Genomic DNA, 72,089 nt, shown 5'->3' with positions numbered 1-72,089 from the left:
TGTGTTTTTACCCTTGTGTGGTAAGTCCTGTGGTCTACTCCCCCTGCCCTGATGTTTGTTGTGTGGCCGAGTAAACCAGCTCAAGTCTTCCTGGCCCTTGTGTGTGTTTCCACCTACCCCACATTCTCCAAGCACAGCCCTCCCAGTTTTTTTTCTTCCCATGGTGCTGTAGCTCAGTGAGCTTCAGGCCCCTTACCCCCACCCCATTTCCCCCAAAACCTCCTATTAGATTCACCATCCCCACTGTATATTTTGGTTTTCTTCATTTCCCTCATGTGAAGCAATGGCAGGACAGGAACATTCGGGCGGGGGGTAAGGTGCCCCTATAAAGATTCCTACAGCCTCCATTGTGGGGGCAGATCCCAGCCGAGCCCCCAAGGGGATGCATGCCCCTGAAGCTCCCACCCCAGAGGCAGAGTCCAAATGACCTCCTTCAGGGGTGGAGAAGCCTGAGACCTCTGCTGCAGGGGTAAGCGAGACTCCAGCAGGGCCAGGGTGTCTCCCCTGGCCAGGCCCCTCCCGGAAGGGTTCCTAAGCTCCCTTACCCACCATCAGGGACCAAAGGGAAGGGCAAGGGCAGTGGGAAGAGCTCCTGTTCAGCCTCCTTCACAACTGCAGGTGGGAAGGGTAAGGGCCCTGTCCCCAAGCCTAGATTACCAGTGCCTGAGGGGACCAGGTGCACCACACCAACCAGCACACCCACTCAGCCTGTTCCTATCCTTAGCCCCAGCCCCACCAACACAGCCCCTCAACAGGGGAACCACAGCTATGCACAGGCAGCTGTGGAGCAACCCACAGTGGTGGGGTCTGGACCCTCCACCACCAGCCTTTCCAGCTTGGGCAGTGGAGCCCCCTTTCTGGCACTCGCCCGCAGGCACGGGGTGAAATGCCAACTGCACAAGTGAGACAACCTGCATTTTGAGACCTGGGTTCAGGCCCTGGCTTTGGTAGTGAGGGCCACCGAGATTGTGGCAGCCTCCCGCTTTCATGGCAAGGAGGTCTTTTTCCTTGCCTCCAAGGCCACTACACAAAAGGAGATGGAGAGGCGGCTCATGGTGGAGGGCGAGTATGTCTCCCTTGATCCTTTAGAAGAGGTAATCCTCAGTTCTGTCCCACCTTATATCCCCAATTGGGCCCTGCTCCCCCATCTCCAAAACCTGGGGAAAGTTATCTCCCCAGTGTGACCCTCTCACTGGGGTGCCAAGACCCCAGCCTCCACCATGTGTGCTCTTTCTGTTGTCAGGTCATGATCCAGCTGGCAGAGGGAATGCAGCTGGAGGCCAAGGGAAGCCTCATAATTCCTTTTCAGGGGGCTGTAGTGAGGATTTTCCATATGCTGGGGGACTTGCGGTGCTTCTGGTGCTATACCTCAGGGCAATTGCATCACAAGTGTCTCATGGGCCAGACGGGGAAGGCATTTGTGGGGCCCATTGGCAAAAGGGGTGCCCCTACCACTAGCACTCTTCCCTGCTCAGTCCCCCTGGCAACCCAGCCACAACTACCAGCCCCCCCCATGAACTCAAGGCTGAGGCCTACCCAAAGGAAGGCTTGGTAGTGGAGCCTCCTCCCTCTCATCTGGGGGATACAGGGGCCTTGGAGCTCACCCTGGTAAGTCCTGAGGGAGGTCCCCTTTCCCAGGACCCCAAGGCAGACACTGAAGCCACCCTGGTGCCTGATGGGTCTCTTCCCTCCCCCTGCCAGACAAACCTTACTCCCAGCCTCCCCCCATGGTCCTGCACCAGAGGGGGTTGGGGTGGGTTTCCCTAATCAACAGGCCAATCTTGTCAGGGACCCTGCTCAGACCCCCCAGGGCTCCATCTCTACACCACAATCTTGTGAAGGTGCCCCACCCCCAGCTTTACCCCCACCCCTGTCCCAAGAGGCTGCAGAGATCTCCCAATCCCAAGTAGAGTCCAGGGTCTTAGTGGACTGGGGGATTGAGATGGTGCCCAGGACCATGAGGAGGATGCACAAGAATCAGCAGACTCTATGGAGCCTGCAGACCTCTCAGTCCTGGCAGTCCCCAGGGGTGAACTTCTTGCATTTCTTGACTGCATCTACACCTACTGGTCCACCTGCAAGTTACAGCTTGCCTTGGACTGCTGGAGAGATTTTGACAGCGTCCCTGCCACTACAAGGGTGCTGGCGGGAGAAGGCAAGGGGCCCAAAAGCTGCAATGCCCAGCTCTAAAGGCAGGCCCACAGTTTCATAGACGCCCTTTATACTTATGGGAGGGTGCTATATGAGTTGATGGGCCCCAAACTGGGCTTTGAGATGTGTGAGGCCCCTGTGAACCGTCCACTCCACCCCCCCAGCAATGAGGTCTTTTAAGATCATGACCCTCAGCATCCAGGGCTGCAGAAAGGGTCTTGAGGGTGCTTTCCTTCCTTTAGGAGGGAGGGTACCCCATGGTATTCTTGTAGGAGACCCTGACAACTCCAGCCAATTAGCTTAATTGTTGGCTGGAATGCGTGGGCAGGATCTCTCTTAGTCACCTCTCGGCCACCTCTTGCAGGGTGGCCACCCTGTTCTCCCCAGGTCTGCAGCTGGAGGTTCTTCAGGACTGGCAGCTTCTCACCCTGTGGGGTTTTTCCCTGCAGAACCTGCAAGGGCTGCTGGAGTTCTACCAGGACCTTTTCCAGGCCTGGAGGCTGATCTCTGCCTCCAGGTCCCCTGCTACACTTGCTGAGGGTGCTGACCTGCTTGTTGAGTCTCTCCTCCAGAACCCCCAGCTGGAGGTGCTGACAGCAGAGGCTCCCCAGTTGTGACAGATGTCCTGTCTGGTATCGCCCTTATTGGAGACCTCCTGGACTATGACAGCTGGGAGTGAGGTGGCCCAGGGCATGGATCTACCTACAACATGTGCAACCTGCCGACTGGTCCAGGAGGTGAAATTTGTCCTACCTCTCAATGCCTTTGCCTTTGTTGACCAAGTCCTGCAGTGGGTGCGTGGCCTGAAAAAGTTTGTGCGCAGCCAGCCTTTTACTTGTGCTCAGCTGTGCACATGTACACCTTAGAGGGAACCTTGGTCTGGGGGTTGTGGGGGTGAGGTTTATGGGGGATATGGGGCTTGTGAAGGAGTTTGGGGGTATGGGGTTTGTGGCTGGATAGGTGGGTGAGGAGTTTGTGGGGGTGGTTTAGGGGTGTGGAGTTTGTGGGTAGATTATGGGGGGGTTGTGGGTGTGGGGGGACTGTATGGGTGGGAGGGATGCCCATCCCCTGCATGGCCCATAGACCTCCCCCGTCCCCCTCCCACAGCAGCAGCAGTGGCCACCAGGTGCCAGAGTGTCTCTTTGGAGGACCTAGCCTCTGGTTGCTTTGCCACTTTTTTTCAGTGTGTTTTTTTTTTTTTTCCTTCTGATACCAGGATTTCCCGGTATCAAAATTAGAGTCTGCAGCATGGGGAACTTTTCTGCATTCCCAGCGTGCCTCTTGCGGCATCTCAAATTGCTCTGAGGTGCCACAACAGGCACATGCTTACTCATGTGGAGGCACCCATTGAGATGAAAGTTTAGACTTATATTTAAGTGTTGAAAGTTTGGGGTACTATTCCTAGCCTAGCATAGAGCCTGGGCATACAAACACATTACTGTAAAGTAAACAAGTGTGGGAAGTTGCAGAGCACCAGATACCTGGCTGTATGTATACTTTTATCCTGTGATCAAGAAAAGCTAACCTGAAGTTGCTTACCTATGTTTCATTGAAAGCTTAGTTGCCACAAGCTAGCTTTTATTTGCCATGAAATAAGAGGGCACTGACAGATGTGCAACTCCCTGGTCTAACTCATGGCACTTCATAGAAAGCACCATGAGTTAGCCTGACCTTCCTGAACCAATAGATGTTTGCTGTTGCATTTGGAGGGTGGGTGATCGAGCTCCACTTAGGAGCTAATCTATGGAGAGAGGCTGCATCTCTGTAGCATCTGTCCCCAGCCTGGTCCCCTCTCCAAGCTCTGGTGCTGTCTCAGGATGGGGGGAGGGAAAAAGCAGGGGAGAGAGGTCCATTCTGAGGTTTCCCCAGCCTGCTCTGGAATGAAGGGTTAGGGAGATTGGAACACCTCCCCACCTCAGGAGGGGGGCTCCAATCCACCCATCCCACCCTCCATCACTCGCTGGGTAAGCCCCAAACCAAACTCACTCCCCTCCCTTCTCCACTTCCCATTATGAAGAAAGCAGCCAGTACATGCTGACAGATGTTAGTGAAGGTGCTCCATTCTGGAGCATCTTCATCTGAGCCCTCATTTAATGAGAGTTCACCTTGTTGCTCAATTGGGCATTTTTTAGAGTGCTCTGTAGCCATGCACTTCTGTTAGTGCATGGCTGTAGAGCACTTTCAGTGGCTGATTGCATGACAAACTGTCATGTCTGTCAGCACCCAGAACATGCAAATAGCCAGTCTCTGTGAAGCATTTGATTTGATGTAAATACATGACCTTTTTACTTTACAGTACTGTAATTTGGGTACCCATGCACACAGACTGTCTTTGACCTAGGGCAAATAATTTATTCTCTTATTTATGCATCAAGTTTCTGCCTTGAAAATGAGATTAATTAAACCTTTGTCCATCTCACATATTTAAAATGTAAGATCTTTGCTGTAGGGCCTTTGTAAAATTACATAGATCCTATGTACAATTACAGGATCTCTAGAAGAAGGCTACTGATTTTAGTTGGGACTTCTAGCCAATATCATAACTGAGGTGAGGGTTGGTGGACAGATGGAGGCAGTGCCCCATGGAGCACCAGAAAAAGTTGCAACTTCGCTGAATCTGATCATGGCTCTGCAGTTGGCATTGTGGCTGTTGGCGCTGCACCAGGCATTATACAGAACTGCTGGTCTATGCCTCTGTCTCTAGCTGCCACTCTTGTATAAATAATGAACTTTAACCAGAAGTTTATCTTAGCAAGGAATCAGAAGAAATATTTTAGCTATTAACTTAATTTGATCCTTTTTTCAAAAAAGTGTTTTATAAAATACTGCAGACTCATGGCTTCCCAGTGAGTCTGCAAAAAAACCAAACAAACAAATTACTATGACATGAATAATTGTACAGTGAGGCTGGTACAATTTTTGCTTTTTTTACTTGGAAAACATTCACAATCTTAGGTAAAAATATAGTTAGTATTCACAAGTAGTTAGACATAATAATTTTAGACTGCTAGTTGTTGACTAGCTGTGCATTAGCATAACTAATCCACTAAATCTGGCAAAGAATATTGTTTTTTTATGACATATGGCCTTTTTAAAATGAAATTTTAGTGGAATTTTATTTTCCCATAGTTTTTGGATTTTGGCAAAAATCAAAACCGAGCCTTTGGTGCTTTTTTCTGCCTTCCCCTTCTTTTCCTCTCCCTCTCTCATTTTCTAGGGGCCACATGGATAAAGGAAAATCATAGAACCATAGGGCTCAAAGGGACCCCAAAAGATTATCAGGTCTAGCCCCTTGCATGAGCAGGAAAGACATCTGGGATCAGATGACCCCAGCCAGGTGACCATCCAGTCTTCTCCTGAAGACCTCTAGGGTAGATGATAGCACCACCTCTGGGGGGAGCTTGTTCCATAGTCTGGACACCCTAGTTGTAAAGAAGTTTTTCCTAATGTTCAGCCTGAAACTATCTTCCAGGAATTTGTGGCCATTGTTTCTAGTTTTTCCCCAAGGTGCCCTGGTGAACAGTTGTTCACTGAGCCTGTGATGTACGCCTCTAATATAGCAGTAAGCCACAACCGGGTTCTCTGTTAGCCTTCTTTTCTTTAGGCTGAAGAGTCTGAGGTCCCTCAGCCTCTCCTCATATGGCTTGCCATGTAAGTCCCTGATCATGAGGGTGGCCCTTCTCTGGACCCTTTCCAGCTTTAACATGCCCTTATAGATTCATAGATGCTAGGGTCAGAAGGGACCTCAATAGATCATTGAGTCCGACACCCTGCATAGGCAGGAAAGAGTGCTGGGTTCAGATGACCCCAGCTAGATGCTTATCTAACCTCCTCTTGAAGACCCCCAGGGTAGGGGAGAGCACCACCTGCCTTGGGAGCCCGTTCCAGACCTTGGCCACTCGAACTGTGAAGAAGTTCTTCCTAATGTCTAGTATAAATCTGCTCTCTGCTAGCTTGTGGCCATTATTTCTTGTAGCCCCCAGGGGTGCCTTGGTGAATAAAACCTCACCAATTCCCTTCTGTGCCCCCGTGATGAACTTATAGGCAGCCACAAGGTTGCCTCTCAACCTCCTCTTGCGGAGGCTGAAGAGGTCCAGGTGCCCCAGTCTCTCCTCATAGGGCTTGGCCTGCAAGCCCTTAACCATACGAATGGCCCTTCTCTGGACCCTCTCCAGGTTATCCACATCCCTCTTGAAGTGCGGCGCCCAAAACTGCACACAGTACTCCAACTGCGGTCTGACCAGTGCCCGATAGAGGGGAAGTATCACCTCCTTGGATCAGTTCATCATGCATCTGCTGATGCATGATAAAGTGCCATTAGCTTTTCTGATGGCTTCGTCACACTGCCGACTCATGTTCATCTTGGAGTCCACTAGGACTCCGAGATCCCTTTCCGCTTCCGTTTCACCAAGCAGGTCACTTCCTAGGCAGTAGGTATGCTGGACATTTTTCCTCCCTAGGTGCAGCACTTCTCATTTCTCTTTGTTGAATTGCATTCTGTTGTTTTCTGCCCATATGTCCAACCTGTCCAGGTCTGCTTGTAGTTGTTCCCTGCCCTCCAGCATGTCCACTTCTCCCCACAGTTTTGTGTCATCTGCAAACTTGGACAGAGTACACTTCACTCCCTCGTCCAAGTCACCGATGAAGATATTGAAGAGTATTGGTCCAAGGACCGAGCCCTGCGGGACCCCACTGCCCACACCCTTCCAGGTTGATACCGACCCATCCACTATAACTCTCTGGGTGCGACCCTCTAGCTAATTCGCCACCCACCGGACCGTGTAGTCATCCAAGTCACAGCTTCTTAACTTGTTTACCAGTATGGTGTGGGATACCGTATCGAAGGCCTTCCTGAAGTCTAAGTATACGACATCAACCCCTACTCCTGCGTCCAGGCATTTTGTAACCTGGTCATAAAAACAGACTAGATTAGTCAGGCATGATCTACCTGCTATGAACCCATGCTGGTTTCCCCTCAGCATAATTTGTCCTGTCGGGCTCTTGCAAATGTGAGCCTTGATAATTTTTTCAAAGACTTTGCCTAGGATGGAGGTGAGACTGACTAGCCTATAGTTGCCTGGGTCCTCCTTCCTCCCCTTCTTGAAAATGGGGACCACACTGGCCCTTTTCCAGTCCTCCGGGACCTGGTCCGTGCGCCATGACTGCTCAAATATTATCGCCAGTGGTTGCGCAATGACGTCAGCCAGTGCCTTCAGAACCCTCGGATGGAGCTCATCCGGGCCTGCCGACTAAAAGGCATCCAGTTCCTCCAAGTGACCCTGCACCATCTCAGGGTCTACGCTTGGTAGTCTGGCGCCTTGCTGCTGCCTCTCTACAATCCCAGTGAGAGCCTTGTCCTGCCCCTCACTTAGGAATGCTGAGGCAAAGAAATCGTTGAGGAGTTCAGCCTTGTCCCCCCTGTCCGTCACCAATTGTTTCTGCCCATTTAGCATGGGTCCTATTCCTCCCTGGGCCTTCCTTTTGCTCCCTATATATCTAAAAAACAATTTTTTTGTTATCCTTTACTTGGGATGCCATCCTCAGCTCCATGGTAGCTTTGGCCCGTCTAACTGCCTCCCTACACGTGCGAGCAGAGGAGGTATACTCCTCTTTGGTGATCTCTCCCCGTTTCCACTTTTTATATGCTCCCCTTTTAGTCCGCAGTCTGCCCTGGATTTCTCTGGTCAGCCAAGGAAGCCTCCTGGCCCCTTTCCCTCTTTTTCCTCGCATCGGGATCGTCTCCCTCTGTGCCGAAGGATCATTTCCTTAAGGTACAGCCACCCTTCCTGGGCTCCCATCTCTTCAAAACTCCTACTCTGCAGTGCCTCCTTGACTAAATGCCTGAGTTCATTGAAATCAGCTTTCCTAAAGTCTAGCACTTTCACCCTACTAGTTACCTTACCCACTCAATGTCTTATGATGAATTCTATTATTGGGTGATCACTGTCCCCCAGGTGACTACCAATCTGTAGGTCCCCTACCATATCATCCCCCGTTGCCAATACCAGGTCCACCACTTCAACCGTTGTTGAAGTGCGATGCCCAGAACTGGATGCAATACTCCAGCTGAGACCTCACCAATGTTAAGTAAAATGGGAGAATCACTTCTTTGGATTTACTGGAGATGCATCAACTGATGCATGCCAGAGTTTTATTGGCCCTAGTGGCTACTGCATTGCATTGCTAGCTCATATTCATGCTGGGGTCTATTGTTACCCCCAGATCCCTTTCATTTGCAGTGATGGTCAGATTAGCAATGCTTAGCCTGTAGTTGTGCTGGGGGTTCTTTCTTCCCAGATGCAGCACTTTGCATTTCTCTACGTTGAACCTCATCTGGTTCTGTTCTGCCCAACACACCATCCTGTTTAGGCCTGCTTGTATCTACAGCCTATCTGTGGGTGTGTCCGTACAACTCCATATCTTGGTGTTGTCTGTGAACTTGGCCAATGAACTTTACACCCCCTCATCTAGGTCATTGATGAAGATATTGAACAGCACTGGGCCAAGTACCAACCCCTGGGGTATGCGGCTGCCCACATCTCATCAGGATGACACTGATCCATTCATTTGGACTCTCTGTGTCCTACTCCACAACCAGTTTCACACCCATTTGATGGTCCCACATTTGAGCCTGGTATCTTGAAGTTTTCTGATCACTACCTCATGGGATACCAGGTCAAAGGCTTTCTGGAAGTCAAGGTATATGATGTCAATTGCTTTTCTGTCATCCAGGTCATGGGTCACCTGATCATGAAAAGAAATGAGGTTGGTCAGACAAGACTTGCCCATAATGAAGCCATGCTGGCTGTCATTCAGTATCATGCCTTCTGCAAGTTTGTCACATATAGCCTCTTTGAGTGTTTCTAGGATTTTCCCTGGAATAGAAGATAAGCTAGTTGGCCTGTAGTTTCCTGGGTCTTCACGCTTTCCCTTCTTGAAGATGGGCACACCACTGGCCCTCTTCCAGTCCTCTGAGATTTCTCCAGAGGCCCATGATTTTTGAAAGACCTTTGCTGGGGCTCTGCAATTACTTCAGCCAATTCTTGCAGCACTCTTGGGTGGAGTTCATCCGGTCCTGCTTATTTATATACATCTAATTTCTTTAATTGATCATACACCAGTTCTATGGCAATGGTGGGAATGGTGTAAATCCTGTCCTGCTCACTCTGTGGCCTACCTGGCATGTTGTTCCCCTGGGTCTTATGAAAGACTGAGGCAAAATAGTCATTTAGGAGTTCCGTTTTTTCCTGAGTGGTAGTGACCAGGTATCCTGAGGCATTTAGCACTGGCCCCACACTCTCATTAGTTTTCCTTTTACTCCCTATTTAGCTAATGAAGGATTTCTAGTTGTCTTTGATTCTTGTAGCTAGTTTTAGTTCAGTTTCTGCCTTAGCTTGCCTAATCTGTTTTTTACAGGTGCAGGCCATTGTCAAGTAGTTTTCCTTAGATGCTGTCCCAAGCTGCAATTGTTTGTATGCCTCTTTCTTTTTTCTGTAGGAGGGCTGCAACTTCTCTGCTTAGCCCAAGAGGGTTTTTTGACCCTTCAGTACTTTTTCTCCATAAGAGAATGGATTTTCTCTGAGCCTTAAGGATTGTATCCTTAAGTAATGACCATTCTTCTCTTGCTCCCTATACCTGTGCTCCTTGGTCTCTCAGGGCATTCGCTACTAGTGACCTGAGCTTATTAAAATTTGCATTTTTGAAGTCTAAGACAGGGCAGGGTACCTGGCTACACTCCGAGCCACCACCTCCATTAACACTCCCTCACATGCACTTACCTAAAGACTCTGGAGATTCTGTCTGAACCCAGCAACTCTGAAGTGTGGAATCTCAGGCCCCTCCTCTTCTCCCCCCTACATGACCTCCTGTGCAAACTCCGGCGTACCCCTAAAGAGCATGCCTGTTTGCAGGGCCTGTACGCACAGTTCAGGAGTGTAGCTCCTGCCTGGCATGGCTAAATCAGGGCGGGAGGGGAGGAAAATCCCTTCCTGATTCCCTACAGCTGGCACGGCTCCTCCTCCACCTCCCCCCCTGCCCTGCCCAGCTTACCTTGATTCAGCTGTTGGCTCTTTGCTTTCTGCTCTGCTTGGTGTGGTTGTGGGGAGCCGAGGGCTCACGTGTGCTGACGTGTGCTTTCTTCGGCGTGCAGGCCCGACTGGTGGGGAAGTCAGTCCCAAATGTAAGTGGAAAGGAAAATGTAAGTGGAAGGAAGCCCAAAAATACTCTTTATTTCTAAAATGAGAAAATACGATTTTTTTTCTGAAATGTTCATAAACAAATAATACAAATCTACTCTAAAATGATAAATGGGACCACTTTGAATTCTTTACAGTTTTTGGACTATTGATAAATTGAACAACAATCACAAATCCAATACATGCGTCTAAGACCTACTTCTTATTTGGTAATATATAAAACCCATATTCTGACACCTGGATCACCCTGAATGACAGTTTTCACTTATCAATGGACCTGCTTTCCCAGTAAGAGCCTGCTCAAGATAAGCAAATATATTGGAATGTGACTATTGGTTAAACTTCATTTTCCTTTTATTATAGTCCAATTGTCTTCAAGTTTAAGGACTCTTTACTCTTTGCATACAATGTTGGAAAATAAGTTAGGTGCATATGGGGGTTAAAAGGGTCACCTTCCTCTGAAGCATTACTTATCTACTACTGTACTTGTGAAGGATATAAAACTAATGTTCTGATCTGGTATGCCAATTTCTGTGTTCCTAGCTGAAAAAGCACAGTTCTGAGACTTGGTTTTAAATTCTGCATGCATTAGAAGTACTTGGGATTTTCATTGTAAAAGCACATCTTGTCATGCACCAAAGCTACAAATCATTCTTAGTTTAAATCTTTCTGTTCTTTAAATGGGATGTCAGTGAAAGGAAATGAAGTCAGAGATGAAGAAAATAGAAACACAGAAAAATATATCTGAGGTACTCTAAAGGGATATTTCAATGATGAACAACCACCTCATGTTAAAAAGGCACCCCCTTTGTTCTAGTAGAAGATTTTGTAGTTAATGGTATTGATGAGAACAATGACAATATAGCAACAATGTACCTATGGAGGTAAGTGGGGTACCAGCCTCAGGCACCAGCTATGAAGGGACATCAGAACCACCCTCCTGGAGAGCCTTTGCCAGAGCAACCACAGCCCTGCACCCAATATGTATGTATCTTGGCAGTGGGGGTCGGGGGCAAACAGAGCATCAGGGTCAAGCTGTACCATGTGTCTGCTGCTGCTGCAACTGACACTGCTTCAGTAGCAGCATCTGATTTTATTGGGCAGGGAGCTCAGGCAGGTAAGACTTCCCTTTCTCTTAGCCTCGCTCCCCCAATCTACAGTTGTCAGAGTACCCCCTCTTGTCCTTGGGCACCCATTGTTGTACCTAAATTTTCATACCGAAGCTGTGGCTAAGTCTTGCTGATTCTTTTTACTTAATGTATCTAAATGACAATGTTTCCTATCCCTACACACAGATGAAATATCTCCTGTCTTGATTACTGCTATGTCCTTTTCCCCTGGCCTGACAAATTCAATCTTGCTCAGATACCACAAAAGATCATTTCCTGAGCCTGTCATGTTGACCATATCACCTTTTTGTCTTTACATTTCTCTATGAGCACCTGATTCTCTATTCTGTCAGATATAAGCTGCTTGTCTTCATATTCAAAGCCCGTCCTTCAAACATAGGCAGTACTCCCTGTGAATGTCTACAAAGTTACATCAGTATTATCCTCCTTTACGGACCTCTTTGAAACCCTCCTGTGTCATGACACCCAGAAAAATTATATTACCTGTTAGACTGCTGGCATGCTATGTATACTGCTTATTGTGCTGCACCATATTGTTTCATGGTTTCCATGTGTTCTCCTCTCTGAATGTATGTGTTACCTTTTGTCCAGTGCTTAGTCCCCATCCCAAGGTACTTGAAGTCTATATTTCTGCTTTGTGTTTATACAGTATCTACCCCTATGGATCCTAGTTCATTATTATGAAACCTATGTACTAATGCAATAAGCATAATAAATAACAACAACATTATTAATCTCCTTTAGATTTCTTAACATAGTTTTAACATGTGATATTAAGTAGACATTTAAGTTCTTTTTATATTTTCTATTTTGTCCAACCCTTTACAATGGCTGTTGTTGGCTTTTATATTCTTCCTTTCAGACTAAATATTCATGAAATGTATTTGCGCCATCCTAAAACTTCATCTTCTCACCACAGAAAAATGGCAAGACCTGAGCTTATCATCAACATTTACACAGAATGGCTGGATGCCTCTTAAATGTAGAATCTCAGGCATAATGAAGGTATCTGAAATAGAGATTTCTTTAGAAGTGATTCCATATGCAGTGCAACTGGCCAGCTCCCCTCTGTCTTGCATCATTGCTCAGATAAAAATGAAGTAGTTCAGGCATTTTATGAGAAGGACATAATGCCTGCAAAATTTATTCCTCTGTTCACACTGCTAGAAAACACTCCAGGGTATACCAGAGAACAAACTTCCCCAGCTCATGAGGGACACAGTGCATTGGATGCAGGTCATTAATTTAGCACTTTCTGAGCCATCTAATCTGATGCAGTAGATAGCATTAACTGTTACAGGTATTGGTTATTAACATGCATTGGCCTTTTTCCCAGCAATAACCTGTATTGTGCTGCTAAAAATATCCTTAAAGCAGGGGTATCAAATCATCTCATGCCCCAGGCTGGATCCAGATGTTGGGGTGCCTTGAAGGCCAGATCTATTTTGGGACATGGTTCTTCAGGTGCAGTGGCAGATCTGGCTTGGGAGATAGGGCAGTAGGGCTCCCAATAGGGTCAGTAGGGCAAGAGGCCATGGGCCAGGCATCTGCTTACTGAGGTGATGGTGATGGGCTAAGTGGCTGCAGGCAAATAGGACTTTGCCAACACAGCTCTCAATCACCATCCTGCCACAGAAAGTCCATTTCCACTGGAACCCAGAGGCCCACATTTTGTGACGGGCCATATCCCCATGTTCCCAACTTCCCTAGTCTGTTGGTAGCCCAGCAGGCTGAATTCCACCTGTGAGCCATGTTTGGTACCTCTGTTTTAAAACAATTTGTATTCAAGAATTGTTATATTAGTGAGATCATCCCCTACTCCAGGGATGGGGAATGTTCCCCCCCATCCCTGCCCTAGTCCTTTATGTAGAAAAAACTGCAATATTCTACTGAGTTAACACTACTTTAAGCTGAAACATTGGGGTCTTTAATTCTAAAATAATGTTATTTTAGAGTTTGATGCCTTTAAAAAAAAATTTTCATTTATCTCATTTGTGATAGTACCAAGACCCTCAAAAACATAAAAATACTATCCTAAACTTCTCTTGCATTAAGCATTTCTAAGTTTCATGTCACCTTGGCATTTATACATCAAATAAAACTGTGACAAAATAAGGAAAAGTTGTGGTCTTTCTCTGTCTCTCACCCTCCCTCCCCATTTCCTCATTTCTGATCGAGGGTGTGATGCAGTAAAATGGAGGTAAGGGAGTCACATATTGTGCAGAAATGGAAAATAAGATAGAGGAAGATGAGAAAATAGAAACTGAATACTGCATGTTGAGCAGCTTTTGAATCAATTGGAGTCTTTCCAAAGATTAAAATGAACTTTCTGTATTTGGCCTGTTCACTTTTATGTACCATAAGGCAGAACACAGAGAGAGGATTATACTACTGTTAATATATAAATAGTAAAGTATAATTATGAATAATTTTCTGATCTTGGAAAGAATGTAGTTGCTTACTTAAGTGATCAACTCCCTGTATATTAAGTGCCCTGCTCTTATCTCATTGTTTTACTACTTACATGTTTTTTATATTATTTTTTAATTAGCCATCTTCCTTAGTATTGTAGAGTCAACAGAACTGGGAAAGGGGTCTTGATTATATTCTTCTTTGTGTCTTAGTCCTGTACACTAAATTCAATTAGGTGAACCTTTACCAAGTTAGTGAGGTACAAAACTGAAACAAAGATCAATTGTCAGACCTCCACGTAAGGTCAGGGTTGGTGGTGATAGAAATAACACTATTTTTACTTGTAAATTATCTAATATTAAGCCACTGAAATATAATAAACATGGAATGGCAGGGTGGCAGAAAATTATACAAAGATTTTTAAGAAAATAGAAAATAAAATATAGCAAGAAAGTTGGAAGACATTTTTAAGTTACTGTACAGAAATGAATAAAATTATACAGAGCCAAAAGCCACTTGAATCAATGGGAGTCTTTCTGAAGATTAAAATGGTTAAATCACTCTTTTGCAAGGGCAGAGACCCCAAACTTAATAAACAACATCATGTTTAATAATAGTGGGTGTAGGTGACGACAATATTCCATCACATGTTGGTGTGTAAATGTAGTACATTAGGGAAAAATACTACAAAAATATATCCAAATAATGCAAAAACATGAAAAGGTTTAATATACTAACACCTTCAGTCAGAATGCTATAAGGAATAGATTTTTATGGAAGAAATGTTATGAGATATAAATAGAAAGCTGATGCTATTCCATCATCCCAGTGAGATAATTTTCTTGAATCTATATAGATCATCATTCACTTATTTTTATTATCTTATTTATATTTGAAGGCATCACAGGCACTTATACAATTATGCAGTATATCATTCAGTCAGAGAAATTTGCTTTATCTGGAAAAAGCCTGAGGAATCACGTTTATGGAAATAATCATGTGTGTAGTTAAAATGCAGGTGGGTGTTCTGAAGAGCTAAAACCCACTTTTCAATCTGACACCAGTACTTGAAGTGCAATACAGGCACTCTGGACATTTAGACACACACATTTTTGACTCGTGTCATGTTGGAGATCCACTGCTTTACTCTGCAGCACTGTATATGTAGATGTTGAGGTGGCTGGCTGAGGCACGAGGATGCTTCAGTGTGGGGGCTGCCTGCCACCTAGCTCTGCACTGGAGCATCTTTGTGCTTCAGCCATCCTGCTCTGCAGCACACTGAGCTGAGCAAAAGCATCCCTGGGCTGGCAGGTTGGCCCCTGGGGCCCTCTGGCAGCTGGCACTGCTCTACACATTGGGTGCATCTACACATGCAATGAATTCAACACAATAAACTCTGGAGCAGTTTGAGCCAGAATAAACTACTCCCAGGTGCAGCATCTACACATGTGCCCAGGACAGCAGCAATTTGATCTGGGGCCTCTGTCTCTACTGCCCTGCTTTGCTCCAGGTGGCAGCATCAGATGGTGGAGGGGCTGGTTGGGGCATGAGGGTGCTGAAAGTACAGAGCTGTGCCACTGGGCAACAGTCAGGGGTCTGAGCCCTTGCTAGCTGGGCTGACTGGGTGTGGTTTATACTCGTGGTCAGTGTCTACATGTGTGTTTAATTGCAGTAATTACCCCAGCATAAGATAGTACTGTTCCCAGCAGTACTATCTTTCAGTGGTGTTAATTAGTTTACTTTGGCCTAATAGCATCATATGAGTAGATGGTGACACTTTACTGTGCATCTAATTAATCTATTCTGCAGTAAAGTGCACATGTAGACATGGGCACTATGTAAGCAATGCATTAATGTGAATAAAAGGTGCAAGATCAAACCTACTTCGATATTTCAGTGAATTTGTATAACAAGTAATGAAAACAGTGGATCAAATTGTTTATTTTGAATGAACTACTTAAAGAATTTCACTCTATTTTATTTCCTGTTCACAGATCATTTGTAAACTGATTCTGGTTTCTACCTGTGGATTTCTTCTTCATATGTATTATTCTAATAATTTTGGTCATTTATTTTCAGCTGAAATGTGTTGGTAAATTGTTCATTTTGACCTTTCATTATTCATTGTCACTGCAATTACATTTCTTTTTATTTTCCTGTGCTTTGGTTGGAAAACTCTTAGTCTGGAAAAGAGAAGACTAAGTGGGAATTTAATTACAACCTTTAACTACCTGAAGGATGGTTACAAAGAGAATGAAATGACACTGTTCTCACTGGTGGCAGGTAAGAGAAGAAGGAAAATTGGTCTCAAGTTGCAGTGGGGGAAGTTTAGGTTAGATATTAGCAGGGATCTGGATTTTCTGTTTCCCCTGGAAAAATGGGGGGAAAGTGGATTTCCTCTTTTACCCAAGAAAAAAACATGATTTTTTTTTCTTTTTTCTTGTAACAGAGAAATGCGCAGATTTTGCACTTTTGTCAAAGAGCTCTCTTCAGGCTGGCAGAGTTCCAGCCTGTAAGGGGTTTGGAGTAGCGGGAGGAGGGTGGTCAGGCAGCCTGGAGACCAGCTCATGCAGATAAGTCTTGTGGAGGGCAGCAGGAAAAGGGGGATTGAGACACCCCGTAGTGGGGGAGGGAGTGAGTTGGGCAGGGCTGGGGCTCCTGCCCAGCCTGGTAGTGCATGGGGCTTGGGGCCTGCTGAAATGCATAGCCACAGGGCCCGGGTGGGGAGTGGGATGGGGCCATGGGAAGCTTGTCTAGGGGGTAGGGCAGGCACGCAGCTGACACACACACTTCTGGGGGGCAGAGGGGATGTGTGCCCTCCAGATCTGTGCACAGGGCAGAGGCAGAGGTGGATTGCCTGCTATGGGCTCAGGCTCCATTTATGTTGGGAGCTCCATGTCACCCTGGTGAGGTGTCCCTTGCACATCCAGCAGCAACAAGGGGCACAACCCCATGCCACTTCCCCCACTGCTGCTGGGCATTCAGGGGGCATGTCACCAGGGCAGTGTGGGGCTTGCAGCAATAAGAAACTTCCCCACCCTACCCCATTCTGCCCTGCTGTGCTGAGTCCTGCCCACCGTGCCACAGAGGCCCTGGGCAAAGGTGGCCGGGTGGGGAGCCTGAGCCCACAATGGGCAGTCCAACCCCACACCCATCCCCAACCTACGCACAGATCTGGGGGGCATAGGTCCCCCCTGCCCCCTGGGAGTGTGCACTGCAGCAGGGAGCCACCCCCAACCCACCACCTAAGCCTGCAGTGATTAGCCCACCTCCTACTCCCCATGGGCTTAACTCTAGCTGTGCTGCCCATGGGGGAAAGCCATGTTCCACTATGCTGCAGCTGTGTGTGAGGGACAAGGGACTGCAGACCTGGGTCCCTGGCCCCATAGCCCTGGCAGCTGGGAGCCCCCTCCAGGTGGGGCACAGTGTGGTGGAGGGGGAGTGAGGGGCACCAGAAGGCCCAGGGGTCTGTTGAGGAGAATGAGGGGCACCAGCATAGCCAGGAGGTTGTGGGGGGAGAGGCACCAGCAGGGCTAGGGAGCTGTGGTGGGGGGGGAGTGGGAGTACCAGCAGGGTGAGAGGGCTATGGGGGGAGAGTGAGGGGCACTAGCAGGGCCAGGGGCAACCTGTGGGTGAAGAGTGAGGGGCACCAGCAGGGCCAGGGGTCTGTGGCTTGGGAGTGAGGGGCCTGGACCTGCATTCTGTGAGCTAATGGGGAAAGGGGAGCTCTGATTTTTCCATTATAAAAACCTCAAAGCAAATGTTAGAATTTATGGGTATTTAGAATTATTTTATTATAGTGATTGAGGCACTGGTAAGCTTCCAAACTGCTTTAAAAGTGTAAATATATCAATAAAATACTGTGTTCAACTGATATATAGTATATGTGGTCTTTCATTTTAGGATTTGGGGTTTTTCATCAGAGAATTTGCTATTTTTTATCAGAGAATTTGTGATTTTTTTATCAGGGGAAACTAGGATGCCTGGATATTAGGAAAAACTTTTTCACTAGGAGGGTAGTAAAGCATTGGAACAGGCTACCTGGAGAGGTGGAATAATCTCCTTTCTTAGAGGTTTTAAAGACCTGGGTAGACAAAGCATTAGCTGGAATGATCTAGTTGTGGATGATCCTGCTTTGAGCAGGGATTTGGACTAGATGACCTCCTGAGGTCCCTTCCAAACCTAATTTTCTATCTATGATTAAATCTTACTAAATATGAGGATAACAATTGATTAATACAGAAATTCAAACAACGTCATGGCCATATGGGAATTGTAAATGTAAAGGGGCACAAGAATAAATATTTGTGAACTCTGATCTTGTATTTAACCACTTCTCATAATGATGTATACATATACACACAGTAGCATAATATATTGATGCCTAGTTTATATATTTCTTTTCCTTCCTCTTCTGTTTTCTGGATCACTTTAATGTCTATATAAAAATGAATATTCTGGAGATATGCTGAAGATTGACAGATCTGGGCCCTGGGTGAAAAAAAAAATAACATTCATAAACATAAAAAAGTACCTTTTGACCATCTTATTAAAAGTTAAAGTGCCATGGTTTTGCTTCCTGTGCAGTTTTTCAATTTGACTTTACATTTGGCCAAGGTGGACAATATGACATTGCATGACAATTTATGTCAGAGCAGTAAGCATGCTTCTGAACTATCACATGGCACAAAAAATGTTGAGCACTGCAGAAACAGAAATAGTATTTGTGAATATGTTGGCACATCTCTTGCCTTTGAACAAAGGCAACATGTACAGGTTATAGATAATATACGCTATATAGATAAAACCTCATCTTGAGCAAGATGTACTAGGACTAAAACTATTATATTTGTCTTTTTCTCTCTTAGCAAAACACAGACACAGGTCATGGAAGATGCCTTGTTTATTCTCTGCTGAACTCTGATGTCATTCATTTTTTCGATATATCAGAGTATGTTTGTGGGACAGTCTGACTAGCTGCTAGTTGCACTGACAAATGCTGACACACTCTTACACAAGGTGATTTGCCCTCCCCTCCCCCCTTTTACTTACAATCCATTTTCTGTAAAAGGAAAAAATGTTTCTGTATAGTACAGGTTCAGATTGAAAAACCACTAAAATCAGTAGTGGCAAGACAGATTTCAATAGAAGCTAGATAACTAATATTATTTTTTGTATTTACCTTACTGATACACACCAATCAGATGAACCCATTCATTCACTGATCACCGTGTGTACTTTTTAGGACAATATTAAAGCCACAGTATAACAGAATTGTAGTCATGTTGCATGGTTGCATGACAGAGCTACAAGGCTTGATCAACTTATTTTCCATTAATTATTTTTTATAGAAAACCTCAGTTTCTTTGTTAAAATAATATTTTTCCTGTCTCCACCTCAGTTAAAAATTGAATCTAAAGAGTGAAAATTTTGATGAGCAATTTCTTCTATGGTAACTCATTCAGTTGTAATTTAGTGCCTTATATTTCCATTCTTTTCTATAGAGCAGGTGGCCCAGTAAGATTAAATCTCCATGGTACAAAACTGTCATTGGATTCCATGAAATCCCCTGGGGCATTAGAAAGATGGGAAACTCTAGTGCAAAAAAATGGTGCCATGATTTACCACAGTTGAATTTCTGAATTGAGGGGGGGCGTTTTCTGATGAAAACGAGTAGAAATTTTCAATGGGACAAGGGAAGCATCCCCAGTTTCCGATTAGCTGTAGTTCCAAGAGTGGTCCATTTAGCATGGCAGACAGATTTTTATACATGGTTTTTAAACTATGCTAATATGTTGGCCATTCTATTATCAGAAGATCTTTATTTTAATTCAGATTTACTTTCCTCAGTTATATATTGCTGTCTTTGTAGTTCAGTATCCTTTACCTGAGTATGCTATGATCTCAGTAGAAACAGGCCTCTGTGACCTGAAGCTTCTGTCATCCATAGGAGCCTACCTAGTATGTAGCTCTTTGCAGGAGCACTAAAACAAGTTCCCTAGCCACATGTTCATATTTAAAAACTTGCACCTGGTTTAGCCTTAACAAGTTTAGTTTTAATTTCTAGCCACTGGATCCTGTTGTAACATTGTGTGCTAGATTGAGGGTCATGTTATAAAACATCTGTTCCCCATGAATAGGGACTTCTAGATACCACCACCTATTAAGATACCAACATAATAAATACATTTTATCTAGCCATGGATCACCTGGGCTGTATGCTAAGTCACTATAAGGGGGTTTAAACCCATAGCTCTGCCTTTCCAGGAAAGTCCCTAGCTCCTAAGGCTGAAGACAACCTGTTCCTCATTTGGTGAAGTGGACAGCCACTATTGTAAGATTCAGGAGTCCAGAAGGAATATAAGGAAGACAGAGACTAACTGTAGTCCAGTTAGGTGAGCGCTGAGCTCTGAAGGGAATGAGCTATGATCTGGCCCCTGGGATTATTCATGAATTTTGCATTAAAAAGTCATTGGATATAATGCATTAATAGTATTAGGAGCAGTGGCCAGAATCCAAGCTGGTCTTCCACTCTGCCAAGGCAATGACCTCCTTCACTTTGTCAGAGTCATGCATCCTTTACCTTTCAATCTTTTTGCTCCTTTAAACCTTGAGCTCTTGGCTGCCTAGTGGCCCAGGTTTAACAAGAAGTCTGGAAGACTCTCTTTCCTGGGAACTGGAAGAAGTGGGTTCAAAACCTTCAGCCTAGTACCCAGGATTTCTACTTCCTGAACATATGTCCTAGTGACTAGGCCAATGAACAAAAGATGAGCTGAGCCTACTACTCTATCTAGTTGCAATTCAATAAACTCCCAACCTTAAGCAATTAGGCCTTGCATATTGTGACCCACACAATAACAGAAATGCCCAGCTTAGGGCTGCAGGGAGTAGCATAAAGGCCATTAAACTCTAGGAAAGAGACAGAAGTCCAAGCACTTCTCTCTTTTTTGCACCACTTATTTGTTGGCCCATATATAAGGATCCTGCAAAATTAAATACACAACCCCTCTGGGTTCCAACTGCCACATGCTAGGATTGTGTTTACTCCCCTTGACCTCAGTGGTATGCCCAACATGGTCACCATCTACTACCACTTCCCCATTGAGTATGCTCAAGAGGGTCTCATTTACCTTCCCAAGATGGATGCAGCATCTGCCTGTCACTCCACTCATCATGCTTAGGTTGCATTTTGAAAAGTTCCCCCCTACAGCACAAGGGGCTTACATATGCATTTCTGTACGTAGTATTCTAGCTGCTGTGAAACCTGACCTGTCATGTCATTCAAAGTATGGAGACCCATAATACATAAGTCACCCTTTTGATTTGTGCCTATGAGTGCATACATCTAAACTTTAGGAATAACAATACATAAAGTCATCACAAGTAGGACCCTCAATCATCAGGGACCAGACATTTGAAGTCTTCCTAAATCCTGCTTTAGGTGTTTTTGTGGTGTTTGCCTTAAATGCTGGCATATTACTATCAGACTGTTTCTTTCACCCAACCAAAGTTGTAATTTCATCAAAAGAGATATCAAGTCAGTTTGACAATATCTATTTTCCATAAACCCGTGTTGATTAGTATTAATTATATTACCAACTTTTAATTCTTTATTAATTAAGTCATGCATCTACCCTTCCATTATTTTGCCCAAGCTCAATGCCAGGCTGACAGGCCAATAATTAGTTGAGTTGTCTCATTTTCCCTCTCAAAATATTGGCAGCATATTAGCTTTCCTCTGTTCCTGTAATGTCCCCAAGGTTCCAAGAGAGTGTGGAATAAAAAAGTGTTTCATCATCATGAAATTATATGAGTAAATGATCAGGCTTTCTCCCAAACATGTAACAGAAATGTTATTGAAAACATGCTTTTTTTGGTATTATTGACAAATCTAGTATTTCAACCGAGGAATGGATCAATATAATTTTTAAGATTTCTTTTGTTCCTAGTATATTTAAATGTGTACACACACACACACACACACACACACACACACACACACACACACACTGTCTGCCACCATAGATGAAGACCTAGAACCCCAATCTTTTACTTCCTAGGAAAGTACCCCTACCATTATGATAGTGGACACTGCAATCATGATAATTTTTTAGCTGAGTTTAGTGCTGTTGGTGTGAGTTAGGTGTATATGGAGTACACCAGACAGACTGAGTCTCTCCAGGAACTTAATCACCGCTCCAGCACAAGCCAGTACTGTAACAGGAGTTAAGCAGAAATTAGGTGCCTAGATGATCAAAACAGATGTTTCTGGGAATGCCTGTCCCATTCAGTCCAAAATAGAGGCACCACCTGAAAATAGGTGACTGTTGCATTTTGTGGCTTGTGGAGTAGGCAGAAGGTTGGGTATAGTTAGACTTTATAGACTAGGTAAATCAGAGAAGTATAGCAGAAGTTTTTGTAATCATAGGGCATATTTCATCAGATGCTGTAAAGGGACTGCTGAGGCTTATTGTGATGCATGGACCTTACTTTTTAAAACCTTTAAAAATGTGGGAATTAGATATTTGTGGATGCAAAGTTGGGCGTTAGCTGAACACCTAAAGCCTGGCTAGGTGCTATCCAAGGGTGTGGGTCATTTCTTTGAGAAACCACTCTGTTGATATGTAAACTTTTTAAGCAGAAAAGACTTGCAGAAGATTACTTTGGTATAATAATTAACTGAGAGACTTCAAACCTGATCTTGTATTCTTTTTGTATCCACTGACTTCAAATGGAATTGACTTAATACAAGTTTTAGATGCACAAGGAAAACATGCCTTGGTTTTATAAATTATTTGCTAAATGGAAAATAAGCTGTTTGTTAGTGAAACATTGAACAATTGGAGAACTATGCATAGAGAAACAGTACAGTTTGGAGTCACTTAGAAAGGGTACAAATGATCTTTACACTCTGCTCTATAGGCCTGATTATCTGGAGGAAAATATCATTGCTTTAGCATTCTTTTCAAATTCATCACCAGGGTTAACCATCCATGTTTAATCATTGTTGGTAATGAGATTTGTAAACTTTTTAAAATCCCTTAACTAGAACTCAATGAATAGGTTTTGCTCATATAGCAGACTGGGAGGAATTTGCTTTTTTTATCTAAAGGGTGAGAAAAAATTGATTGAAACGTGTTGTAGCTTTGAAAATTTCATTCGTCTCACTATGCAGAAAGCAATTCTGATGTGCCAGAATGGAAGTAGTGTAGAAGAAAGTAAAAAAAAAAATCTTTGGTTTCCCATACTATCTGATTCTGTTTCACAAATACCAATTTCTGCTGTATTAGTCAGGACAATACTCTCCTCTGGTAGAAGTCCTTTAGGGTTAGGAAACTGAATCCCTGCAGGAGGAGGAAAAAAATCAAACTCAGAATTTTGCTCTCAATGTGGGTATCTACATGTTCATTAATGCACCATAGTTACTACACATTAAATTTAGTACTTGGTCAACCAAGTCCTAAATCAATGCACAGTAGCATTCAGTACTGCACAGTAGTGCCAGTGCATGGGTTTTTATTGATGTTTACTGTGCAGCAATGTCTTAGCATGGTTTTTGCCTGGCATGCTACTGCACAGTGTTATTAGGGTAGTGAGCACTTAGCATCTCATGTAGACATGCCCAGTAAGTTGTTAATAGCTTGGCTCCAAGGGACTCACTTTTAAGGTTTCCCTCAGTAGTATAACCCTGGAGTATCCTTTATATGTGGATTTTTCAGCACAAATGCAAGTACGTTTTGAGGTTGCATTAAGATTTAGGTAGATTTAGAGGTCTTGTACATAGGGTTGAAAGAAGCTGAAACATTATTATACAAAGGAAACTGGCTGGATACTTTGTGTGTGTATATTTATATATTAACAATCACATGTGGAAAAGTTGATAATGTTTGTGCTTACTCCTCTTACTGGGTGCGTCTACACGTGCGCCGGACCACGCAGGCATTTAGTACTTGTTTAATTTAATTTAAGCAAGTACTAAATGACTGTGCAGTAACTGGCATTACTGCACAGTTCTGATGCTGCATGGTTTTATCCCCATACTACTGCTCAGTAGCAACAAGCTACCATTCAGTAGCTTGCTGCTACTGCACAGTAGCATCAGCGTCACAGTTTGTGCCCGCCGATGTTACATCGCTGCAGCAATGACCTACAGTGACGCAGCTCATTGCTGTAACGATGTAGCGTCTCAGGTAGATGTGCTCAGTACTGTGTTTGAAATGATAGCCTATTGCTAAATAACATAAAAAATCATTACTGCTGATATACAGCACCCTAGTAACACATTACTTGTTAAAATGAAATACAATAAAATCAGTCAGATGTTGTTGTTAATGCACTAATGTCAATCCAGATTATTTCTTTTTCAAACCAGTAGTTACTGTGAGGTTATATCACAGTAACTAAGATCAGACTTTGAAACAAGGTTCTTATGATTTAAAGTCCAGATCTAGAGCAGGTTGAAGTAAATGGAATTCTTCCTAATGATTTCAATGAGATTTTGATAAAGACTCATTCTATTAAGTACTTACTATTTATTATAGTGATTCTCCTAATAATTGTGATAGTATTACTCAGAGTATTCACTAGTTAGCATTTCTAGGAGTGGGCCCTTACACTGTAAGGCCAGGAACTTTCAGAATAGTGCTTGCAGTATAGACTAATCACAATAGTAATCACTGCACTCAGTGCTAACACTTGTAGTACCACACTCTCCCTTATTTCCCTCTGGTCAATTAGGCTCTTTAAAAATTAAATTCTATATTTGAGGGCCTTTCGTTAGAATGACTCTTGGGAGAAATGTCTTCAAAGAACCAAAGTTAAAAGTTAAAGGAATGTCTCATATGACACACAATATCATCAAGTAAGTTTAAAACATAAAGTACAGTGTCACAAAGGCAAGACTGTGAACTGATACAAATAATGACTAGCAGGAAAGATGATGGAGCTAAAAGAACAGGAAGGCACAGAAAGGTGCAGAAGCATAATTACAAGCATGACTGGTTTGAGCAGAGTTCTGGAAGCCAGGATGAAATGAGAAGAATAACTGTATATATTTAATCCATCCAGCATGAACTGCATGTGGAAAATGAGCCAAAGCCAGTTAAAGTATTCACACAAGAAAATCTGGTAATCTGACAAGAAGAAAAAGAGGTTAGAGGAATACATGAATTAATGGAATCATCATATTCTATTCCACCTAGTAGGTGCAGAAGTGGACTTAGGTGCCCAATATGATCCTATTCCACTCTGCTCAAATCTTTGAAAAACTATTCTTACAAAAGGTGGGTAGGTCCTACTCCTCCTGGCTGCTTTTTTGTGCCTCAGTCTTAAAGGTCAGATGATAGCATGTTACAAAAACACTTACACTAATGAATTTTCAGGGACTTAAACAGGGTAGCATAGAATTGCACTGCTACCCAATAGAGCTGGTACCTAGGCAACATTGAATCTTGAGCACAGCATTTACTGAATGGCCCTTCACCATTCTATCACTATGAATTGTGCATAGGCCAGGGGTCGGCAAAATATGGCCCGTGGGACAGATCTGGCCTGCCAAGCACTTTCATCCAGCCCGCGAGCCCCCTCCCCCCCCCCCAACAAATTCTGCCCCTCCTAGCCCTTCCAATCACAAGGCTGTGAGCAAGGTGCTCATGTGTACATGCAGCCCCAGAAACATACCCTATTGCCTGGATCCCACCTTCATGGATGGAAGGGCCTGACTGGCTGGTGTGCAGCTTCTGTGTGGGGCTGCTGCTGCTGCAGTCCCTGGCACCTGCTTACTTCCCTGATCTCCTGCTGCTTCTGGGCAGGAGGTAGGGAAGCAGTGGAGTGGAGCTGCAGCTAGGAGGAAGGCTGAAGCATGGGGCTGGGGCTGGTGGCAGCGCAGTGTGTGCACCCAGGAGGAGAGGGGGTGGTAGCAGCATGGAGCTGGGGTGGGCAGTGTGTGGGTGAGAGGGAGAGTGGGGGATGTGGGGATCCCACACAGGCCCCGTATGGTGCACAGCCTCAGCAGGCGGTGGCAGCAGCAGCAGGCGGGGTGCTCAAGGCACAGGTGCTCGGTAGGACACGGTTCTAGCCAGCACTGCACATTGCAGTGAAGAGCACAGCCTCTGCGCAGCTGTCTGTATTGCCGGTGCTCCCTGCCACTCACGCACAACCCCTGCATTCACACAGCAGGGAGAGAGGCCCCATGTGCTGGTGCCAGGTGTCTTCCCTGCTGGGGATGAGCAGCACTAGAGAGATAATTCAGGCTCCACAGCTAGCTGCCTTCCCTGCCTCAGGCTTCGCTCCCCTGCAGTGCAGCCCCTGAGGGGAAAGCAGCCGACTCCAGCACCTGAGACTTCTCTCTGGTGCTGTGCAGCCCTGGCAGGGAAGGCACCTGGTTCCAGCACATGGGGCTTCCCTCCCTGCTGTGCTAGTGTAAGGGCTGTGTGTGAGTGGCAGGGAGTGCCGGTGATACAGGCAGCTGCATGGAGGCTGTGCCCCTCGATGTGATATGCAGTGCTGGCCGGAGCCGTGCCCCACCAGGCGCCTGTGCCCTGAGTGCCCTGCCTGCTGCTGCATCATGGGGGGAGTGTGGGGAGGTCCTCACCCCCCCTCGCATCCACACCCTGTCCCCACAACCTCCCACATATACACAACACCTGAACATACCCTATGCCCCCCACATAGCCACACCCCCTCACAATCCCACATCCTACCACACCCCCGCACACCCCATCCTACACATCTGCCATACACACATACTTTGCATATACAACACACACGTACCCTCACACATACCACACACCACATACACACCACACACCCATACCATATACACCCATACCACACATACATTGTACACACCCCACATACCACACATACCATGCACACATACCATGCACCCTCCACACACCACATACACACCACATGCACACATCCTTTCCCCCACAATATATAAAACTGAGAATTTATTTTTGAGTAATTATGCTATCACCTCTATATACAATACGTGAACACAAATCATGACAAAAATATTTTTTGTAATAAAATTAAAATATGTTATAGTAGGTGCTTGACTTTTAGTGTATGATTTAGTTTTCTTCTGGTTCCAAGATGGCAAACCCTCCTCACTCCAAAGGAACATTTCCAGGGGGTAAGAGAGAGGACTGCCAGTGGCAAAGGTTAGGGATTAGGGGTAGGACTTTCAGTCCCAAGAGGGTGACAAGGGGACAGGGCAACTGTCAAGGGTAGGAATACCCATGCATCCTTTGACAGCTCACAAAAACTTGTTAAGCAGCCCTCCACCCAAAATAATTGCCCACCCCTGGAGCAAATCAACAGATCTGAGAGAGATTAAATTTATATAGATTATTTATTTGGGACACATTTACTACCCAAAAGGATATTAATATCTGGACCATTTTCAGGGTTATTAACATTGGCAAAACTCTTCTAACTACTGTTTTGCTTTCTCAGTTTAAGACACTTCATGTCTAATTTTAGGGAAGTGCTGAAACAGTCATCCTCTAAAAATGCAGTGAATTCAATTCTCAGTTGCTTAAAGTTAAGGTTGTACTTAGGATTTATTTCTGATTCAAGATTATGCTTAAATGTTTTGCTAGTTTAAAATCTAAAAACATAATCCAACTCTCAGGGTCTGATCCCAAACCTATTAAATCCAAAGAAACTTCGATAATGAATTGGAGAGATTTGGATCAGGCTCTAAATAAGTATTTATTTTACTTTTTAAATTATTTGTTCCTATGGACGATTGAGGTGATGATAAAGATTTTAAAAGAATGAACACCAAAAGAGAGAACAAGAACACAGAAAAGGCAGACAAATGAATCAGCTCAAGCAGTGTGTGAGAAAATATTCTGTTCTCTTATCAACAAAGCCCCTTTAGCTTCTTCTGTAGAAAGCAAAATGGTGGATGGATTAACTATATACAGTTCCTTCTCTCATTTCTCAAGAAGGCAGCCCATAATTCGACTTTGTGGAGTCTGTTCTTACAGAGAAAGTAGCTTTTTTTGTCATCCCATTTATCACTGAAAGAGGTTTTTTTTAAACAATACTGTACATTGCCCTAAGCATATTTCTACTAACTTAATGTTGTCATTAAAGTTCCAGTTTGGCAATATTTGGTTAAGTGAACTGTTTCCCCTTTTCAGTTCCAGGCCTTATCAGTTGTGACTATATCTAACGTGGAAAAAAAATGAATAAAATGGTTTTGTGCAATTTCTTCTGTAGTGCCCTACCCTATGTACAATGAAGTGTCAGCTCTTAGTTTCTTGTGGTGTTTGGCTTACTTTAGTCAGAATATCTTATCTTTTCTCTTTTAAGCTAAAGTTTTAATAAATAGAGGAAAATACAGCAATGTTACTTATCTGTTCTTAACTTCTTTGAACAGGATTCTGTGTTATAGTAGTAGCTAACCTCTATTACCAATGTCTCATGCTTAAGCCGAAGTTGTTAGATCTGATGCCAGCTGTGTAACGTGACAAGACAGGCAAGGCTACCTTTCTCTTTCTTTGTAAAAGACCTTGGCTTTTCCCTAACATCCCGTGACAATTGTCATTGCAAGCCACATCCATGTTCTCCCACTTAAGTCCTCATCAATGACAAAAATAATATTTTTGACTCTAAGAAGATCTCACACTCTCATGTCAAGGAACCCTATTATCTGTCTTTTTGAGTACATTCTTGGTGTGGAAGTCAGCCATTCTATCATTGGAAATGTTACCCATGTCTAGCCAGAAACTAATGTTAAAGCTACAATACAGTAGTACAACAGCATTTGGGAGCAAATTGATTTTATAATGTGCTTTGTCTTCCAGTAGCCACATATTTTGGAAACTTGTTTCCTGTAGATTTTATCAAATGTTGTAAGAATAAAGCTCATAACTTTTTACAAAAGGAAGTATTCATTATAGATTTATCATAAACAAAGTAGAATGAAAAACCAACCACAATGACTAACTTTAAGATGCTCTGTAAGGAGCGGGAGACTAGTTTTTTAGTGATGAAAATACTTATGTCATTTTGGCTTTTCTTTTGGGTGCAAGCAAACTAGCTAATTTAAAGATTGAAATTGGGATGTGTATTTTGACATGGGACTCCACTCCCTGATCTACGCCATCTTTTCCAGTCCTATAGTCTATGTTCCTATGTTTTGAGTAAAGTTACATGGATTCAGTTGAAATCAGAATTTGGCCTATTTTTCTTTAAGTCAGGGTGTGTACAGAGCAGCCAGCCATTGGTTGTCTCCAGATGATAGAAAAGAGCTTTTGGGATTGTTTGATAGTCAGTATAATAAGAGAATGTAATAATGTAGTGATGAATATCCTGGAAGGACTGGGAGGTATCAAAGGGTGTAGACAGACATATCATTTAGAACAGTCTGAATACACTGTAAACCCCAAAGGTCTAGAGATGTATACCACTAAAAAAACAGTTTAAACTTCCTGGAACATTTCAAAAGCACACTGGGAAAATCAAATACTATTTTGAGCTGGTCCTCTGTTACCTGATCAGTGTCATGTGTGGACACAGATTGTTTTGTGCCTAGTATCTGGTCAATCCTCCAGGCATCCTAAACTGCACTACTTCGCACTCCCCCAAACCCATGCAGGGTGATGGAAATACTTTGCGATGCAAGCAGGACTCTACCACTCAAAGATCTATTGCCTACAGAAATCATAGTCCTCAAAGGCTTAAAAAAGACTTTCCCAAGAAAGCTACCCAAGTAGCTCGCATTGCCAGCAATCCAGAAGAGGTGTGTGCAGGTTGGAACCTGTGGAGCAGGGCTGCCTGCAAGAGTGTGGCAGCTAGGGCAAGGAACAATTAACAGTTAATAGGTTAATTCTCTTCACACTGAACAAGGAATTAACAGCTATTCAGTTCCATTGTGTAATAGCTCAGTTTACCACCCCCCTATCCACACTCCCAGTAACTGCCAAGGGTTTATTGTTAAAGGACAAACATCCACCCACCATGAGCAGGGGGTCACATAGTCCCCCCAGTCCGTGGAAACCACTCTACTTTCACCCTCCTCTCCCAAAATGAGCCTGGGACCCCACTGCCCAGGGTCCATAGCAGGGAAGTAAAATAAACAAATTGACTTTCCATGACAGGGTTGGAAAAACTGAGATGTTCTTGCACCCCCCCACCCCGAGCACCTAGCCCCCCAGGAACCAGGAGCAAGGGGGCAAACAGTCAGCATGGCAACCCTTCCACCCACCACCATGCTCCTGCTCAAAATGAGCCTTGGATTCTGCCAAATGGGGTCATGTCCTGTGATGATATCCAGGCTTTTGCCTGTGCACCCCAGTGAACCCCAGAAATGTTGGTAAAGTATGTTCTTTATTAAACTCGGTCAGTCTTTTTTAATGTAATTTTTGTGAAGGGGAAGGAGAACACCACAATTGCAGGCAACAGCATCTTCCTCTTTCTTGACCCTGTTCCCAATTAGTGACATTCTTAAAACGGTTCAAGTGTTATGTCTGTCTGCACTCAGTGTGCCTACACAATCATTAATGTGCTTTTGCTACTGCAGATTAAATTTAGTACCTCTAATGTAAGGTACACATTAGGAGTACTAAATGCTCACTAGGCTGCCCTAATACGCAGTAGCGAAAGTGCACACTTTTTTTAGTGATGCTTAATGTGCAGTAGCCTAATTTTACTGTGCATTAGCATATTAGCACAGTTTTTGCTGTGATGCTCTAGTGCACAGTAAAATAGGCTACTGCACATTAAAGCGCTCATGTAGACATGCCCAAAGTGTAGCTTCCTGAGTAACTTAGAACTTACAGTCAAGGAAAGTAAATGGATATGTTCATGCATGGGTATGCAAGAGAAAGGAATAATATTTAGCTTTGCGCACCCATGTATACCCCTGTGATTGGGCAGTGCAAAGAACAATGAATGTCTAAAGAAGTATATTTTCAGGAGAGCTTTGGATTTGTGTATCCTGGAATTTATCTCCTCTGTCAGTTGGACTGACTTGTCAACTGATAGTGAATAAAGGCTACTTGGTTTCCATTTGGTTTTTACTCACTGAGCAACCTGCAGCAGTGGGGACTGAAAGAATTGTTCCTGGAAGTTGCAAGATCAGTAATGTTCATGATTCAATGGCAGTGACAACACATACATGGTGTTGCCTTACATCTCAGTATTTCTTTGTATAAAAAAAAAATAAAAATCACTCAATAAAAAATCACAGTAGTCCATTTTCAATGGACATGTGCAACTTTGTTAGATCTACTGATTTACACACAGGTATCGTGAAGTAAATTGATTATTTACTGACTGACAATTTCTGTGGTCCCTAGGCATTTTAAAATATGGAATTCTGTATTCTTGAAAAACATAATTATTGTTTATCTCTTCCAACAATAAATGAGCATGATAACTTGTGGTACCAACAAATTGTTTCACAGGAACAAAGATACTAGAACTACTGGGGACCAGATTCTCTTGTCAGATACCAATAACCTTCCTTAGCATGGAAAAAATGGAAAAGTTCAGCTTTTGGCAATGGGAACATGAATTTAGCTACCCAGTGTGTAGTATTAAGTGTTCATTGTAGCTGCATTAGTCTGTGAGATGTAGAAAAATAGAATCATAGCAAATTAGGGTTGAAAGAGACCTTAGGACATCATCCAGTCCAACCCCCTGCTCAAAGCAGGGCCATCCTCAACTATATCATCCAAGCCAAAGCTTTGTCTAGCCAGGTGTAACAGGGTTCATCTCCAGGGGTGGCCATAGTGCCCCTGGAGTCCCCTCAGCCTTTATCTGCATCACTGTCTTTGGGCAGTCACCCCTTCCTTTGCCCACCACACCTTGATGTATTTAGCTTTTAGATAAAGGGAGTCTGCTCCAAGGCTTCCTAAGCTTGATCTCATTCTCATGACCACGGGTGTCTGTCGTCATTGCTTTAATGGCCAATTATGCGGCTCTGATCTTCCCTTTACACCATGGTAATACTCACAGGTAATGCTCCTTGTTGTCCATACCTGTCCTGGACTATAGGCTCATAGCACCAGTCCTCGCACCTCCTAGGCTATGGGATCACTGGCCCCCTTGGTCTTCAGATGTGACCCCCAGTCTTCCCTCCCCCTCCCTGCCCTGGGCTCTGGTCCTGATCCTAGGCCAGGTAAGACATCTGGGCTCCTCTGGCCCTGCCAGTCTCAGGCGGTGACTGTGCTCAGCCTTTAGCCTAGGCCCTGGCCCCACTCCTGGGCCAGTGAGACCTTTGCACCTGCCCCTACTGACACTCACCCTTCCTGGGCTCCAGACCTCTGGGCTTTCTGGGCCTGCTGATACACGCACATCTGTGGGCCCTGGGCCCTCTGGCCCCACACTCTGTTCTCTTCTCGGGTTCCAGCCTTGCTCCCAGGCCTTGTTTACACTCACCCTTCTCTGGGCACTTCCACTTCTGCTTGTTTTGGGCTTCAGACCCCAGGCCCTCTCTACTTAGCCCTGCCTGGGCTCAGGCACTCTCTCTCTGGCCTCAGGCCCTATATTCTTTTGCCCCCCCTGCCCCTCTCTCTCTCTCTCTTTCTGAACCTCCTTACCTCCCCTTAGTCCCTTCTGCAAAACCACCAGTTGTTATTCATCACTAGGCCTCTTGGGCCATGGCCTCAACCACTGAGAACTTCACTTAGTTTGGCTACTCCTGAGTGTGACTCCCAGAGTTGGCATCTCCACCTGGGCACTTTGTCTCTGTTGGCTACTTTTGAGGACCATGTTTTGCCCTCTCAGGCTCTGCTTTATTCCCTTGCTGGATTTTGGGTACCCCAGCCCTCTGCTTCCTGCCATCCCTCTCCAGGCTATAAGCTCACTTACCCTTGTTTCCAGGCCTATCCATTCCAAGGCCTGTTTCTACAGGCTATGGGCTAAGATGATAAGGCAGGAGCCTGTCTGTGGCCCTACTGCTCAGAAGCTCCTCTCCCTTAGGTTCTCAGAGCTAGACTCCCTGATCAGCTTAGGCCCTGGACTTATATGTCTCAAGCCTGGCCTCCTTCTGGTCAGATGACTCTCTAATTGCCCCCTGCCACACTTTTCAAGCAGCTTCTTCTATTAAAGTTACAGGTGTGCCAAGTCCCCTGTCACACCAGCTCTTAAAAACCTCCAAGGACAGAGATTCCACAACCTCCCTGAGTAACCTATACCAGTGCTTTACTACTCTTTCACTGAGAAACATTTTTCTAATATCTAATCTAAACTTCCCTTGCTGCAACTTGAGCACACTGCTCCTTGTTCTGTTTTCTGGCACCACTGAGAACAGTTCAGCTCCATTCTTTTTGAAGCCACCATTCAGGTAATTAAGAGTTACATTAAATGCCCCCTCAGACTTCGCTTCCCCAAACTAAATAAGCCAGCCCCCCAGTTCCTTCATCCTCTCGTCATAAGTCATGTGCCCCAGCCCCCTAAGTATTTTCATTATTCTTCACTGTATTCAGCCCACTTTTTTAAAATCCTTTCTGTAGTGGGGAGACGCAAAACTGGATACAGTACTCCAAATATGGGCTCACCAGTGCTGAATAGAGGGGAATAATTATTTCCATTGATCTTCTGGCAACACTCCTACTAAGGCAGCCCAGTATGCCGTTAACCTTCTTGGAAACAAGGGCACACTGTTGGCTTATATTCAGCTCATTGTCCACTGTAACTCCCAGGTTGTTTTCTGCAGGGCTGCTGCTTAGTCAGTCGATCCCCAAGCATACTAAATTCAGAACTTTGCAGTTTTACTTATTGAATCTCATGAGATTTCTTTTGGTCCAATCCTCCAATTTGTCAAAGTCTCTCTGAATTGTAAGCCTACCTTTCAGTGCATTGATTATTCCCCCCAGCTTGGCATCATCTGCAAACTTGCAGAGGGTGCATTCCATCCCATCTCCAGGTTATTGATGAAGATAGTGAACAAAACCTACCGAAGGGCTGACCCATTGGGCACTCCACTTGAGACTGGCTGTCAACAAGACAATGAACCATTGTTAACTACCCTCTGAGCCCAATGATCCAGTCAGTGTTCTATCCACCTTACAGTCCATTTATCCAACCCATACTACCTTATTTTGTTTGCAAGAATGTTGTGGGAGACTGTATCAAAACCATTGCTAAAGTCAAGGTATATCGTGTCCACTGCTCTTCCCACATCCACAGAGGAGGTCATCTCATCATAGAAGACAATCAGGTTGGTCAGGCATGACTTGCCCTTGGTGAGTCCATGCTGACTGTTCCTAATCACCTTCTTCTCCTCCAAGTGCTTACAAATAGATTTCTTGAAGACCTGCTTCATGATTTTTCCAGGGACTGAGGTGAGACTGACTAGTCTGTAGCTCTCTGAATCCTCCTTTTCCCCTTTCTTAAATATGAGCACTATATCTGCCCTTTTCCAATCATCTAGGACAAGGGCAGGCAATTATTTCAAGTGGAGAGCTGCTTACTGGGTTTTGAGGGCCACATGGGTAGCCCCACACCTTGACAGGTGCTTTGCCCCAGTTGTCATCTTGGGATTGGAAGTTCCACCCCAACCTCTGATCTTTGCCACCAGAAGTCCCTTCCTTTGCCCTGGAAATGCTCCTTTGGGGAAAATGGTTTGCCATTTTAGGGGACCCTCCTCCCCAAATTATATACTAAAAATCAAACACCCTTAATAATATTTTTTAATTTAATTAAAAAATAATTTTTTGTCCTGATTTGTGTGCATTTGTGCTGTATATGTAGAAGTGATTGCATAATAGCTATGAAATGCAGTCTTATTCGTATATTGTGTGGGGTGCTCAGGGGTGTGGCAGGGCATGGGTGGGTGGGTGTGGGGTTTGTGGGGAGCTGTGGGTGGGTAGATATGGTGGTTTGTGGGGGTGGATGGATGTGTGTGTGTGGGTAGGGGAGCAATGTAGTGCAGAGTGGCTGGCAGGCAGGCAGGAAAATGGGAAAAGTGGCAGCAGGGAGCAGGGGGAGTGGAAGTGAGCAGAGCATGGGGCCTGCACCAGTGTCCCAGGACCAGCCCCTGTGGGGCCAAGAGTGAGAGTGGGGCAGCAGGAGTATGGAGTGTGGGCTGGCAGGGGTCCATGGAGCTGGGATGGGCTGCCAGCAGGGAGAGAGGGGACCTGGCTGACAGTTTGGTGGCTTTGGGCTGGCTGTGGTGTGCCTTGGCATCCCACTCCTTCCTGCCACTTGAGGTGAAGTGGCCCTTGCAGCACCCCTCAGCATGGAGGAGGAAGATGAGGTGGGCTTGGCCATTGCTGCCTTCTCCTTTTTGCCCCACTCATGGCAGTGCTTGTGGTGCTGCTCACGGGAGCAGCTGCTGCCACTACAGTGTTCCCGCCACGTCTGGCTGCCTCACTCTGCCTCCCCACATGGCTGCCACCATCAGGCCCATACCTGCTGCTGTTCCAGGCCACAGCAGGCACCTCGGCCTGGTGTAGGGACAGGGCAGAGCATAAGTGGCTGCAGGACAAGTGGTGACTGGGCTCACGGCACAAGCGGCTGCGGAGCTATGGCAGAGGAGGAGGATGAGGTGGGGTTGGCTACCACCACCTTCTCCTTGTCCCTACACTTGTGGTGGTGCATATGGTGCTGCTCAAGTGGTGGGAGTGGCCGCTGCCACCACGGTGCTCCGCCACAACTGGCTGCCATGCTCTGCCTCCCCATGTGGCTGCTGCCACTAGCCCTGCACCCACTCCTGCAGCTGCTACTGTTGTTGTTCCTGGCTGCCATGGGTGCCTCAGCCTGCTGTGGGAATGGTGCTGAGCACAAGCAGCCACAGGGCAAGCGGTGCTTGGGTTTGTGGCGTGGGCACCCCGGGTTCACTGGCTGGTGACAGCCAGCCACTGCCACAGCAGTGAGGCAGAGCAGCCCTTGCAGTGCATCTTGGGGCCACCAGTATGGTTGTGGTGGCCACAGCGGTGGAGGAGGATGAGGCAGGATCAGCCTCTGCTGCCTTCCCCTTGTTGCTACACTCACGGTGCTGCTTTCAGGAGCAGCTGCTGCTGTCGCAGTACTCCCACTGTGCCCAGCTGCCACACTTCTCCTCTGTGCATGGCTGCTGTTGTGGTATTGGACAGCTGCTGCCAGACGATGAAATTGGGCTGTCCCCACTGCTGCCGCTGCTCTGCCCCGACATGAGCCCAAGTACCACTTGCCCCATGGCTGCTTGCACTCAGCACCATCCCTGCAGCATGCCAAGGTGCCCATGGCAGCCAGGAACAGCAGTATGAGTGGGTGCAGGGCCAGTGGTGGGAGCTGCATGGGGAGACAGATTTGCATCAGCCGGGCATGCCAGGGGCACTGCTATGGCATTATCTGCTCCTGTGAGCGGCACTGCAAGCACTGCTGTGATCATGGGAACAAGAAGAAGGCAGTGGCCACAACTATGCCAGAAGCAACATGGACCCCTGCTAGCCCATGCCCTGTGCCTCTCCCACCCTGTTCTGGGCCCTACTGACACTGCCCCTGGGACACCAGTGCAGGCCCCACACTCCATTCACTTCCACTCCCCCAGCTCCCCACCACCAATTTCTCTGCTTTCCTTCCCACCTGTCAGCCACTCTGCATCATGTGGCTCCCAGCTGCCTGGCCAGACAGTGGGATGCAGTAGGAACTGGCCTGGCACTGAGGACTGGGGCAATTGCCTGCAGTTCTCACCTGCCCCTGGCTTGTACCTGAATTTCCCACTCCAGTGCAGGCACGAACAGCCCCATGGTCCCAAGCCAGAAGCTTCTGCTAGGCAGGGGCTTTCCGCTGCTGGAGGGTGCAGCTGTTGCAGAAGCCTGCTGTGGATTCCCTTGGGTCCTACTGCCCTTAGCTCGTGTCATCTTTGACAGGGGCCAGAGGCAGATGAATATTAATTTTCTAAATTTTTTAGGGGCCCCATGGGCCAGATAGAATGTCCTCGTGGTCCAAATCTGGCCCATAGGCCATATTTTGCCCACCCCTGATTTAGGACCTCTCTTGATCACCATGAGTGTTCAAAGATGATGGCCAGTGGCTCTGTAATCACATCAGCCAACTGTCTCAGCACTCTCAGGTGCATCTTGTCCAGCCCCATGGACTTGTATATGTCCAGCTTTTCTAAATAGTCCCTAAGCTATTCTTTTGCCATTCTTGACTGCTCACTTCCTCACCAAACTGTGCTGCTAGATGCAGTAGTCTGGGAGCTGACCTTGCCTGTGACGGCCGAGGTGAAAAAGGCATTGACTACCTCAACCTTTTCAACATCTTCTGTCACTAGGTTGCCTCCCCCATTTAGTAAGAGACCCACACTTTCCCTGATCTTCTTTTTGTTGCTGACATACTTGTAGAAACCCTTCTTGTTACCCTTCACATCCCTTGCTAGTTGCAACTTCAATTATGCTTTGGCCTCTGTAACAGGGGGCCTTCCTGGGACCAGTTAGATGTTGGCCTGCCCACCTGTTTCTGGGCCTGGTGCCTGCCTCTCTCTCCTGCCATGCCATGATGGAAAAATGACTAGGATGCTACTCAGGTGGGAGGCTGCCCATTTAAGACCCCAATGACTAGGGGTGATATCCTCAGCTCTGAACCTTCCCCTACACTGGGGCCCATGTCTTGCAGATGGCATCCCAGGCAACTAAGATCACCTGTAACCCTCTTCCTGCTCAAGCTGTGGTCCCATCTTTGGGACCTCTTGCTCCCCCTTAGGCCCTGGGCATGCCATCAGGCCAGTCGGAATCCTGAGCCCCTTGTTCTGGGTATTGTTTGTGGTGGGCCCCTGGCCCTTTTGACCCACCTTGGGTCCTGGCCCCAGCATAGACCAGTTCAAGGATCCATCCAGTCATGTCTGAGCCACTTGCCTTCTCTCTCTCACAACTCCACTGGATCAAATGAGTCTCAGACCTCTCAAAGATCTTCCAGGTCTGGGCTTTCCCCAAACAGGACTGTGCAGGGTCTGGAGATTTTCAGGTGCCCCCTACCTACCTCTCACCAGGTAGGTTCATGGTCCTGGCATTTCCTGGGGCTGCTGCACCACTGGCAGTCCCATCAGGCCTCCCTACCCTGGAAGGGTGCAGTTTAAGATCATGTCCAGGACCTGGGGACTCCTCCATCTTCATAGCCCAGTTGTTCCTGGCCCAAGGAGCTCAGCAGGGAGATGTTCTTCCCCTGCTGGCCAGTCCCAAACTGCCCCTCTCAGCACAGAGAGCTGAGCATTAAATGGCTACCCTCATCAGGCACCTGCCATCTCCCTGGCCTAGCCCTTAAAGTGTCAGGTACCAACAGTACCCTACCGCAGCTTCCCTGATTTAATTCATTCATGCCCAAACAATACTCTTATACTCTGACCTAGTTGCTTGTCTATGTTTTCAATTCTTGTAAGCTTCCTTTTTGTGTTTTTGCTCGTTGAAGCATTCCCTGGTAAGTCAAATTGGCCTTCTGCCATACTTGCTGGTCTTCTTGAACATTGGGGTGGGTCATTTCTGCACCATCAGTAAGTTTTCTTTCAAATACAACCATCTCACCTGGACTCCTTTTCCCCTCAGACTGGTCTCCCAGGGGATCCTGTCCATCATTTCCCTAAGTGAGCTGAAGTTTGCTTTTCTGAATTCCAGGGTCCTTACTTTGCTGCTCTGCTTTCTTCTTTTCTTCAGGATCATTAACTTAATCATCTCATGTTGCTGCTGCCCAAGTTGCCATCCGGTACTGCACTCCACACCAATTCTTCCCTGTTTATGAGCAGCAGGTCATGACGAGCACAGCTCTTAGTTGGCCTCTCCAGGGAAGTTGCCTGCAACACTCTCCAAAAACTTTGTGGATTGCCTGTACACTTCTGTATTGCCCTCCCAGCAGATGTCAGGATGATTAAGGTTCCCCTGTGAGAACCAGAGCCTGTGATCGGGAAACTTCTGCTACCTTTTTGAACTGCATTTTAAATCTCCAAGACCTGGGCTGTTTGGTGAATCAGGCAGACATTTTACATTCTGCTCAGGGTAGGCTTTCAGAAGGGTTTGAATATTACTTTTCTTGCTGGTAAGCCTTACTTACTGTTTGTTCCTTTTCAAGCTGGAGGTTAAAACAACCTAATTTCTATAGAGCCAAGAGTTTTGTTATCCCTACCATCTCTATTACCAGCTTGTTTTACTTTTCTTTTTAAAGCCCCAGTTCTTGGAATCATACAACTACATAAGAATCACAAATGGGTTTTATTTAAAATAAAATTTGAAGACTCCATGGTTGTAGACCAAAGTTTAAGAAAACTAGACAAAGTAAGAAGTTCCAAATTATTATTATTATTTAAAATCGAATTATTTTAAGGACAGTCTTATTTTGGGAGGGAGGATTCTGAAATGTTTTTTAAGAGTTTAAGGGTGTCATTTTTTAATATACAGTTACTTTTCTGGCTGGAAAGAGTAGTATGCAAAAGCATGCTGCTAGGCACATAATTATCCATAAAAAATATTTCTTGTAAAATTATTAGTCTACTTACATGTAATATATGTAAAATACTATATACATATTAAATATCAATAACCCCCCTAAAGAACAAAAATAAAATAGATGCTGGTGATCTATAGCAAAGAAATATTCATTCGTTTTTAAAGTGTGTGGGCTCTAACTAGTGCTCATTGAAGTCAGTGGAATCAATGAATATTGAAACAACTTCTTCCCGACTATTTTAAGAGCATCAGGACATATTCAGCAGCTGCTTATGCCATATATAATAATAACCAACTAGGGAAGAAGTAGCAGGGGAGAAAACATATATATCCCCTGTCTTCTTGTATGGGAATTCCAACAACTGTTTTCTGTTTTTTTTAATATGGTGGGAAGTGTTGAAGCTCTATGGAGCCCTAGTCACTTCTGTATGTTCAAGTCCTGACCTTTACCTAGGTGTTTTACTTGCTCCCACTTTGTGAACCGTCCTGCTTGTCCTGCCAAACATACTGTAACCTGGCACTAATTAACTGATGGACTTTCTGTATTCAATGCTCTATTCTCACATACCCACTTTTGCTTAACCATCCCTGTAATTTGCATTGACTTGTCCTTGAAATACGTTACTCTACACAATCTGAGTATTTGGTTTTGTCTCTGCTGGTCTCCACTGACAGGTCTTGTGTCATTGTACTCTTGCTACAACCCTGAATTTCTTACTAGACTTGTCTTCTAACTCATTGCCTTTCCTCTCTTTAAACCTCCTTCTACTGTTTCTCTATGATTTCTTTCATCTTTCCCCTCAACTCCTGATTTCACCATCTCTAACTTCATATTTTCCATAAATAGATCCACATCTTATCCTCTGCCTCTCTCACCAGAATTGGCATCTGCCTTCCCAGATCCTTCCTTTGTCCAGCTACTCTTCATACCTCCGTGCCTGTCCAAATGCTCTCTCTGCCCTTCAGAACACATTTTCTTCATTGTTCCCTCTTCCTATTCCCTTAGTCCTTAGAATGCATTCTTGATCTTCAATAGATAAAGCAAGCTGTGCTATCCACACAGCCTTTTCATCTCCTGATCCCTTCATCTCCCTACATTTACTAAAATCCCTCTCACTTTGCTTCTGAAATATTACTCTCTCTCCTCTTTCAACATCTCCTTCTCTCCCACCCTTTGCCCTGAGTGTCTTGAACTCTAAGTTCCTGGAATCTTAAATAGCAAAGTGTCAAGTTTCCATCAGCAGACAACTAGGAGAAAGCAATATTTTCTCTTGCTGTGAGATTGCAACCAGAAGCAGCAGCTAAAGCAATATATGTCAGACTACTTGATTAAAATTCATAGCTGTGTTCAGTTGGCAACACCTGTATGCTGTGTCCTACTCTGGCATATTTGCTTCCAAATTCAGTTTTAGTTGTTTATTTATGAAGTTTTGCAGAGAAATGTCCTGGGATTCTTTTTTCCCCCTCTGGTATCCACTCTTCCAGCAACCAAGATCCACTGAATTGTTTCAGTCCCAATAAGTACTCAAAGTGACTTTAGGTAAGGCATTTTGAACAGACCATCCTGTAGTTTGAAATACAATTTTAGTCTGCCAGGGCTGTAATTCCATGCAAGGTATAAGACTCCATCTGTTTATTCAGGATTTTGCTCTATTAGCTATTTGGATTGACAATACTTTGGACTCTATTTTCCATTGAGTTATATCAGGATGAATCAGGACTAACTCTACTAAACACTGTGGAATTACACCAGTGGTAAATCAGTGTAAATAGCAAGAGGATAAAACCCCTCATGCATAAATGATTGTAAATAGTGTTTTGTTGGGGATTTTTGTGTTTGATATGTGTTGATAATTGATTTGGACTTTAAGTTTTGTTGCCAACTGACAGCAATCTGTTATGAATTAATTCATGTTAATTACATTTTTAAAGATCTAAATTTGCCCAGACAGTTGGCTATTGAATACATACTTTCTAAAGAATTAATTAAAGTGTGCATACTATGTATGTAAACTGATTTTGGACATCTTTGTTTGGTACATTGTGTACAACAAATCTTTCTGTATGATGGTGCATTTCAAAATTTAGAGGGCACATTATATACATACATTCTTAAGAGGTTTTCTTTTATATGTATGTTGAATTTCTTCACTGAGCAGGACTGAAATTCACCTGAACACACTTGGTTTCTCTTTGTTGAGAGTTGTGAATTTGTCTCTTTTACTTCTTCCCCATATTCTTTCCTGTCCCTATTAAATAATAATAGGCATTGATTATTTTATCAGTGGAGTTAAATTATTCTACTTGTGTTTGGGTACTGGAAAATAGTATTTTACAGAATGAGTACAATATTTGTGTACACTCTATTAATCCTTTTGTTAAATATTTTAATATTTAAAATTAGAAATATAAATATAGTTAGACTATTATATATTGAAACGGTTAATGCTCATACCCATGAGTGGCCCACTTTAAATTATGATATATATATATATATATATATATATACATATATATATATATATATATATGTATATATATATATATATATATATATATATTAATTTCCAAGGCATCATGAAAAAAAACTGACATATAACATCTTCCTATTCTTAGAGTAGCCCAGTAAAGCAACACGACACACTTTTGAGTCACATTTCAGGATCATCTTTCTCTGGTGGGGGGCGGCAATAAAGTGTCTAATTGTTACCTATTGAAATGAATGGAATGGGAATAATTCTGCACAGAGAAATAGAAGGCATCCCTGAAGGTGCACTACTGCCATTAAAATATGGGAGAATTATGTATCTATGCTGGGCCTTCTGTCTGTGACTTATTGTGCAAGTCTGGAAAAAAAGCAGAGACTTAGTCAGAGATATCTTAGCAGAGAAGTAAAATTTAGCCATGAGTTCATAAACAATCATTGGATATATAAGCGAGAGATTATTGTGTAGAAGCCTGGAAGTAGTATCTCTGTATATAAGATATCAGTGAGACCATTACTGGAATATTCTCTCTAGTGCTGATGCCAAAACAAAAGGATGTTGAAAATCTGTAAAGTTTTCAAATTAACATCTACAAGAATGCCTGGTAATTTGCCTTAAAATGAGACCTAACACTCCAAAACTCAATTTCTTTAGTTTATCAAAGAGAAATTTAACAGGTGGCTTGATCACAGTTTCTAAGTAGCTGCATTGGGAAGAGATTTCTGAAAGTAGGTGGCTCTTTCATCAAGCAGAAAAAGACATAATGAGATAAAATGGTTGGAAACTGAAGCTAAATTTAGACCAGAATTAAGGTGCATGTTTTTAACAAGGAAGATTTTGGAAAAACTTAGTAAGTCGATTCTTAGTAGGTTTTGTCACTTGCAATCCATAGATCAAAACTAGATATCTTTCTAAAAGTTAGGCTGTAGCTCAAAGAGAAATTGTGGACATGATGTAGAAATCATAGTCTGTTTCTTTGATTTCTGTTAGGCAGGATGACAAGCAATTGTTATGACCTTAGAACTAGGGCTGTGCAAAGCTTCAGTGGCTGATTCATTTTGTGAAGATTTGGCCTGATTCAGCAGCCAAATCTCCAAATCTGAATTGAATCAGGAGACCCACTAATCTCTCTGAATTGAATCAGAACCCTCCGAATCAATTTGGAGAGATTCAATGATTCAGACACAGACACAACTTTAAATGTTTTTTCTACATACCTCAAAGTACCAGGTGGCTCATGAACACTGAGATGGTGGAGCACATAGAGCGTCCCACAGGAGGATGGGGGGGGGGGAACCAGTGCACTCCGTGGCATGCCCAGAAATGGACCAGAAGTACTTTTGGTCCAGTTCTGGGTCCACTGTGGAGCACACAGGGGACTCCCCCCACCCCCCTGGCTTGGTGACTAGTGCTTCCTGGGTCTGGGGAGGCACCTGGGGGCCCCCCATGGCTGATTGCAGATCTGGGGGGCTGGGGGGGGTCCCCTGTGCACTCAGCAGTGGACCTGGAAGTGGACTGAAAATACTTCCGGTCCACTTCCAGATCTGCTGCTGAGCATGCGGGAGACACCCCCTGCTCTCCTGTGGGACACTCCATCCGCCCCACCATCTCAGCATTCATGAGCCACACCTGGTACCTGGAGGTATGTTGAAAAAACATTTAAAGCTGTGTCTATGACTGAATCGCTGCTTCTTTGAATCAGCATTGAATCTTCAAATTCAGATTTGGCTGAATTGAATTGGGACAGTGATTCAAATCAATTAATCAAAACATTGTCCCCCAAATCAGGCCGAATCCAAATCCAAATTGAATATGGCCCACTTTGCACACCCCTACTTAGAACTAGAGATGATCCCTTCTGCCAGGCACCAGATGGCAGCAACAAGGGCCAAGTTCACCTTAGGATTTTTACACAAATTGATTATCTTGGCTTTAGCTCCCACCTTGAAACCTGGAAAAATAATTTCTGCCTGGGTGTTCCAATGTGAACAAAATTCCCTATTTGCAAGCAATATCAAACTATAACATGTTTATTAATGAGGGAAAGGAAGATGGGCTGACAATCACATTTAAGAACCTCTTAATAATCAATCAGTAGCCCCCTTCCATCCACTACTAACAGTTCAACACAGTCAATAGGATCAGAGGGTATTTATAGGGTTGCTCTGGGAGGTGGGGTGGGGTTCTTTAATTAGCAAGCCACACTAATTAAAAGCACCTGAGTGTTACATGGTAACATGGAAACCCAGGTTTCTAGGTGGGAGCTCAAGCTGGATGTAGCTGCATCAAGCATTGTAAAGGCACCAATCCCCCATTTATAACATTGTTCCTATGGGAAAATTGGTTCTGGCTTATGACGTTTTGACTTAAGACACAGTTTCTAGGAACCACTTGTGTCGTAAGTCTGAGGACTGCCTGTAATCGATTAATGGAGTCTGCTCCAATGCACTGGATTTACAGCACATCATAGCATGTCTATAGGAGCCCAGAGCTCTCAGTCCCACACAGGGTGGGTAGCATAGTGGGTAGAGCTAATACAGTTCTTATCTCAAGGTTTCCCTTGTTACACCATTGCTGGGATGCTGCTGTTGCTACTCCACCACTGCTGAGGGTGGCACTGCTTCTTATCACAGCCCACTGCTGCTGGGGGTACTGCTGTTCATCACTGTTTACCAGGGATCCTGGTTCTCACTGATAAAAAATGGCAAATTCTCTAATAAAACCCCCAAAATCTGTGAATAAAATGAAAGACCACTATATACATAGGTATCAGTTGAACACAACTGTTGATATATTTACAGTTTTAAAGCAATTTGAAAGCATACCAGTGTCTCAATCACTATAATAAAATAAATTCTAAATACCTATACATTTCGGTATTTGATTTTTGGTTTTTTATCATGGAAAACCAGAGCTCTCCCTGGCCTCTTAGCTCACAGATCGCAGGTCCAGACCCCTCACTCCCAAGCTACAGCCCCTTCACCCTGCTGGTGCCCCTCACCAGCATCCCTTCTAAGCTATGCAGTGTGTGCGGCCATGCAGGCACACTCATGCTGCACTGCCAGGCACACCTGCGTGGCCATGCACACAGCACAGCTAAGAGGGAGCACTGCCCATCACTTCTCCCCACAGCCCCCTGGCCCTGCCAGCGTCCCTTATTCTCCCCTCAGCTCCTCCCCAGCCTTGCTGATGCCCCTCACTCCCACTCCGTGCCCCATTGACCCTGCTGGTGCCCCTCACCTCTGACCCACAGCCCCCTGCCCCTCCAGCCCAGGTGTTGCAGAGCAGAGCAGGGCTGTGCAGGGAAGCTGCTTGCCACTGTAAGCTCCGCAATGCCTTGGTGAGGAATCCCCTGCCCATGCAGAAGCAGCAAGGGGCACAACCTCACACCATGGCCTCTGCTGTTGCTGTGTGGGGAGGGATTGCTTTGCCAGGGCAGTGTGGAGTTTACAGCGGCAAACAGCTTCTCTGCACAACCCCGCTCTTCCCTGCGGTGCTAGGTAACACCAGCTGGGCTGCAGAAGCCCCAGCGGAAGGCAGCAGGGCAGGGAGCCTGAGTCCATGGTGGGCAGCCTGTGCCCACACCCACCCACACCCTCATGCATAGATCTAGGAGGCATAGGTCCCCCTGCCCTCCTGGGAGTGTACACAATGGCAGGAGCAAATCTCACCCCCACCCCACAGACAAGACACCTGCAACCCCATCCTGCTCCCTACCAGGGCTTTGTGGCCAGGTATTCTGGCCCTGGGTCCCAAGCCCCATGCACCCCTGGCTGGGCAGCAAATCCAGACTTGCCTAGCTCCCTCCCTCCCCATGGTATCCTCAATCTCCCCCCTCTTCCACCACTTACCTGTGGCAGCTGCTCTCCAGACTGCCTGGAGGCCATATGCATATGCATGCACATGGCGCCACCTGCCTGACTGCTCCCTCCAGTATTATATTGTGATATAATGCAGTATTTCCTCTGACCAAGCTGCATGGTGGTCCCTGGATTCACAGTAAAGTGCATCACAGATGCCGGCCCCCTAGTGACTGGGCATACCTGAAAGCAAACTTGCTCCCAAGTTGTGTCTACACATGCATTATTGATATTACATACTGCATAACTAATACCACTTAAATCTGCTACTTGCATTTGTAATTAGCAAATTTAAGCAAGATTAAGGGTTTTTATTCTGTAGTAAGTGCACACACGTGTACATGCATATACTTACTGTGCAGTAAACTACGCTACTGCACAGTTAAGTGTCTCATGTAGACAGAGGTGACTCGAGCAGGGTGCGGGCCTGAGGCAAATCAGCTTGCGCGGGGCCCTGTTCAGGACGTGAGGAAGCCAGCGGCAGATTTCTTGGTGGGGGGGGAAGGTGGGTGCTGAGCGGCCAGATGTGAAGCCAGTGGCAGCGCGGAGTTACCACGCTGCTCCACCTGGCTCCATGTGGCCTCCCAAAACATGGGGCCTGGGGTGGTCACCCTAATTGCCCCCCCCCAGGGATCTCCCTGTGTGTAGACACACTCAGAAGGAGACACATTAACAAAAGGATTTATTATACAAGAGAAAACAATTATACAAGAAAAACTGACCATAAGTTTGGAGACAGACAACAAGCCAGGTAAAGTTCCTTATCCTCTTATGTGGCTATACTTTAGCCCTCCTGAAAGACCTTTAAGTCAGTGTTTCTCAATTTGTGGGTCATGACCCAAAAGTGGGTTGCAAGAATATCTGAAAGGGTTGTGAGCAAGTCCCAGAAAAAAAAACATGGGAAAACATGGGTTTCCTCTTGCAGGCTGGCAGCATTCCTGCCTGCAAGGAGCTACTTGGGGTGATTGGAAGCAGTGGGCACACGTGCGGCTGTGCACTCACATGCCTCCTCCCCCCCGCCAAAATCTCTATCTCTGGGATGTGTAAGAACTGCCTTGTTACAAAGCTGCTCTCTTGCTAGGCCCTGAGAACCTGATTTTGCTTTCTAGCACACTAGTTAACCACATTTATATTGCATATATTGAACGATAAGGAATAAGCACTAAATAAGCATTAACATTGTAAAAAACATTGAAATTTTAGCCATCAGCAGCCATGGAGTGGAAGCCGGGGGCTACACATTAATCCCTTGCATGCTGCTAGTTGAACAGCCCTGCCCTAACTCCTTGGCTCTTGGGCTAAAACATGGGACATGGATAAATATAGATTTTTCTAGGACATATGCTCCACTACATATGCAGTTGTATACATTCCTGACCAGGGAGCAGCCTGGTGTCTGTACTTATTAATTGTGTAGATGCTAATAGATGTAGGAGATCTGGGAAATCATAAACCAGTGGTGGCAGGATAAAGTCAAGAAAAATAGTTTCTTCTAGGCAAGAAAAAACATCTATTTATTCAACCTCCCATGGTCCTACTTGTCTGTGATGGCAGGATGATTTGGTGCTCCTCAAAGACAATGAAATTATATAAGCTAGATAGAAAGAGCACTTTTCTCCTGAGCCATGAATAAATAGTGATGGATACCACAATTGTGTCTGTTCTCCAATACCCCAAAAGGGAACATTCAACAACTCTCCTACCCTGGATGAAGTCTGGCATGCCATCAAGAAAACCAGGAACAACAAGGCTACTGGACTGAATGTCATACCTGCTGAAATCTTTAAGGCTGGCAGCAAGGAACTGGTACCTAGTCTGCACAAACTTATTTTTTTGAATTTGGAACAATGAGGAGATCCTTGAGGACTTGAGGAATGCCAACATCATGACTATGTTTAGGAAAGGAAATTGGTCTGTGCACAAGAACTATTGAAATGTCACCCTCCTTTTCACAACAGGGAAAGTCCTCACCTACACCCTCCTGAACCATCTTCTACCTTTTGCTGCAATTTCAGTGTGATTTCAAACTATGCTGTGGGGAAATTTTGCTGACATGACCTTTGTTGCTCATCAGTTCCAAGAAAAGTACTGGGAACAGCATTGAGACTTGTACATGGCCTTCATTGACCTTAGTAAAGCTTTTGACTCTATCTTGTGGAGAGTACTGGCCAGATTTGGATGCCATGAAAAATACTTCAAGGTCCTGAGGAAATTTCCATGACCAGAAGACTGTTCTTTGTAGCAGATCAGAGACAGATCCATTTGTCATTCTAGCTGGAGTCAAGCACAGATGCATCATTGCTCCAATTCTGTTCTGCATTTTTGTTTTGATCATCATCCTAGTTCTTGTTAAGAATTACTCCCAAGCTACAGCCCCTTGGCCCTGCTGGTGCCCCTCACCTTCCTGGGATCAACTGAATGGATGTAGGGCTCTTCAGTCTGGAACATTTTTGCTTGAAGACCAAAGTATTCAAAACAACCATCCTTGACTTTCAATATTTTGATGACTACACAATCCTTGCGCACACTGAGGAAAACATCCAGACTATGATGGATTTCATCATAGAAGCTTGCTGAACTTTGGGCTGCTCTCCCAACATTGAGAAGATTAAAATATTCCATCAACCTGCTCCAGGCCATGAATGGGATTTCCCCTCCTCAAATTACCATTGGGAGAAAGACCCTGGGAGTAGTTGAGCACTTTTCTTATCTTGGTAGCCACCTTTCTCAGAGAGTGAACATTGATAATGAGATCCAGCACAGCATCTGGTGTACAAATGCCTCCTTTGAGAAATTGCTTTGACATCTTTTTATTGGTTGTGATCTCTAGGAAGACACCAAATTCCAGATCTACAATGCAGTCATCACCCTCAGTCGCTACAGATGTGAAATGTGGGTGACCCACTATTATCATCTCAAGAGCCTGGAGAGGTGTCACCAACAATGCTGCCAGAAAATCCTCTGCATCAAATGGGAAAATCCTCCACATCCTTGCTGAAACCAATGTTACCAGCACTGAGTCAATGATCCTCAAGCACTGACTTTGCTAGACTGTATGGATGCCTGACTCTTGACTCCCAAAACAAGTGCTCTACTTCCAGATTAGTTGTGGCCTGAGATCTTGCAGTGGCCAGAGGAAATGCCACAAGGATGCATTAAAGGCACTCCTCAAGAAAATGGTTTCTGGGAAGAGCTAGCTACTAACTGACTCTGACGGTGCTGCAACCTTAACCAAGTGGCAGCCTGCTGCGAGGAAAGTGTCTTGCCCTTGGAGCAGAGAGAAGAGAGCAGAGGAAGGAAAAGGAAAGAAATCTTGGCCTATGGGTTACTGCGGAAACACCTGCAGTTTCTGCAGACGGATCTGTGGCTCAAGGATTGGACTCTTAAGTCACCACAAGACCCATCAATGAGCCATGGTAGAGATCATCCATGAATTGAGGGATTGCCAACAATACTTATACATCCATACTACATGTGGAATAGGACTGCAAAATATAAGTCAGTGCCAAAAATGGCAGTTATATGGCTGGGTAACTGCCATTTGGGTGCATACAGTGAAACAAGATCCTGCCCTAAGTGCTTCATTCACTGATTGTACAGTAGAAATTAATTTCCAAGTTGTGGAGCTCTTGCTTTGGTTGGTGAGCATTTATTTGTGCAAGTAGTTACATTTAATTCCATACTACTACTCAAGTGATTAAAACCCCACCAACATGAGTAAGCAATTCATCAGCTGAACCTGATGTTTTTTAAAACCTCACAGAGGCTTGGTTCCTATGATTTTAATATCATGTCTAACTCTTTTTTTTCTGGCTGCCTGGTGCTGCTCTTTTAACTGAGATGACAGAATTCTACTGGCTAAACAGATAGTAATCTGGAGAAGTGCTTTGCAATTTTGTCTAAGTTACTTGGCATTGTGTGAAGAATTTGCAGGAACTCTACAGAGGCTCTCTTATCTTTTTCCTGTTATTGTTAAACTTCAAATTTGCATGATAAAAAATATAAGCAAATGAAAAACGCATCACACTGGTGTCAGTGTAAAAGCAACAACGAGGGGAAAACAGCCCAGACAAAAAACAAATTCACATAGAAGGAGGGGAAGAGATTACATATACACAAATAAACAAACATAAGCAGCTGATGGAGTAGCCCAACAAACAGAGAGCATATCAAAAAGTCACCCCACACCACAAGGGACATAAATCATTATCTGTTTCTATTTGGAGTTCAGTGAAGGAACAATTCACTTGTAGTCATATTTTACTTAGACAACCTCTGATGAAACCTTTCCCCTTCCTTCACCTATTTGGTGCGCAAAAAATTGACCTGCTTTGATTTCTGAAACTGGTCCCAGGAAGAAATTATTTTCAACACAATCTGGCATAGGGCTATGTCAAAATGATTTGGGAACAATCCTGAATAATGAAAAAATGATTTAAAAGTCATCTGGACGATTCGTAAGTGACTCTGAGCAAGTGGAAACAAGTTATGAAATGAAAGCAGTAAAGAAAAAGAAAAGACAAACAGCAGAGATAAAACCTAATCTGTATTATAGGTCATAGTGCTGCAGCAAAAGAAAATCCTTTCCTCTGTTTTTTAGTGGATCCCTTTTCACTTCCAACGTCGCCTGAAGCTGGGAATAAGTCAGACCTGTGGTTTTATACCAGCTGAGGATCTGGGGTGCAATAAAATAAAATAAAATAAACCTTCTAGAATAGAGAGAAAGCAGGCAGATTTTCTGGTCGACAAAGCACTTGTTAAGCAGAAAATCTGTCCCCCCAAATATTTTAATGATGTATCATTTTACATCACTCAAGTGTGTCAGGTACCTCAAATATAGAGAAAGTACAGGGACAGACTTTCAATTGGGATAATATGGTTTCGTTCCATCTGAGGATGGGGCCAGGGGACCCTACCTTATAACCTAACTAAAACACATGATGCAATAAGCTGAGAAACAAATTAGGGTGGCAGGAGAGATGTGGGAAACATTAGTAGTAGAGGCTGTGCTTTAGGGATAATTGTGGGCACTGCAAGAGAAACAGAGCTGTAGGAAGAATGTCAATGAGATATAAGTGATCTTTTCGACCAGGTGAGAGAAATCGTTCCATGTATTATGGGCTGCTTGAAGGAAAACGAGAGGACATTTCTGAGAGAAAAAATCAACAAATGGTGGGCTCTGGTTGGAATTATTAGCAGAACAAAGAGGGTAGTGGTGGGGATAACGTAGTGAGAGGCAAGAACAGATATGAAGGCACAAGACGAATCATCCAGGTTCTTGCAGATAAGGACAAAAAATGAACCCCCCCCAACCAAACAAATTAACAACCCCCCCCAAAAAAAAATCCCAAACCCCAAAAACCCAAACCAAAAACCAACAGTACTGGAGTGGAATGCTATAGGAGGAAGAAACTGATCAGATTACTGAGTTAGGAAAATTACCTGGGTGTCTGTTTTGTGATGAGGGGTGATGTGGATATGGTAGAGGCCAAAGAGAAGGAGATAAGGATTTGACTGCAAATTAGAGGAGAATGGATAGAGGAAAACATGAATCTTCCAACCATCACAAAGGAAGAGGTGACAGGACTTGCAAAGTCTGGATGCCCGGACAAGAGAGACTGACATTCAGTTTAAATCCCTTAGGATCAGCAGTATGAGAAAGAATGAGGAAAGTTGAAAAAAAAAAGCAATAGTGGATAAGATGTGGATAATAATTAGATATTCTAGAAAAGGGGCTGGTCAGAGAAGCTAAAAGGCAAGACTGAATGGAGGAAGATACAATACATTAAGAAGCTGACCTGTTAATCAGCCCATGCTCCTTATTCTCATTCATATCTACAAAATAAGTTAATTCTGATCAGAATAACCTTATATGTTATTCCTCCCTCTCCACTTAACAAAGAAGGAAGCTATTCTTCTCTATTTATCCTGCTGATAGGGGCTAAATATCTGCTGGGGTTCTTTTATTTTTTTAATGCAATAATGAATATATTGCTCTTGCAATAAAGATAATACCGAATGCCATTTTGGAATGCTAAGGAACCTAACTACAACTGGTTACAAATGATAGCTCCCATTTGGGCTCCTTCTTCCATACTTTACCATAACAAACATACAAAAAGAAAAACCAAAACAACATACTTCAAAGGTGGTTCTGCTCCTTGATTTCTATATGCATTTTACTGCAGTCATTCACTTTTTAGTCTGTTCTCTTATAAGAGATGCAGAAGTGGACTAAGATCTTATTTGCATAAAAAATCCAAGTAGAACCCAAGCTTTTGCTTTCTTGCATAACCATGAACACCTGTTTAAAGTGTGCATTAAAATAACCCGGTGAAAGTGACAGTAAAATAGCTGGTATTTTGGTCAATCTGCATAAGATTGGGCCCAAAAAATTTGAGCCCAAAGTGTGAGTCTTTACAACATAAGTTAAAACCCTAGACTTCATGTAGAAGGAAACTGAAACAAACTGGACTGGTGATTTTTAGTGGCACTGTAAGATTATGCCCTCTTTTCTAGAACTGATAGAGCAAATATAGCTTTCTGAAGAACTTGCAGCTGTAGTGCAATCTCCTTTATTTGAAGACACACCAAACTGGTCAAATCAGTCTCCACACATTAGGAGTACTTTAGGACTCCATGGCTGTGTCCAGACAGGCACAGCTGTGTGGTATGTGGTGCCCCAGGCCCATTTGTGGTGCCACACATTGCACATTAAGGTGTTTCCTGTGCTGCTACCTTGCAGCGTTTGGGGTGGGGGGGTTGACCCCAGGAGATCCTGAGGTCAAAAAAATCCACATGGAGAAAAAGCAGGACAGTGGACATGGATACAGCGCATGCTGCCCAAAACCAGAGCCTGGCCAGTTGGACCCATGCTTTGGCTGCTGGCCAGGATCAAAGCTGTAGGAGCACTGTGGCTGCAGTTTCCCCACCCCCCAGGACCCCAGGTAAGGCTTCTGGGGCCAGCTTTTTCAAAACTTAGATTTATCCATGAATTAACACTTTTTATCACTTCCAGGTGGTAGGAGACTCAACTTCATCTTAGTGGCAGTTATTCACAACTTCATTATCTCTCAGCTGAGCTATAACATTATGATATTTCAGGACATGAAGTCTGCAACACTTATGAAACCCCACTTAGTACTGGTCTTTGCAAAGTTTTCCCCCAGCATCATGGACTACCAGAAGTGTAACACACCTGTCTTCTGCTTTGTGCTTGCTTTCTATATGACTAACATGTCTAAAAAGCCACCTAAAGTTGCAAGACGAATACTTTGGTCACTAATTATCCCTCTCTAGACCCTACTATTTATGCAAATTAAGTTCAATAGCAACCAGTTATAAAGTTAGTACACATTTTTGAGGTCTAGCTTTATAGCGGGTTGGAGCTTTATTGTGTGATAGCTACTTTGCAAATACAACTGGTCTTAAGATAATTGTATAATTAACCAGTTAATTCTTCCTGAGAAAGTAGGGCAATCAGCTAGTTACCTCAGATGTCTGTACATAAATTCATGGAGCCTGGAAAAGAAACAGGAAGAATTAGAAGTCCTCACACAGTCACTATGATCTGATTGGAATAATAGAGACTTGGTGAGATAGCTCACGTGACTGGAGCACTGTCATGGATGGGTATAAACTGTTCAGGAAGGACAAGAAGGGGAGAAGAGGAGAAGGAGTTCCTCTTCATGTAAAAGAGTTGAATGATTGCTCAAAGCTCCAGCATGAAACTAGAGATAGGCCTGTTGAAAGTCACTGGGTTCGGGTTAGATGGGAGAGCAATAAGGGTGATGTTGTGGCTAGTGTTTGCTATAGACTACCAGTTAACAGGCCCTGGTTCTCATAGAGGACTTCAGTCACCCTAATGTCTGCTGGGAGGGCAATACAGAAGTGCACAGGCAATCCAGGAATTTTTTGAAAAGTGTTCAAACAGATTCCTGGTGCATGTGTTAGAAAGGACAACTAGGTACTATGCTCTTCATTATCTGCTGTCCACAAACAGGGAGGAATTGATGGGGAACATAGAAGTGGATAGCAACTTGAGATGCTTGAGTTCAGGATCTTGAAGAAAGGAAGGAAAGAGAGCATGAGAGTAAGAACCTTGGAATTCAGAAAAGCAAATTTCAACTAATTCAGGGGAGAGATGGTCAGGATGCCCTGGGATGCCAGTCAGAGGGGGTAAGGAGTCCAGGAGAGCTGGTTGTACTTTAAAGAAACCTTACTCAAGGTTTCCAGAATGAACCATCCCTATATGCAGGAGGACTAGCAAGTATGGTAGAAGACAAGCTTGGCTTAGCAGGGAACTCTTCAGTGAACTAAAACACAAAAAAGAAGCTTACAAGAAGTGGAAACTTGGACAAACATCTACAGAGGAGTGCAAGAGCATTGCTCATATGCAGAGATGAAATCAGGAAGCCAAAATGCAGCTGGAGTTGAAGCTAGCAAGGAATATGAAGGGTAACAAGAAGGGTTTCTACAAGTATGTCAGCAACAAAAGGATGATCTGGGAAAGTGTGGGTCCCTTATTGAACGGGGGGAGGCAACCTAGTGACCTATGATGTGGAAAAGACTTGCGTATTTAATGCCTTTCTTACCTTAGTTTTCACAGGCAAGGTTAGTGCCCAGATTACTGCACCTGGCAGCACAGTTTGAGGCAGAGGTGATTGACTGAAAGTGGTAAAGCAACAGCTTAGGGACAATTTAGAAAAGCTGAATGTGTACAAGTCTATGGGGCTGGAGATGATACACCCAAGGATGCTAAAGGATTTGGCTGATGTGATTGCAGAGCCACTGGCCATTATCTTTTGAAAACTCATGGCGATCAGGAGAGGTCCCAGCTGATTGGAAAAGGGCAAATATACTACCCACCTTGAAGAAAGGGAAAAAGGAGGAACTGGGGAACTACAGACTGGTCAGCCTCTCCTTAATCCCTGGAAAAATCATGGAGCAGATCTTCAAGGAATCCATTGGAAGATTGGAGAAGAAGGTGATTAGGAACAGTCAGTATGTATTCACCAAGGGCAAGTCACGCCTGACCAACCTGATTGCCTTCTATGACAAGATGACTGTGGATGTGGGGAAAGCAGTCGATGTGGTAAACCTTGACTTTAGCAAGGGTTTTGATACTGTCTCCCACAACATTATTGCAAACAAGGTAAGGTAGTATGGGTTGGATGAATGGACAATAAGGTGAATAGAAAAATGGCTGGATCATCAGGCTCAAGTGGTAGTAATCAATGGCTTAAGGTCTATTTGGCAGCCAGTATCAAACCTGGGCCCAGGTTTGTTCAATATCTTCATCAATAATCTAAAAGATGGAATGCACCCTTAGCAAATTTGCAGATGACACCAAGCTGGAGGAGTTGCTGGGAGTTGGAGAGTAGGGCTAGGATTCAGTGTGATCTAGACAAATTGAGGATTGGACCAAATGAAATATCATGAGGTTCAGGAAGGAAAAGTGCGAAGTTCTGAATTTAGGATAAAACAATCCTATACACTGGTACAGGCTAGGGACCAAGTGGCTAAGCTGCAGCTCTGCAGAAAAGGACCTGGGAGTTAGAGTGAACAATTAACTGAATATGACCCAAGAGATGAGCCAAGAGAGAGTCTTTGCTGCAAAGAAGGCTAAGAGCATATTGTGCTGCATTAGTAGGAGCATTTCCAGTGCATCAAGGGAAGTATTTATTCCTCCCTATTCTACACTGGTGAGGCCACATCTGAAATATTGAGTCCAGTTTTGGGTCACCCCCTACAGAAAGGATGTGGTCAAGTTGGAAAGTCCAGTGGAAGGCAATGAAAATGATTAGGGGGCTGAGGCACATGACTTCTAAGGAAAGGCTGCAGGAACTGGGCTTATTTAGTCTGTAGAAGAGAAGACTGAGAGGGGATTTAACAGCAGCCTTCAACTACCTGAAGGGTGGGGCCAAAAAGAATGGAGCTAGATTGTTTTCAGTGGTGCCAGATGATAGAACAAGGAACAATGGTGTGAAGTTGCAGCAAGGGAAGTTCACATTAGAAATTAGGAAAAAAACTTTCCCACTAGGAGGGTAGTAAAGCACTGGAACAGGATCCTCAGAGAGGCTGTGGAATCTCCATCCTTGGAGGTTTTTAAGATCCAGCTAGACAAAGCCTTGGCTGGGATGATCTAGTTGAGGGTGGTCTTGCTTTGAGCAGGTGGTTGGACTAGATGACTCCCGAGGTCCCTTTCACGCTAATTTTCTATGATACTTGTGCACCACCTGTAATGTGCAGAGGAGATATTTGACACAGTGGGGCTTCCCATGATTAGGGCAGTTAATACATATGAGAAACAAATTTCTTGAAGACAGATGTGAGACTATGGCACAAACATGTTTAGGATCTAAGGATCACTCAAATCTTTACCTTCTACCCTAAATGGAAGGCACAGTTCTCACACTTGGCCTCCATGCATTTAAGAAATAATTTCTAAAAAAGGAAAAACACCACCCTCTTAAAAATAATTTTAATGCTATTCAAAACAAATCCCAAATATAAACAGGCACATCACCACAAGGCACTTTGTTAAACACATTTCTTACATTAAGGAGAGGATGAAAGAACAAATGGTTGTTAGTCATGTGCTTTATGTGCTATTGGAAGGTGCTCAGGAACATTGCTGATGCATGTGCTATACAAAGGTTTAGAGAATAGAACAGATAGAAGAAGAAACATAATACACACACTGATCATTTGGTACTGGTTGCATTCTGCCCAAATGTGGCAGACAAACTGTTGCAAGAATGTGGGAAATGAGGTCTCCAAAGTATTGTGAAGAATTAGTGCTGCCCCCACTCCCCCAACCACCTTCCTGCTCACTGCCCACACACCCCACAATACTTGAGCAGGGAGACAGGTAATTATTCTTAAGCAGAAAACCTTTAAAAATGATTTGAACAGAAAATTGCAGAACAAGAAATCACCACAGACTGGACTGTATTATGGTTTAGCTACGGAAGACAGTTTCTTATCCCATTACCTGGATTAACTTTTGTGATCCCTTTGTTCCTATAGGTTCTTTGCTTGCTTGAATCTCCCAGCACTGGCCCCTGCCCTTCTCTGTCTCCTCTCCTACCTTTTTGTAACCCCCTCTTTTGTATTCAAATCACTCTCTCCATTCTATATACTGTTCTGTGCACATCTTTTCATAGCTCCAGCTCACAAACGCTCAGGCTATATATCTAATTTAGCTAGTCTGTAAGGTGCAAATCTACCCTGTCTGCCACAATATTTTACAGGGAGTACTGTTGCTGTTCCATTAGTGTTAATGGCTTGGCAGGCACTCTGACCCCTGAGTCAGTGCTGACTATTACGGTAGTATGCTGCCTTTCTCTGGATGAGAAGTAAAATCAAGATCCTTCCAGTAGAGTATTGATTCTACTCAAATTCACCCTGTAGCTTCCATGTGACTTATCTGATGTTGCTGTGCACTGTTAAACAGTGATTATGTTCCATCACAGAAGTGGCTGCAGTTCAACAATGCTTCAAGGTATTTCTGTGTACCATGTATAGCCTGTATGATCAGTATAGTATGTACTAGGAAAGCGCATGGTGATCTATTTGGATGACCTGTGCTATACAAAAGGATATAACTTGAGGTCTTTATAAATGAAAGGTGTGATTTAGTGTAAATCATTTATCTACTGTGATTAAATCTGAATAGTAGTGCTTGGTAGATTTTTTTTTATGCTGTAGAATTATTATTCCAATAACAAGATGTCTACTCTGGCTAACTGTAAGGGGAATATTTATCCATACACTATAAAAGAATAGGGTGGGGAACTGGTGATTTTTAACAATCTTTTTGCCTAAAGATGTCACATTCATGTGTAGAGCCCCCCCCTCCGTCTAATAATGTAAATGCTATCCATACCATTTTTAGGACAGACTCCTGGTGTGTCAAATACAACTCATACGTGGTCATGTCATTCCAAAAAGCAGTAGCACATTTGAGGCCTGATATTACAGACTTCACTGTTTTTTGTTGGTTTTTTTTTTTGGGGGGGGGGGGGGAGTTCCTTTGACACAAATGCTACTTTATTTAACCCAATGTATTACCTCTGGAAGCTATTTTTATTTATTTTCTACAAGTGCACCTTCAGGCAATAGCCCTAGGAGGGCAAATCCTTTATTTTACACTGTCAAAACTGATATGTTATAAGTTATCCACATTGCTTTCTGATGTGCCAGTCAATAGTTTCATATTTGGAGCAGTGTGAAGTAGTAGCACTGCCTCAGAAAAAGCATCTTGTCAACTGGCAGCACCAAAGTGGGTGTTAGTAAGGAAAAAAGCACTGTTGTTTTTGAAAGTTTCCTAATGAAAGTGGATGAACCAGGAACTTTGTAATAACATGTGCTTGGCCACTTAGCTGTAGCAGCAGATTTAAAACGGAAGCTTACTCAGCATATGGTGTAGAACTTTTCAGACCTTCTGTATTATTTCTCATCTGCTGCAGTTCACAGATAGTTTGTTTGTTTGTTTGTTTTTATCAAAGGGAAGAGAAAGTGAGGTTATAAATCAATTCCCTAGGTTCTTAAATCTGATTCACAGAAAAATACTTGCACATGCCCAGAAGATAAGTAAACCATTAGACTGTTAGGAAGATGTTGGCCATGTGATTTTTTTTCAGCAAAACTAAAACATTTCTCAAAGACTTCATAGCCATCAATTTAGAATATCAGTCCTCAGGTTGCTTTTTGGGGGGAGTATTTTCCCCCTTGTTTAAGGAGTTTCGCTCAAAACTGAAAAGTAAAAGAAAGGGAAAGAACCTTAGATAAAAAGCCTGTGAGGGGATATCTGCTAAATTGCTCTACCATTACCCTGGAAGGTTGCTGAAACTAGAAATTGCTGTTATTTCCATGCAGAGGAGCAACTTATCAGGTCTTTTGACAATGCAGAGGCCTGAAGACAACATTTCTGGAACTGTAACAGCAAAGTCTTATAACCAAAATAAATGTGTTCAATTTTTTTTTTCTTTAAAGGGAGGGGGGAGCTTAGTTTACTCGAAGGATGTGCTGAAGAGCTGCTGAAGAAATCTCCTCAAACTGTCTGTGCGCTGAGAAATGTAACCTTCCTAAATCCTACCTCCAGGTTGAAGTTGACAGGAAAATCTGTGGAAAATTTACCATTTTATCTAGGGAGCTGCAGCAGTTCAGTAGAATATAATAGTTTTCTATATGAATTTACAGCACACCAGCCGTCAGAGATAGATAACTTGGTACAAGTCCAGCAAGCTCAGTTATTCAGAATGTCTGAGGTCTGAGAGAACTACAAGCAAGACAAGAACAGATGTTGTTCTTTAAGTGACTTATGCTGACAAGGTTTGCTTTCTTATTTTCAATGTTGAACCAGGAAAATGACATTTAGGTCCCAATCCTACAAGCTGTTCCCTGGGGGTGAACTCAGGAGGATGTACAGAGCTCTATTGATGGGTTACACTGATTCCAAGGGTATTCTCGAGCAGGGCTGTGTGTTCGATGGGTTTCCTGTGGTGGTGTGGGGGAAATCCAAATAGTACCATCAAATTTGATAACTTTTAATTCAGTGTTGGCTGCTAAAGTGAATAAGAAATACAGTAATATTTCTTTGACATGCTAGTAGTCCAAATTAATTTTAGGAGAAACACAGAAGCTCCTTTTGTACAGAACAGCACAAGCATTATGGCAAATTATCCCTGGAGAGCAAACTGAACTTTTTGTTTGAGCTCCTAGAGCCCTGGGTATATAATACAAATGGGAAATGTATAAAATATTGCTATTGTTAAATCATTCCAACCCCTCAAATATGTTTCTTTCATGATCTATTCAGGTTGCTGGAAAACTTACAAACCAAGAAGGCTTGTTTCACACAAAAACTCGGTTTACAATGGTAAGCTGCTCTATATGGACAGGTCCTTGCATTCAGGGGGTCTGAAGGTCAACTCATCCAGAACAGTTGCATGTTTAGGATATATGTGACAATGTACATAATAGATTTCTGTGACAAAAGAAATGCACTCTAGCCTCTGTTGGGGAGCACACATTTATTCAAATACGCAGGTACAACTCACTGGAGTTAGTAGGACAAGTCTTAAGCACATGCTTTAATTTCTTTCCTGGTCTGGGTCCTTCATGATGTCCTTTACTCTTTCTGGATTAGGCTTTTACCCTGTCCATATAAAAATGTTGTTGTTATTGGGTTCTAAGAATGCAATTATTTTGTTGGTTACATACTTAACTTTCACGCCAAGTAAATACTATTCCTTCATCCGTGCTTCTGAAATTGAATGGAGGATGATTGAGGATGCATGTATGTCAAGGTTTGAGAAGAAGCATTCAGGGTAGAAAAACATGGTTCAGTGAAAGGTGTGGGGGATGAAAGGAAATAATTCATAAATAGAAGCATTCTAATGCTGTCTCAGAGTCGTAACATCTTGTCAGTTTGGGCATTTGAATTAGGTTAGAAAAGAACTGGAAGCATGCTGAGAAAACTCCTGCATTGGCTGTGGGGTATGCTACAGCTAAATCTTTAGTCCTCTTGTGCCTAATTTGCACATATCCAGGCCATGTAGCTGCAATTTTTGGCACTTACATCCAGCTTGGGATTCTATTTCCACCCTGCATATGTATTTTCTGGAGGAGATGGGCCTTCCTAACTTTAGCTCAATAGCCTAGTGGTTAGGATGCTTGCACAAGGAGCCATATTCTAGGCCCCCACAAGGTGTTGGGCTGAAAGATGGGAAGACCCTCTCCTCTTCTTCCTTCATCAAACAACCTCTAGCTTTTTTTTTCTGGGACAAAAGTTTCACAACTTGCCCAGCATTGAATGTGTGCCCAGGCAATTGTGTTTCACATGGGCAGGTATGCAGGCCGAAAATTATCTACTAAACATTCAGATAAGAAAAGTGTAGGGTAAGCACATGTTGAAGCCCGGCTGCTTGAAAATGCCCAAAACTGCAATTATGCAGCTATGCACATACCACTTAGAAATGTGAAGACTGAATAGGATTTGCCTTTAGGTGATCCAGTGCATCTTTAATTTGAATCTGTATTGCTCTACTTAATATAAAGAGACTTTCTTTAACCATTAATGATAAATAGAGCTGGGTAGGAAACTCTTCCTCTCTCATGACAAATTTTGAGTTGTTGGAATATTTTTATGCTCATGAATTAGAACAAAAAAGGCAAATCTCAAAAATGCTTGTAAATAAAAAAAAAAGTTTCAAATCATTGATGATTTTGGCTTTATTTCAATCATCCTCTATAATAATTTGCTTCATTTGTGCCTTTGTCATTCTGTCTGTCACCCTCAAAAAAACATATTTGTGCTCACTTTTCTGGAGCTTTAATGATTGATTTCAATTAGTTATGGTGTACTTTTGGTATCCAAGCAAAAATTGTCCCTGAATGCCCTTACTTTAACTTTAACCCATGACACTCTTACCAAGGTGAAACAGAGAATAGATGGCAATTGAATGCAGAAAGAATGGCAAGAGTAAGACAAAACAAAACAAATGAGTAAAGAGGACATCATAGAAGAGATGCAATGGATAGGCAAAAGGTTCACAGAGACAATAGAAAACAGGCTGAAAGAGTAGGCAACAATAGATTCAGTAAAGATGAGATTTAGGAACATAGTTGTGGATTGATGAACATGGTGTGCTAATTTTGTAACTCTTTAAACTTCTAAGCTGAAATACTGTCAGATGGCCAATTCTGGAGTTGTTCTCTTAAGGGTAAAGTTGTCATAAGGTGATTCTGCCTCCAAGAAGACTGTTTCCAGAGTATTTGAAGGATTTGATGATGAATTGGAACAACGAGCGTTACCAGAGCTTTAAAACAAATATTCGATTGTACAACTGTGCATTGTCTGTTGAGCAAAGATCATTGTGACAAGATGTATGCTTCATGGACCATGTGGAGGATTGAATCCAAATGCACCGTGCATGGAAAATCATCAATGTCTGAAGAAATATCTGAAGGAGTTTACAGAAGAGACACTTGGAAATGTTGATGGATACCTGCTGTATAGAAGACGACCAGGCAGAACAGCTCAAGTTGGTAATGACACAGTGGATAACAGAAATGTGGTACCCTATAACAAACAGCCTATTTTTGCCTGTCATTTTTATGGGCTTTTACACTAGTTTGTATTATTTATAACATTATAATGTCTAATTCTTGAAACAAACAGAAGCATTGAACCAGAAAACTAGATTTTTTTTTACTCTGAAGGTGTTGAAAAGAAATATTTCAACCATTTCAACCTTTTTTGGACTCTGGGAATTCATAAAAAAACAGATCCTTTCCCTTAAAACCTTCAGTTTTAGTAAATTTACAATTTTCACTGAACATGTTTCATTGAAAAAAAACCCTAATCACTTGTAATAGCCAAGTCTAGTGAAAAAGAAGTCTTACTCTATTTTTGCTTGAGGCATTTGCCAGTATTGAAAGCATTGCAGTTATTTCCATTAGAAGGTGTAGCGGGCTTGGTGTTGACACCAAATTATCCAGCTCCCTCTGGTGTTCAGTCCTAGTGTGTTTTCACACCCCGGGTGTCCTGGTTGCCTCCTTGATCTTGCCTACTATACCTTTGTGGTTATATTTTGTTATACATTGGGAGTCAGCCCTCAGCACTGCCAGAGTGACACTTTGGTGCCTTTCCTGACAGTGCTTGTCAGTGAGCTGTCTCAAGTATGATCCCAATGAAATCACTGCATGATAAACCACTCCAAGCCTCTGTGTGTTTGTTCCTCCAATCTACTAATTCTGTCAGCCTGTAAGGCTCATCAGCTTCTCTAGTTTGGGTGAAGTTACCCATTACATTTAGACTATGTGTCTCAAGTCCTATATCACAACTCACTGTTGCAAGGTCTTAGTGAGCCCCACTCAGTCCTGTGGAAGCAGACCTGTGTCTAACTCTTGAAAATATACTTAGCCAAAAATCCATGATTGTTTGTTGCTAAACTCTGAAGGAGGCCTCTTTGTGTTTTAGCCCAATAACTGTGTAAATAGAGCAATGGTCCTGAAAGTTGGAGAACCAGGCTTCTCACCTGCCTTGTTCAGAGGGGATTTGAAATACAGTATAACCTCAGAAATCCAGATCTTGAAAATCTGGAATTCTCAAAAATCCAGCACTTTTTAAGCTTCCCCCTCTGCTCCCCTGAATGTGGAGGGGGAAGCTTGCATGCGGTGGCTGCCGCCACCATCCACCATGCCATGTCACCACTCCATGTGCAGCCGCTGCTCCAGGGCTGGCTGTCGCTTCTCCCCCCACCCGCCCCCCGGATGCAGAGGGGGAGCTTGCACATGGAGGCTGCCACCGCCATCCACCACCCTGCTCCTCATGTGGCTGATGCTCCAGGACCAGCTACACCCACCTCCCCCTTGCCCCTTTGCTCTGCGACTGGCCACTGTTCCAGTTTAAAAAAAAACAGAATTTTCAAATTTCCAGCAGGAGCTCAGTCCCAAGAATGCCAGATTTATGAGGCTATACTGTAGTTTCTTTCTGACATTCCAAGTCAGTGTTGTAACCACCACACTAGTGACATTATCAAATTTCTCCTCTTCCTGGTGCTTCTTTTATAGCAGGCTCCCTTTGGGAGTCAAGAAAGGGAGATATGTGGTACCAGAAGGAGGTGAATACACCAGTGAGATGGTTACTATCTTGGCAGGGAGCAGGCTCTGGGTTCTAGCTTGGAGTCTCATTCCTCATGGGGCAGAAATATCTCCACTCTTCAGGCCTCCATCCATTTTTTCCAATTACTATTGTATGCAAGAGGCAGTGGTTCATCCACTAGGTAAAGCAAGTATCATATACAGCCAGGCACACAATGAAAATAGAATTCTGCTTGCTGGCTCTGAATAAGCAGCATACATTTTCTTGCTCACAGTCCCAAGATTTTTGCCAGCAAGTGTTCCACTTAAAAAATCTTTTTTTTTAAATTTTTCATGGGGGGCATACTATAAAACACTTCCTAGTAGAGGTGCACCGATACATTGATCTGATATCAGATCAGCACTGATATAAAGAAGATTGATTATATCAGAAACTGGCCTGATGTGGCTGATAATTTGCCAATAAATGCCCGTGCATGCATGCAGGTGCAGCACAGCACACAGGCAGCGAGGAACACAGCCCGGCAAGCTGGCAAGTCTGTTGTGGTAGAAGGGGAGGGGGGAGGAAAGGGGTGTGGGGGGGCAGATCAACACCTTCTGTGGTGAGGGAGGAAGTGGGGCTGGTGCTGGGGTAGGTGCTGCCCAGCCAGGGTGGGGTGGGGCAGGGCTCAGGACAGAGCTGCAGCTCATTCAGGGGGCATGAGGAGGGGGAGTGGCTCCCACCACTGCACATACCCCAGAAGAGCATGTGGGGGGGTGCTCCAGATCTGCATGGGGTGGGGCTCAGTGGGGTGGGCTGCAGCTATTGGCTGTGGCTAGGGGCCGTGCCAGGCTCTTCCCAGTGGGGGGGCTGGGCTGGGCTGGGCTGCACGTGGCAGCAGTGCTGGGAGGGGAACTATGGCAGGGATTCAGCCACCCCAAATTTCACCATAGCCCCCCCATAATCCCCCCTCCCACCATTGCTGCCACCCTCCCTGAGTGTAGCTTGGCCCAATCCCCCTGCTCCTGCTAGGAAGAGTCCAGTGCAGGCCACAGCCACATGCCCTACCCGTCCCTGTCCACCACAACAGACTTACCAGCTGGATGCAGATGTATCAGAAATCAGATTGGTATCAGCTGATATGCCTCCTTAAAAATCAGCTATCCATATCAGCCCCCAAAATCTCTATCGGTGCACCCATACTTCCTAGTTGTCTTTGTGATAGTCTAATTTCTGACATTACTACACAAACAAATACACAATTGCCACCAAACCAATATCCAGTCCCTGTCTTTGTCTGCAGGTTAGTATTCAGGTTGTGTTTTTCATTATTTCAGGTATTATTAAAAAAGGGACATTTAATTGTTCCCTCTTTTAAGCTGGATGGAAATAATCTATTATGCTCATTGTTTTAGTGAACTCCCCCCCTATCTCCCATTCTGACAGAAACATTTTTCTATATATTGCAGTGCATATTGAAAAGTTAGCAACGTTTTATATTTTGTCATCTTAAATATAGATGAATAAGAGGAAAAAAGAAATTCTATGTCTTGTGCATAACCACCCTTCTTTGACATAAGAAAGGTTTTTCTGCGGTTTATTTCCTATTGTATTTGCTTTAGTAAAGAATTATATTATCCTGTACTATCTGCAAACACAAAATGGTCACTTTAGGATGCCTACCATATCCTATAACCAAAGCATATGAGCATCTCCCAGATATGAATTAATTTTCACACAACACCAACAAGGAAGGGAAAGATTAATATCCCTATTTTATAGCTACAGATATGGACTACAGAGAGGCTAATTCATTTACTCATGGTCAGGAAGTTTGTGGTTTCCTACTTTCCCAGATTTCCTTTGTTTCAGCTCAGTGCCTTAAATGCAGTATTGTCTTTCCTGCTTGATTTTATTGTGCATTGATTACAAGGTCACTCTAAATGTTGCTTATAAATAGTGTGTGTGTGTTTGTGTAGGGGGGTGTGTGTGTCCATATATATATATATATATCTTTAAAAATAGCTGAAAATCCATACAACCTCAGTGAGGTCATCCATCATGTAGTGATTTGATGCCAGACTCTCCAAGCTTTCATTTGAAACATTATTTGATTGCATCGTTCTTCATAAATCAGAGTCCTTGATTGAAATAATGGTTTGTGGTAACACAAGTCTTGAGTGAATTAACCCATGTCACTATTATATGTCGCCATCTTGTTTAAATGTCAGGTGTGCGAGGTAAGTCATCTCGTTAAGTGGAAGTGTGATAGCCTAATGTAACAATCTTTAACATCAGAGATCAGATAAAATCTTTTATGTGTCAATTGGCTCACAAGCTGGTGCCTGGGCAGATGGTGTTGGTTTTATAAAACAGACATACTTTGCCTGGAGAATTTCAGAGAAATATGGGCATTATTTTCAAACTCCAGTAAAGGAGAAAGGTGTCATTTCAGTGACAGCCCCAGAGAATAATTCCCTGTTACTGCTTGCTTGACAGATGCCAGGAACAGATTGATGTGTAGAGAAAGGCAAGGTACAAGGAAACCGTACATTAAAACTCATTAACTTTAGATAGGAAAACTCTGTTGGGAGCAACTCTAGAGCATTTTTTGATGTACAGTGAATGTTTAACATTCTGAATATATGTGCTTTTTAGTGTGTTGGGACTACATTTACATATTTGGTGTAAATCTGAATGAAAATGAAAACAGTGACAAGGTAAACACAAGAGAGAATGAAGCTCTAATATGAATCATTAAGAATAGGAAGCAAAAGACAAAAGAACTTTCTTTAGCCTGATGCTAGAGCCATCAAACACTAAAGCTCCAGAATTTGGTTTGGATTTACTTTCCCAATCTGAATTTCTTCAAACCTGAAAGATAGGAGATTTTCAGATCTAATTGTTCCCATCTGCCCATTTGAAGAATGAGATCTAAACTTCTGTAATCAAGTAAAACCCTTAAGCATGTGCTTAACTGTAATCATGCGAAAAATCTCATTCCTGGATCATGGTCTAAATCCAAAATTCTCCAGCATATTAAAGAATTGAATAATTTCAGCTAAATTGTCCTTGATTTTTGAATTTACTCAAAATGTAGCTCAACAACAGTATCAACAATAGTGAGGACTAGATATTCAAAAGAATGTTCATGCATAATAGAATGGTTCATATGGCTAGCATATCATTATTTAATACATAATCTTAATATAAATAAAAAACGATAGCTTTATAAAATGCCTTTCTGTCATCTCTCATGGTATCAAGGACCTTACAAGTAAGGCTAATTGGATCAGTCATAATAAAAATAATGGATAAATCAGATATGCAACTATTTTAAAAATTAGAACAAAGTATTTTAGATGTGTGAGCAGGATAAGCTGCAGTACCAGAGGTACCATCTATGAAAGTAAGCCCTGGTTTTGCATGCAGATTGTGGCACCTGCACAAACTCTCTCATGTCAGTGGGGCTTACAGACATCCAGGGCAAAAGACACAGGAATTGAACATCTAGAAGATAGGAGTGTGGTGTCAGAACCCAGATATACCTGAAGTAGAGGACTCAATGTAGCTTAAAGGATCAAAAACACAGCTAATTTAAATTGCAGAACAAGTTGTTGGTGCTATTTAGTCGGTTGGTTGAGGTCATTATCTGAAGAAAAGCACTTTCTGCCCAAAAGCTTGTGTAGTATCTCTTCCCAACTATACAGTTGGTCCAACAAAAGTTGTCACAAAAATCTCTTGCCTTTCTAACACAAACTTTGTGGCTTTAGGACTTCTTACTTAAAAAATACACTTTTAAGCCAATACTGAGAATGTATGGTAGCTGAAACAGCTGCTTAATATACAGAGCAGGTGTGCTAATGAACTTCAGCACCAGTAGAAGGAATGTCATCTCTACTGAGTAAAGCTGTCCAGATAATGACAATTCCTTTTTGCAGCAGCTGTTCAGCTTTTAAAATTTGTTTCTGGTCTGCATTAGAACAAAACCAAAACATTTCAAATGCTTTCCAGGAGTGGAAGTATGTCAAAGTGTCCACTATCAATCAAAACTCAAGCCTTGTTGATTTGACAGGCGGGTGTATCATTAGGGGATAGTTAATGCAACAAATGGATGGGTTCTTCCTCTTTCTGTGTTTTGGTAATGTATTCTTAAGGTTAAGATGATAGCATGTTACAAAAGTAAACGTATTAATATTTTTCCAGGGACCTGAGCAGGATGAAATAGGATCACACTTAGGCACCTGAGACCTAATAGGATTTGGTCCAGAATGATGTGGAATGAAATACTCTGCTGCTTATCAGGCTGAACAGGAGGGTGGTCCTAGACTCTTGCATTCTAGGCTTGTGCACTAACCACAAGGCTGTACAACAGAGTGTAACTAAGGTGGAGGGGGTTGGAGGGACAGGGGCACCAGCCCTGGGCACCACTTTTGCTGGAGGTGGGGGATAGAAATATTGTTGTCATCACCAAGGCAGCTGACTGCATCACTGACACTGAGGCAGCTGGTGCTGCCCTGTACATCACAGCTGCCCTGGGAGTAGAGCTGCCTTGCTACACCTCTGGTATATACAATATCATACTCAAAAAACTTCCCAACAAAAACTTGGTGCAGAACAAAAACCAGGTGGCATGGGTGTGAGTCTGCTCAGGCAACAGAGGTAATTAAGTGCATCTTTATATCTGTGGTGGGTGCTGCAAGAACTGAGCTAATGGGTAACTGGGTAACAGAGGGCATCTTTGATGGTTATGCTATTATCTCCTCTTTTAGCTGATTTTGGAAAGAGAGCAGCCACCACTGGGGGGCATCTACATGTCCATTTTACTGCAGTTACCTAATTAGCTCCTAAGTAAAGCATCAGCATCTACACATGTGGTACTATTTGGTTGGAGTAGATTAATTAACTCTGCTGTAGAATAGTACTTTCCAACGGAAGTCCTATCCTACAGCAGAGTTATTTACTTTGCCACAATGCACATGTAGGTGGTGAACAGGTGTGGCTGGGGCATGAGGGTGCTACACTTGTGTCCCAGCCAGCTGCTCCTCAGCATGTTGAGCTGGGATGGAGCAGTTCCAGGCTGACCCTCATGGCTCCCCTGCTACCTGAGGCTGCACCACCCCAGGTCAGCTTGCTATGGTCCTGGATGCATGTGTTAATACAGTGCCCAGGAGCAATAAATGCAGTGTGAACTGAGCCAGAATTTATTCAGACGCACTAATTGCAAGTGTAGGTGTGATTTTAATTGGTACTTGTATAGTAGGTATGTTCTGAGAGAACCTACAAGCTTTCTCAGAACATACCAGTCCCTCAGGCAAGAGAGGCAGAGGGACACAGTTGTAGTGATAGAAGTTATAATTTAGAGATGCTTTCCTAACATAGGCACCTGAGAAAGAAGAAAATGGGAGATGAGTTAGGGACTAGGCAAAAGAAGGGTTTGCAGAAGTGTGCCTACTGCTTCACAAATAAAGCTTGTTTTGTTCTTCTCATTCATGTATGCCTGTATCTGTTGAACCCAGATGTCACTACAGTGTTAGTTCAAGGATCCTGACACAGCTGATTTGCAAACTAAGGGTTACAGCTCTGTTAAGACGGACGTGCTTCTGGGCATGTGAAGAAACAGAACTTTAAGAGCAAAGAGAGCTTTAGTGCTGGAACTAGAGGAACCCATGGAGTGTAGGTGTTATGATGGCTGGACAGCAGCAGAGTAAGGGGTTTGAAAATCAAAATAATGGACTTGGGTGTCTGAATTCTGCCTCAGTCCTACTTCTAGGTGAATGAGGCCTTTTTTGGATTTGGACCTGAGACTTTGGAACGAGATCGCTATACCAAGCCTAAATAAATAATTATTTATAAAATGCAGAGTACATGTAGAAATGAATTATTCCACATACTGAATTATGAGAATAAGATAAAATATTGAATAACTACTCATTAAGAAAGTATCAGCCACCCTGAATGAGGTAGGGTTCCTATGGATAAAAATAGCAGATGATCATAAAATTGAAGACCACAAACAATCTTTACATAGAGGTCGTATTGTGGTTATACAGACAGCTTTAATTCTGGCATTTCCTAATTTTAGATCCTGACTTTGTGACCCTAATGATCCTTTAATGTAAGTTTTCACTTGGCTTTAGTTAACATAATTGTCATTTAGGCATAAATAGAACTTTGACAGTAATTTTTATGATGAAAATAATAAGACCCAATCTGACTGAAGGGAATAATTGCCTGAAATTCTGCTTTTTTGAAATGTTAGCTGCAAAATGGTATTAGTGCTTAGTGTATTGAATGCAGAAAATACAAATATATAGTGGCATATTTGTACACTGTGCATGTATCTTCATGTGAAAATTTGAAAAGGCTTATTTTAGACAGGTATAACGTAATTGTTTTATTAGAGATGTGTGGGTACTAAATTATTGAAATATTCATGCATAATTCAGATAATTGCTTTTAGTAGATACCCAGTCTGATAAATATCTGAAAGAAATGCAGATAGAATACTTTTTTCATATATAAGGGATTTTTTTTTCTTCATGAAATGTTGTGTTAATTTGCATAATGGTATAACTGTCACAGTGGGTTACAGGTGATGACTTACAATCTGATGCTACCTAATGCAAAATGACCCATTCCTTACTTCAGCTTGCAGGCAAAAATTAATGGAATTCAAACCTACAAAATATGGTGCAATTATAAAAATAAAAAGAAACCATTTTGAAATATGGTGCAGTTGTATGAGCCAGTTCAGACTTATTTTTCATTGTAAAAGAAGAAAATGCTTTAGATTCAGACAGAGTCTGTGGTAGAAAAAAGTCTGCCAGGAGTCATAATTCTGTTCTTTTCACTGACATCATCACCATAATATCTGATAACCATTTTAGTACTTCATTAAACTGTGTGACTAGAATATGTCTCTTTCCTCTCTTTCTTATCCTTTCCCCAGGGGGACAGTTGCACAGGCAGGATAGTGTTACATTGTGATAAGGTTTTGCTTTGTTTTAAAAAATCCACACTGATACATGTGTCTGTTAAAGAAAATGAGCAGAGAGAGGTAGGTAGCTGTGTTAGTCTAAAGTCGGACAGAAAACGAGGTAGAGGTGCACCTTGTAGTCTAACTGATTCAGAGGTGCCTAAGCTTTCATGCATCTTTTTATTTGTTAAAGTGCGCTGTGACACATGAAAGCTTGGGCATCTCTGAATCAGTTAGTCTACAAGGTGCACCTCTATGTTGCAGTAGTGGGGGTAAAGTCAGATATGTATGCTCTATGCTTGAAGTAGAATGTAATGACTTCTTCAATGATTTTTAATATTTTGGAAATTCATTCTAGGGTAATAACCCAGCCCCTGAAAAAGTCTTCTCTATGGATGAGACTTAACTTCATGGTAAAAATTTCATTGTGGTTGCCAACCAGGCTGTCAGTTTATAGTTTTCATTCTGGAGTGTCAGGTGCTGAGCCCAGGCTATTAAGCCTCTGAGTTATTAAGGCCCAAGAGTTAGATTGAGAAAGGGAACTCAGCTTTGTAACACTAACTCTTAAAGTCCCTTGCTATCCACTGGGAACTGTGACTGAGTTAGATGTCAAGGTACTTTGTTACAATGCATAGGGAAAGTTAGGCATCTAAGAACACAATCTCCAAAACCCATCAAGCCAAGCAGAGAGCCATCTAATCTAGCCAGAAGGAAATGCTGAGAATGCTTCTGAAAGGTAGTTACATACCTAACTCCAAACTGGAGATGCACTTTCATCTGCTCAGGACGTACAGCCTTGGAATTAGGTACATAAGCAAGTTTTTTAGGAAAGTAGGACTAGAAGGTTCAGCCCTGTGCTCAGGGCAGGATTATTCTTGACTAAAACTTCTCAGTCAAGTGTCTGTCTAACCTGCTCTTGAAATATTCCAGGGATAGAGTTCATGATTGTTTTAGGTAGCCTGTTCCAGTGCCTAACCACTATCACAGACAGAAAGTTCCTAGACAATTCCTTCTAATCTCCAACCTAAATTTCCCCTGTTGTAATTTGAAGACACTGCTCTAGTCATGGCCTTTGCAGCCAGAGAAAAGTTCATCCTCCATTACTTCTAAAATTACCCTTCATATATATGGAGATTGCTATCCAACCCTCCCCCAATTTTCTGTTCTCCAGAGTAAATAATCCTCATTCTTTTAGCCTTTCTTCATATGTCATACTTCCCAAACTTCTCATCATTTTGGTTATTTTGCACTGGACTCTTTTCAATCTGTCCATATCCTTCTTGAATTGTGGGGCCCAAAACTGGACACTGCTCCAGGGAAGGCCTCAACAGAGTATATAGAGTGTAAGACTCACTTCCCTTGATTTGCAAGTGATACTACTTTTAATATAACCCACTGAGCACCCTTACACATGATGCTATGTTGCCATAGCAACAAATTATGGCAACATAGCCCTTGGTGGTCACAAACCATGATGCCGCAGCTACGTTGCCACAGGAACACACTCTCTTGTTATAGCATGTTAATCCAGCGATGTAGCAGCTAAAAACAATCATGTGCGGTTCACATGGCTCAATAACAAAGGCACTATAGGCACATGTGTAGATGCGCCCAGCATGTTGTTCGCCTTTTCTGCAACAAAGGCACACAGTTGGTTCATATTCAGTTTATGGTCCACTCCAACCCCCAGGTTCTTCTTTGCTGTACTGCAGCCTAGCCACTCACTGTTCAAATTCAACTATGCGAGCTTTCATCATAGAGACAAAGCTTCTTCTCTAGGTGCTGTGGAGCTGCCCTCACCCCAACTCTCACTGGGAAGCGGTCTACCACCATGGTAATCTGCAGTGATTCTCAGTTCTTGCTCTCATCTGGGCCCTGGTGTTGCACAAACTGTTAGT

This window comes from Alligator mississippiensis, chromosome 1 (assembly GCF_030867095.1).
Source record: "Alligator mississippiensis isolate rAllMis1 chromosome 1, rAllMis1, whole genome shotgun sequence".
Taxonomy (NCBI): domain Eukaryota; kingdom Metazoa; phylum Chordata; order Crocodylia; family Alligatoridae; genus Alligator; species Alligator mississippiensis.
The sequence above is the reverse complement of the archived record's forward strand: the minus strand, read 5'-3'. Positions refer to the sequence as shown.